The 72,089-nt window shown below is 40.6% G+C and overlaps 2 protein-coding genes across 2 annotated transcripts in view; one reads left to right on the forward strand and one right to left on the reverse strand.

Annotated features, from left to right (window-relative positions):
- Nucleotides 1–1,373: 1,373 nt before the first annotated feature.
- stk32a (serine/threonine kinase 32A) lies at nt 1,374–56,971 on the reverse strand (the record flags this gene model as incomplete). The annotated part of the gene is made up of 12 exons (XM_079237513.1): nt 1,374–1,491; nt 1,688–1,752; nt 7,605–7,733; nt 9,472–9,597; nt 10,863–10,979; nt 13,947–14,050; nt 16,037–16,126; nt 22,204–22,241; nt 37,959–38,132; nt 50,380–50,531; nt 52,055–52,110; nt 56,920–56,971. The coding sequence occupies 12 exons, from the start codon at nt 56,969–56,971 to the stop codon at nt 1,374–1,376; spliced, it is 1,221 nt and encodes a 406-aa protein (XP_079093639.1).
- A 9,369-nt stretch (nt 56,972–66,340) lies between these two features.
- The window catches only part of stk10 (serine/threonine kinase 10), a gene marked incomplete at its 5' end in the record, with an annotated part of 40,925 nt that continues 35,176 nt past the window's right edge, over nt 66,341–72,089 (forward strand). Inside the window, one exon of the mRNA XM_079237367.1 lies at nt 66,341–66,499. Within this exon, the coding sequence (XP_079093493.1) occupies nt 66,341–66,499 (159 nt within the window). The remainder of the gene's footprint in view (nt 66,500–72,089) is intronic.

Here is a 72,089-nt window from a genome sequence, read left to right on the forward strand (position 1 = left end):
ATAAATTTACAAACTTATCTGGTGGCACATGTAATTGGGTGTATTCAACACAAAAGAAGAAGGGCACACACATTATTAGACGAAAAACAAATTTCAATGCATACAGTAACTGAAAATAAATCTTATCTAGGACTCAGCGTAATCCTTGTCTATAAAACCATCCCTAAGGGAATAAGTGTTCACTCACAGCTTTAGATTTTTTTTGTCTCTCTGTGCATAAACGCTACAGTTGATGAAGAAGCATGTGCAAAGCAAGGTTCAGTGCAAAACATACAACACCTACCATCTACCTTTTCTACACTTTCATAGCTATAAAACTTTATTTAAAGCCCCCGCATTTAACGATTTATCTTCCTGTTGTACCCGGAGCTTTCAACTACACCTGGTGGCCTTAACTTCAGAAACTTCAGAAAACTTCCAAGGTCAAGCAAGAGTGGACCTTCAAGGTGAACCTTAAAAGCATTGTTTGTCAAATGCATTTACAATTTCGGTTTTTGACTTGATAGTAACTTAAAACATACGCAAGTGAAAAGAAAACTTGCAGTTGCCTATCCTACCATCTTTGTTAACTTGACTAGCTAAGCTAAGCATAATGACCTTGACCAAGCCTACAGTTCAGCTCTTCATTTTCTATCGCAGAGGAATCTGTGGTTGCGTTCTTAAAATAAAAGGCCTCATTCTACCTTATGTACCTCTCCGTTTGAATGTGTTGTACTCTTAGTGTTATGCTCGAGTCCTGTGCATCACACGGGACGAAGGCGTCCACCCTCATGCCAATTCTCGTTGAGTCCATTTCCGTAACGCTGGAGAACCATTGTCTTATTGAAATAACTGGAATTAACCAGAAAATGCATGGCTGAGAAAGAATAGACACCTGAGTGTCCCGCCCAAGTCAGCAGCAGTAAGCTTTCACCCAACGCTAACCACCTCAGACTTTATTACTGTGACAGCTGAGCAGGCGTGGCATTGTCTCCTTTTTTTTTTTTTTGGCAGGGGAGTGACCTCCTTTTCACTTCAGCACGCTGCCCAAAGTCGAGGTTGAGCAGACCATAGAGCACCAGCGTGAGGTAAAGGAGCATGATACGAGTGACACTCTGCTGAGAGTCGATCTTCTTTGTGACAGGAAAGCTAAAAGCCTCGATCTGGCATGACTGCTGTTTTAGGAGTCTGTTTCACTCTGGCAGTTCCGCAGATCTCGATGTGGGTTTTGTGGGCGAAGAGTGATGCACAAGTACGTGTTGTGGTGCAGGGACATTGGAGAAGAATGCCTGTGCTGATAGGACAATATGTGTCTTTGTGTAAATTGCTGATCTACAAGCTGTGGGCAGGTGCAAGTGGTAGGGGACTACGTTTGGGATCTCGGGTCTCGAGACCTATCCTGATAAGAAGGCAACCGGTTCAACGTTGTTGTTCTGTCCATCTTCTATGGCCTTGTTCTTCTCACACATGGACAGATCAGCGGAGTCTGAGTCCACCACTACTTTCTTTGACCTGTTGAGTAAAGAACATCTATCATTTTATTGTTTTACCTTAAACTTTTGCATCTGATGGCCTAAGTTAGACATTTTTAGAGACATTTACCAATTTACTGTGACATTTGGCAAGGACTGTGTTTCTTTCTTCTTTTTTTTTTTACTTGAAATCTAGGCCTTGCTGTAGTTAAAAAAAAGTAAAGGAGGTTTCTTACTTTTCTCTGTTGAAGACAATGAAGTCTCTCTGGACATTATCCAATCTTTGCTGCAACTGACCGTTCTGGAGGAGAGACAAGCAAACACAGAACTTCAGTAATTCAACTGCTGGCAATCCTGAAAAAAGCAATAACACAATATTTTTTCATTATCAATTACATCTACAGAATTGATTCCATTTAATGTACACACAGTTGTTTTGGCGTCACTGGTTGGAGACAGGCAGTAGACCTCACTCACTACTTTCCTCACATGAGTTTCTTCTCCTTTAATAAGATACAAGAAGACACATTTGACCTAACTTTAGAGGACACTTGTGCTCTGATGTCTCCACCTGCTCCATGCATTCATATTTGGCCCACTTAATCATGTGAGAACATCCGGCTCTGTCATGCCAGACTGTCCTCACACGACTGTCTAGTGCCAAGGCAAGTAGACGGGTGCTTTCTCGCTTTCTTAATGTCTGTGGGAGGCAGTTGCGAGATAGAGATCATAGAGATACATCACTATTACACCGCGTGACACAGACACACTACACTGTGTGTGTGTGTGTGTGTGTGTGTGTCTGACATGGAGGCAAACTAGCAAAGACACAAGAAAAGAATAGTGAGAAAATTAACAAATGCAGAAAGGTTCATTGTGCAGATGATGATTTTGCCAACCAAGACCTGCCAATATTACCTCTCTGTATAAACACCTTAGCAAACGAAAATTAAATAAAATTTACAAAATTAAACTTAAACTCCAAACTGGCCACTTTGGTCCTGTACTTTGAGAAGTTTCCGCATCCTTATCGAGGACATGCTCTTAATCCTCAAGAGAGTTGCTTCCCATTACAGCCCTCCAGTCATATTCAAGTTCACGGAAAGCACCTCCAGGAGAGAAGTGGCTGACTCCCTGCCCAGAGCAGTCAGTCACACAGCCCAGCAGAGAGGCTCTGTACAGGTGCTGTCACAGTGGGGGAGCACCCACTGGCAGACCAAAAGCCATCAACTAAATTATGGCAGCGAGAGAGAGAGAGAGAGAGAGAGAGAGAGAGAGAGAGAGAGAGAGAGAGAGAGAGAGAGAGAGAGAGAGAAAAAGAGAGAGAGAGGGGGGAGGGAGAGGGAGCTGCTGTGTATGTACATTTGAAAAGTGAACGGAAAGAACAAAAGGTGTCGAAGTGCATTAGTTAATTATCTTGCACGTGCACACTGGCAGTCAGTGTCTTTTCTTGTGGGAATCTGGGTAAGGAGGCCGTTCACAGCAGTATCACAGGGGAAAATTACAAATTCACAACATTACTACATAAACACAAATCATTCAGACAGAGAGTGGGAACAAAGGGTGTGCTTGCGTGTGGTTGATGCAGACTACTGAAAGGACAAAGAAGCAATTAGGCGGACAGAGACAGAGGATGAATACTGTATGCAATTTGTCAAACATCAGTGATGGATGTGACAGATGAGACGATGGGTGTGATTGAGGGTTCCCCATTTCACAATGACATATTGTTAGATCTAAAGGCATGATGGAACCTGGCAATACCACCAACACCAACATCTTTGCATAACCTTTGTTTATAAAGCAGATCTCTGGTGTCTCTTGTCACTCTTTTTAATCTTTTATTTAAAGATCAAAAATACATTGCTATTTACAGCAATAACAGTTGCAGGAGGAGGTTGAACACAAGTGCAACTTGTGTTTAACCTCCTTCTGGCCTTGCAGAGAGAACAGCAACATTTACTCTCAGCAATTCACCATCACCTCTCTCTGTCTCTCCCTCTCTCTCTTTATTTGTTGCTTTTGAAAAAGCAGTTCAGAAGCTAATTGCTTGGATTAAACTTTCCATTTAATGAGACAAACCAAGAGGGAGCTCTGCTGGAAATAGGAAGTATGAGTGTGCAGAGATCATGAGTGTGCACTAAATAATAATGCATTAAATAAATTTGATCACTTATAGATCATGAACTCTATTATCATAGAAAGTACGAAATAAATGGTATCCGACACTTTATTTCTTTTATATTTCACCAGACTCCCCCTTTCAAACCAGTGTTATGGATTTTAGAAGAGAAATATGGTTAATGTGAAAAGTTATTATTTGTAGTTTCTTACCCCATTTGAAATATTGAAAAATGGTTCTAAGGAGGAATGCTCACAGCAAAATCGTTTGTACTTTTTGAGCGACAACTGTTTGACTGCTGCCGATGGTTTTCCTGCATTCTGGACTAAACTGAGGACAAGCTCCGACTGCACTTTTAATTAGTGTCACACATCGAGCTGTATCCTCAGATAAACATGCAGCTCTCTCTCTCTTCCAGTTCCAATTGATTTACCTGACTTTATTACTAATTAAGTGATTTTGCAGCATCTATTTGCCTAGCAGCAAGCACATATACATTTCTATTATTATCTTTTTTTCTGGAAGAGATCAATCGCAAAGGACAGGGAAGAATGCTGAAATCCTGTTCAACAACTTCATCATGCTTAAAGCTACAAAAAGGTAAAACGTCATGTAATTTATGTACCTTCATGGATGCATATACCAGCTATTATGTGTAACGCTGTTGCTGCCACCAAGGTACCACCTTGAAACGCCCGGACAATAGCAGCCTAACAACAATGAAGCTACGTCCTGACACACACTCTCAACACCACAGCAACAACCCAGTGTCACACGAGCAAAAGCCTAGTCCGAGCAGGTTTTCCTTTAAGGCGTCATCAGCGACTCTGGTGAAAGATTGTTGATATTTTTCAACTAGGCATGACAATTCGCACAATGCATCCGTGACCGGAGGAGAAATCTGAGAGCAGACATTTTTACAAGCACACAGAGGCCACCTGGGTGTAAGGAGAAGGGCGCAGGAAATCTGCAAAAGCAATATATCTGAGTGCAAGCATACAGTTTGAGTACAAGCAGAGCAAATCGAAGGGCAAGCAAGGGCTATAGTACGAGTGCGAGGACAGAGGGAAGCGTGGCAAATTCTGAGCGTTAAATCAATGAATCATGCTCTCAAATTGAAAGAACATGCTCTTGAATGAAGATAGGAAAAAAGCTCCATAGTTTCTTTGGACAGGTTTCAACTCTGTTTCATACATGCAGTAAAGAATATGATCAAATTACATTTTTTATTAGGAGAGGTGTATGTGTTTGTGTGATGGGAGACTCAACAATTCATTTTGTTCTCACAGCACAGTTCCATTGTTCTGCTGCTTATTATCCGTGATTTAATTGAGCTAATTCTATGCTACATTTTGAGCGTAGTGGGAACACTGAGGCAGGGAGATAAAAGAAGAAAAATGGATTCTGTGTTTGTGTGTGTGTTCATATATATATATATATATATATATATGAACATATATATATATATATATGAACATATATTTTAAACAATTAGAATCAGAAGGATCAGAAGAACATTGAATCAAGACAGTAGCAATCCAGGGACTAAGATGGCTGAATAGGATCGGTTTGGCGACAGCATTCTGCGCTGTTCTGAACGGGAGATTAATAACAGAATACAGCCTCTCAAAATAAAATGGGGAGATTTAACGGTAGGCGTGAAAGGCTTTCTCCAGGTTGGCCAGGACAAAAACTTCTTCAAAACTAAAACACATTGTTCACCAAGAGGAAGATATTCTGAACAAACGTATTTATCCAAAACACCTTCAAAAGTCACAGTGATCTTTTTATTTGCAAGTAGTTTAAAAGGGGAGGACACATGCCCCAGGCTCTGTTTGCTGATGTTATGGTGCCAAATTGGCAGGGCTCTTGAGAGGGAGTTAACAAGGTCTTTCAAATTTTTTCTGTAATCCTCTGTTTTTAATCTCTTCAAGACAGTTCAGCAAATCATAACCACCATTGCTATTTACTACTTATAATTGATCACTGATCAGCATACAACAAAGAATACATCACAACATTAATCCTTCTTTTACTATATGATACTCATTTATTGTTTAAAATAATTTCAAAGTAGCTTTCTCCATTTCCATGTGAAGGACTTTTCCAATTAGAATAGTTCTAATCCTGATTTCAGTCAAACTGCATCAATCCAATATTACCATAAATGTTTCCCTGAAAGGCCACTATCATTATTTCATTAGAATAGAAGACTTTCTCTTTGTCGGAATGGGCCAAAGGATGACAAAGGTTGCCTGACAACACGGTGAGATATCACTGTTGCAGATAGGCAGGTCTCCATAAGCAGCTGTCGGCTTCCATTAAACATGGCGCACTTTGGGGAAGCGCTGACTTCTTATTGCAAGCTGGTAAAGAATGTGCTTCAGACTCGAGACCACACAAACTGTTTCACTTCTATTAGAAAAGAGTCCCATGAACTGTTCCAACGTGCCAAAAGAGTGGGAGAGGGTCCAAACGTATTAACTTTGTAATGACATTGCTTGTGTGTGTGTGTGTGTGTGTGTGTGTGTGTGTGTGTGTGTGTGTGTGTGTGTGTGTGTGTGTGTGTGTGTGTGTGTGTGTGTGTGTGTGTGCAAACTGTAGTGTGCAAAGGCAGGTTTCAACAGTGTGGTGAATTATTGTTGGAAAGTGACCAGACCCAGCGCACACACAACTGCACTCTAACTGGGAAGAACACATGCGTGGAACCATGACTTGTTTTATTCTACTCCTGGAACTTATACTGTCTCAATGGAAAAAGCCAAAGATACAAAATTGGAGTCCTTTCCTATAAATGCATTTCTTCTGATAAACACACCGTAATATTGGTTGTAAAAATGAAATGCGTCACTAAAATCTCTCTTGTGGCAGGAAAATGTTTGAGTGTATCTCTTACACGCTAATATATATCGGTGGAGCATGACTATCAATACAGGTCAGGCTATGATAAGCATACTAGGAAAGAACATGTTTAAGTAAATATTAGGGCTTACTACAAAATATGCCTCGAAACTCTTCTTTTAACAATACCAGTTTTGTAAATAACCCTCGCCCTCGCATGTCAACCTGATCTTTCTTGCTCCACATAATTATACTTTGGGGGCGGCTGTAGCTCAGGGGGATGAGTGGTCGTCCTGCAACCACAAGGCAGCCGGCTCGATCCCCAGTCCCCCCATAGCTCACATGTCGAAGCGTCCCTGAGCACGACACCCAACCCCCGGGCGCCCCCCAGGGCCGCCCACCGCCCCCCATCCAGGGATGGGCCAAATGCAGAGAAGAATTTCCCCATAAAGGATACTTTCTTATTCTAGTTTCCTCCAAACTTTTCAACCCTGTAAGTCCTATTTCGATTCAATATGAAAGTAAAAACACATTACTTGAGGTTTTTTGAACTGCAGTTATCCTCAAAACAAAAATGACAGCACTTATCAGGTCCCACTGCTGCACTCAACCTAAAATGAAATCGCTGCTGCTTCACCGCTTTCACGATCGCAGCGTTTACGAGTGTGTAATGTGTGTACATGTGTGTGTTCCTCCCACGTCTCACTTGACCAGTTGATCAAATTAACCTTTCAGTGATTTCCTCTCTGTTTTCTATAAACACCCAGAGGACAACAGCTGATTTATGTAGATGGAGCGACAGACTAAAAGACTGGAACCAGAGCTAGGTGATTGCCTTCTTCGCCTTCCCCATACCCGCATCAGACAGACGGACGATTTATTCTGATGAAGGCGAGGGAGGACAGAGCTCTAAGAACGTGTCCTCAACATTCTCAATAGCACTCCAGACACATTTAAAAGACAAACTAAGGAGAAACGTATCTCCAGTAAACGAGCCAAATGGAACCATCGGTCATCTTTCTTTAATGAATAATGATGAGCACTGACAGAGAGACCCCTTTAAAGTGCTGGTAGATTAGTTCAGTTTATTTTATTAAGGTTTTAATAGCATTTGGTAGCTTCCCAGTAGTGGTCTTTACGTGTTCAAATCAAACCAGCTGTAGCATTGCATTCAATGTTGAAACGCTTACCTGTGGAGACCCATCAGATCCCTGGTCCTTGTTTTTTCTTGCAAGCCTTTTCTTCTTCTTGTGAAGTGGTTTGGACTCCAGGATCATTTCCTCCAGCTCAAATGTTGGGTCACAGTTTAGTCTCCGCCTCTATAAAGACGCAGACACATGCAGGCACTCATTTAAAACAAACAAGGAGATCCATGGGTTTAATCGTTGAATCGTATTAGTATATACAACTCTGAGACATAACCTACATGCCACACCAACAAGTAGTGTAGTAGTCATTTGTGACATTCTAATGGTTTTGATATCAGTATCAATCAGTGTTTCAGTGTTTCTGCACTGTATGCACTTGATATTTCTTGTAATTTAAAATATAGTTTACTGTAGTGTTTATAAAAAAAATGTAGGGGATGGTATTCTGTCGAAACAACATGATTGCGAGCTGTAACTTTTTGACATTGTTTATATATTTTCTTCAAAACCAAATGTGTTATTGCTTCAGAAAAGACCAACTTTTAACATTGTCTGTCATGAACAGTTTATCCCTTACTGTTGTCTTATTGTGGCATCTTTCTTTACCAATGTTTTAAACTTTAAGATAAAAACATTAAGAGGGAAAACAAGTATCTAGCCCTAATAAATATCTGACATCTGCATCCCATGAAATAATATGCAAACCTCAAAATGCAGAAAGCCAATAAAGACAAAGGAAATTGAATGCTGGGAAGTTAGGAAACAAAATATAGGGGCCAAGTCCTCTCTTCCTGTTCAGACATTAACAGTCTATACGGCACTGAAGACAGAGGATAAGCCTATAATTAGATAGAGACACACTGTCAATTCCCAATCGATCCTCTGTGCTTTTCCTTTGCTGTGCCAGCTCGGCCCGCTGGGGAAACCTGCTGCTCTGCAGTCGCAATAGACTTAGAACTTGATCAACTCATCGAGTCATCTTTGCACTTGCAGCAGTCATTATTCTACATGAGCCCGACACTAAGGAGTGACAATTACTGTCACTTTGCTGAGCTATCATTTAAGTCGTCTTTTACGCAAAACGAAGAGAAAGGAAAAAAAGCCAGGCAAAAGAAATCTTCCAGTTCCAGCATTTAAATTGTCAAAAATGTGCTGCTATTCTTCTAACCATGCGATAGTAAACAAAAACTTTTTTTTTTTGGGATTGTTTGGACTGTTGGTCGGAAGAAAACAAAATGGTCTGGGAGATTAATAATTATAATCGTTGGTTGGCCTCAATAATATATCTGTCATCAGTGTAGCTGAATTAATATAGCATATCTATGCCCATCAAAGCAAATTAAAGTGTTCCATTGACAGCTATTGTTCTATTTTTATTTTTTAATGCCAGTTTTATGACACACTTTATGGCTCTCATTCAGATCTTGTGTCAGATCCTCAATCCCTATCCTACCAGCTTTAAAACAGGGCACAGCGAATCAGTTCAGCAAAAGACCATCTGTAGGGCTGCAGGCAGACGTATTTCTCCTTGAGGCATGTATACACATGTTGCTGTCTGTCTCTGCATCTGGGTGTCTTATGCACACTCAGTGGGAGATCCAGCTCAGCCCAGCAGAGGGTGGTGTCTACAGCTCCACTAGAAATGATTAGATAAGGAGTAGGTAGTTCAGACTGCATCAAGGTCTCCTTCGGGAGAAAAACTGTTTTGGGAATAAGTATGAGCGAACAGTCGAAGGAAGAGGGTTTGAGGGAATTTATCGTATTTTTTCTGAATGTGAGAAAAGAGCAAAATCATGCGTCATATTGTCGGTTGTTTTGTTTTTAAAGCATTTGGCAGCAAACTATTCTATTCAGAGCATTTTGTTGGGTAGCATACTGAGGCAGTGCTCAGTTTATTTTGTATACTCACATTGGGAATAAAGCCTGGAGGAAGCTGTTTGCTGAGCACGGCGTCCCAGTTGACATGTGACATGTAGTCCAGATCCTGTAGCTCTGCTAGACAGGAAATGCGCTTCTGGACATCTATGCACAATAACTGAGGGAGACAGAAGGATTAGATTAAGAACAATTGTCCATGGGGAGGCATGACTGAAAAGTTGGAGTCCCACTGAGACAGGAGCACATGTTTGCCCTAAAGGATGTGTCTGGGAATGAGGATGCAGGGACGAAGGGGCTGGGGGCGGATGATATGGAGGAGTGGACTGGAGAAGATTTGGAGAGAGGAAAAGAAAATGAGGTACATATAGGAAGCAAATGGTGATGAGGAAGAATCAAGGGGTTCTGAAGTGTGAAGGACAAATATATTGAGCATGGAATTCTCCCCTTACATTCTCACTTTCTTTACATCTCTCTCTCTCCTTTTCTCTCTCTCTCTCTCTCTCTCTCTCTCTCTCTCTCCCACACACACACATTTACACATGCAACTGGAATGCCAATGAGGTACGAAGAGTCTGAGCACGAAGCAATGCAACAGTTTGACTGCAGTGGATTGCTGCCAAGACAAAACCCCAAATGCTACAGCGACAGTGCATTTGTTAGCTTCGCAAGAGACTTAATTGCACCAAGAAGAATATACCTTCTTAGTCGTAATAAATAATAGAATGTTAAGATGTTAAGATGTTATTATATGCTAATTACATTAAATGGAGAAAAAAAACTCTTGTTATTAAGTAGTGACATGAATAGCTGTATTTCTTCAGTGTTCTGTCATGTGCGTTTGCAGTGTTTGTAAGCATAGGCTCACTTTGTACAGTATACCTTAGACTTATTTGCCTTTTTAACTTTTATACTATGAGTCACAACACAACAGGTCTTGTTTTTGAATATTTGATGATTATACTTCTAAAGCTTCTCTGCACGCCGCAACACTTGCATCTACAAATAAGCCTCTAGTGTACAAACTAAGGCTGACATGACATGAAAGCGACTCTCTAATTCAGATTCTATAGATACACCTTGTGAACTGAGGTGCTGGTGTTGGGTGTGGGTAGCTGTCGTCCCACAGGAAATAAAACATTCAAACTGAGGAGCAAAAAGCTAGACTCATCAACTTTTAGTTCTTTTCCACTCTCGTCCGTACTCATGACAAGATCACACTAGTCAAATTGGTATGACGTTGGCAGTTTACTGGTCTTTGTGCATTGGGGTATTGTGGTATTGGAGTTTTGCCAGCAATCATAATCAATGTGAGAAGTTGGCAAGTGCAGGTTTAGATGAATGACCACATGGAGGTGTGGTGGACCCAATTCAAAGACACATCTGTTGTGCAATGTGACACTCTCATCCGGGCCAATCACGTACCTTTCTGAGTAGAGACTTCATCTCCAAAGACCAGGCTGCCGGGTAGCTGGGATGTACCTTGTGGAAGGTCTGAAGGATCTCATTAGCCGGTGTACTGGATCTCATCACATATGGTCTCTGAGAGGAGGAGAGGAGAAGAGCATGTTACAGAATACTTGTATTCATAGCCATGCACTGCCTGGAGGAGTTTCTTTGATACAGTGTGCATCTCAAAGTTAGTTTGTCAGTTGGCCCTCTCTACACTCTCCTCCTCTTCTCCTTGTGCTCTCCTTCCGTGAATCCATTTCCTGCACTGATGAAAACAAATGACAGAGGAAACAGAGAAGAAGGGACTATTTTCAAAACAACTTAAACCCTTTGCCTTTCAGCGTGAGAGGGCCTTCTGTGAGTCATAAAACAAGAGCAGCTTGTTGACAGTTCTTCAAACCAATCCTTCTCCACCCTCTGGTCTATTTCCCGGGACAGGAAGCCTGCTCCCACTTGAGTTGGAGAATGACACAGTGACCAGGCACAGCTGGATGAGACTGGTTTGAGGTAGACGGCAGACAACCTGCCCCTCTGCCCGTGTCTCCCAGATTGTTTGTTTATAGACACACTTTTAATGCCACTTTGGCCTCATCCGATGAAAGAGAAATGGGAGCGACACGCAACTCAGGTGGATGCCTGCCTCGCCATTCTTACATTTTCATTTTAAGTTCTTCGAACAAAATGTTTTCTTGGGCCATTTTGCCTTCATTTGCTGGAGCTGATTGAAAGACTGGAAAGGGGAGAAAAAGTGATGGGACCACTGCAGGCGCTCCATTCCATGCTCTTTTTAGATGCTTAATGTCAATTATGTTCCCCATACAGGGCACACATAAGGTGTCGGAAAGCCAGTTGTATTTTCTTTTAGAGTCGGAATATCAGATGACAGAAGGCAGAAATGTACTCAAATTGGTTCAATATATTCACACTATTTTGGAAAGCGTCTCTGTGTTCCCTGTCTAGGGTTAATTGTTGTCTAATTAATAGAAAAAAAAGAAAAAAGGAGGCGGCTGAAGGTGGAAAAACTATGTGACGGTGACTGATTTGCAGCTCTGGAGAGATGCTGAGTTGCTTTGATCTCTACCTGCAACCAGTGGTCAGGCCCATCAGGGAAGCCTGGACGCTGGGAGAGGAGATAAATAATGAAGTAACATGTGGTTGGAGCGTAATACCAGGTCTGAACAGGGTCCTAAAGGAATTCTTCTCCCACTAAATAACCATTTGTATATCAATTACAATGTTGTTTTTCTCGCATGCCTCCACAATGAACAGAGAAAAGGCAAAGGCTTGATGAATTAAAGTAAAGGAAGTCCGGTCCTCATTTCACAAAAGCAATGAGGAGAGGGATCCTCCTTCATTGCTCTCCCGAAGGTATCTTCCCTTTTTTCCCTGTGAATGTTTTTATTTATTTTTGGAGAGTTTTTCCTGATCCGGATGCTGAATATATACAGATTGTAAAGCCCTCTGAGGCAAATTTGTAATTTGTGATTCTGGGCTATACAAACTAAACTGAATTGAAATTGAATTGAATTGAATTGAATATATCAAAACATCCATTTGCAAACTCTCACACAAGTCCTGCGGTGGAGCCCTTCTGCATCTCACGCTTGGACAGTCGTGCTCCTCATCTGTGCAAATCCGAAGTGTTTTATATATGTTTTAGTGGAGATGCTTGTGTTTGGGACGTCATGCTTATTATGCTGTACGAGTTCTGTGAAGATTTTTTTATATTAGTTTTACTGTTGTTAAACGCAACCCCATCGACTTTTCTTCCAAAACACGTTTTCTTCAATGATTCAAGGTAACAAGTGGTGAGTCATTTATCTCTCGCATGGTCCTTTTGTTTGTGAAGTATTCCTTTAAGAGAGAGATAAGATGAAGTGGAGGCTGAAAGAATCGAAAGGTGCCTGGAGCTGGATAATAGCGAGCTAGCTCTCCATTTCCAACAGCCAAATAATTCTGCGCATGTTGTAATATGTCAGTCAGAGAAAGGTGTAGCTGAAAGTCCCTTGGAAACAGAGGGATGAGGGGAACATTCAATTTCAAGGAGAATGTGGGGGCAGTGTGCAGAGAGAGGGGTGAAATAAAGTTTAGGAAAGGGTTTGTAGAAGATGCAGATTATACAGGAACTTTCAAAAAGGGGCTCACACCTATTTCACTCAATTCTGGGTGAGTACTTGTGAGCTCAGCGCTTCCTATTGAAACGAGTGAAGGTTAAAAGTACTTGAGAAATCACAGGACACAGCTTTGATGGAAGGGGAGAAGACTCCAGGTAAATGGTGCAGGTAAGATGTAGCGTTGAGGTCAAAAAGAGGACAGGACATATTCTGGGAGGCTTCAAGGAAGGTTTAGAGGTGAGATCAAGTTTGAGCTCTAAACATGAGCCAGTGGGAGTGGGAGGTAACTGAGTCAGAATGGTGTTTTAGAAAGTGAAATGGAAAGTTCTTAGGCAAAGTAACTCAACAGTTTCAGTGGAGTAGAGTGAAAGGGAGAGCATTGAGATGTCTAAATAGAGGAAATTATTTCAGGAACACTTCATGACAGCTCCGGATCAGTTTCAGGTGTTCTGGGTCCTTGTCAGTGTGGACAGAGGAGACTGTAGTTTATGTATTCATCCCGCTGAAATATGAGAGTAAATTCTGCAGCTTGCAGTCTGAGCTGTGTTCACTCTCTAATAGCGAAGAGAATGAGTGAAAGCATTATGTCCTGTCTTCATTTGCATGACATCAGAATTAAACTTCTCCGGATGGGACCAGCATGAAATTCAATAAATAATATAAAAAAAAAAAAAATCTATTACAATTATGTGACTCTTAAAATAACTTGAATTCTAATTAGTCATTCTCCGGCAGTGATTCGTCTCACACCGTGACTAAACATTTAAACATCTTTCTCAGTAAGGTCAGCTTATACGCCCTGCCCCCTTTCATTTTATGAATGAGTTCTCGCTGTGTGGCTTCTTTCCTACTGACAGGACTCTTCTTGTAGGTGTCATATGTATGTTCCACTGCAGTAAAGTGTGCCAAACGGCCACGCTGAAGGGAGTTAAGATGGAGTCACCTGTCCTCTCAGTAGCTCATATGCTGTGATGCCCAGCGACCACCAGTCAACAGAGAAGGAGTAGCCAGGGTGGGACCCCTCGAAGGTTTGGAACAGCTCAGGAGCTGATAGACAGAAAATATGACACAACAAAATCAAATATACATCTTTGCCAGGTTAAAAATAGCTTTTAGATTGCTGTTTTATTGATCCCTTTTTTTTTTTTTGATTTTTAGTCAGGGACAGTTTAAATTACATAAAATACATGACTTCAATAGGAATATCGTTAAAATAGACATTGTTTTTTATTACGTAAATGTTCAAATTGGCTTTATTCAAACATAGTTGCAGAAAGAGCTGAATCGTTCACACTCGCTCCCTCTTCTCACAGCAAATGCCCTCACAGATTTTCTCATAATTTTCTCATTCATTAGATGCAATTGGCATGAATGCAAACTGAAATAATAGCGAGGGAGTACTGCAGATGTTGGAAGTGCTTCGGAAAGGTCTGACCCATTCCCGACTTTGGGTGCTTATTAAGACGTGAGACCGACATGTCACATTAGCTGTCACATTTACGTCACAATTTGCATGTCTGAAAGGGGCTTGTGAGACAGATTAGCACATGCTGCGTAGATTGTTTATACATGTCTTGTAACAGCAGACTGTACAGAAGAGGTTGAGCTCATTAAACGTTTGTTGTGTTTCTGGGATAAATAAATTCCACTGGTTTTCTTTTGCTGGAGGCGAGTATTAATTATTGGGATCTAATTTGAAGTCAATGTAGCATCAGAATATATTTGTAATGAATAATCAACCAAAGGTTTTCTGGGTGGGACGCGCTATCAAAACTCTGAAAATGATCCCCCTTCTCTTCTGTGAAAAGGAGTAATCTATTCTAGGGAAAGTTTGAAATGGTCAAGATGAATATCCATCATTCATCACTTCTTTCTTCATCATCTGGATTAAACTGTCAAAATCTAGACTGCCATGACATACACGGCACACTCAGAAACACACACACACACACACACACACACACACACACACACACACACACACACACACACACACACACACACACACACACACCCTACGCCTCGTCGTTATGGGAGGTTTTCTTACCGAAAAGGACATTTTTTTTAGTTTATCTACTGCAGAGAGACACATGAATAATCTACTACACCACCGAGTATCCACCTGAAGTCACTCGCGGTCACAAGATCATTCTCCATCATGGGCGCATACTTTGTAAGGATAAAAGCAGGAGCACGCGCGCACAAACACACACGGCCTCGTCATTCATATCCCCCTGAAATCCTGTTAAGCTCCTATCTGATCTCTCAGGAGCTGAATACTCATCGACCTGATCACTACTGGACTTAAGAGTCATGAGGAGGGTGATTGCAGCAGAGCTGAAAAAGGATAAATGTTCTACACAAACTAAATTAGGCACACATTTAGACACAGAAAAGGTTGTCATGTCTCCATATTATAAATATCCAAGCTTATAATTTGTCACTTACAATGTCTCCGAAACAGAATTAATAATTTAGCTCCCTAAACTTTAACCTTCACTGTGTACCTCACAACAAAGTACTAACATCATATGTATTGGTCAATACGGCCCTCTTATTTTTAGCTGTATCTGTTTCCTGGCCATCGACAGCTAATATTGACAAGTCAAACTCTGTGAACTTGGCTTTAGGAGCTTCAAGGGTAAAAACATGTTTTTCTTAATTGCTGCTTTGTAGAGGAGATTTACAGATTTATACAAACATGTGTCCCTCAATAATTGTCTTTTTTTTCTTCTTTTTTTCAAACCTACCCTAGAACGGGTTTTATGTAAGCACCATATGCTGGGTGTCGGCACTTGTCTCCTCACATCAAGCCTGGAGCCAGGGCTTACCAAAGTTAGTCTCTAATATCCCTTCAATGTCATCTGGAATTTGGATTAGCGAACATAAGCGTGCTCTGTGAAGTTTATATAACGTTCTATGATTTCTTTAAATTAAAGCTAATAGTTTTAAACTGCTCCCTCAAGCTTTTATTTGATGTCCCTCGTATTTAAGTTTTCTTGTGAAGCATTGATCAAAAAGGTGTTTTCTTACCCATGTACGGCTTGGTCCCAGCAATGGACGTTGCCTTTAGGTCGTCCTTTACAATGGCTGCGATGTTGAAGTCTGTTAGATGGACGTGTCCTGTAGAACAGAGGGATTATATTACCTCAAAGGGACACAGAGCATGCTCACTTGTGTGAACCCTATACATCCAAAGTGGCACAGAGCTATAAGATCACACAGCTCTGTTCACTCCATCAATATAATCTGTTTCCCCGAAGCGTTGAAGTGTTTTACCTTTTTCCAAGCACAGCTTACACATAGCAGGTATCCCAATAGGCTGCTCATGTGAGGATCAAATACATTTTAATACACAACATGATAGGAAAATAATGCCTTTATGTACACTTATAATACGGGTAGATCAAATCAAGCATTCTGATTGGTTGAGAGTCACGGGGTGTACTTTATTCAGCCATAAAGTACTGTACAGCATGTTTACATTTAGAGCGTTCCATATCAGTGCGCACTTAAAATAACAGGTAGTTGGTTGTCATTTCAAGCTTGACAGTTACCAAACATGTTTCGTGTAAACTTTGATGTTTTGGGGGAATGACTTTTGATGAGAATGTCAGCGGTGAATAATGTGTTTGTGCAGATAACGCTCTGAGAGCAAACTTGTTAGCAGGGAGCGAGTGCATAAAACCGGAAACTAAAGTGAGGAATGAAAAGGGTTTGATCACAAAATCGCGATAATTTCCAGTGAGAGATAATTACGTCGGTAATTTCCCGACGTGAGGCAAGTTCTCTAAACATCATGGAGGAGAAAAATGACGGAGAAAAGACGGACAGAAGCAGCGAGAGCACTTCTTTACATCGGTGGCTGAGTGTCATCCTCCACCCTACATCCTGTACTGTTAAAGGGTGTTGTTAGGCCCGACGCGCAGCGGACATTATTACTACTGTATTATTGACAATACAGTACTGCCTCTCGTACCTTATTGCTTAATTACAATCAGTCCATTGAGGACTTTAAAAGGCATCAAATGCAAATGAACTGCGGCTTTGTTGATGGGATAAAACGTGCGCAGTTAAATTGTGAGTGTTTAAGCAACCTGAATGATTTCCAAAGTCAAAGTCAAACCATTGACCTGTGTCACACCATGCTGCAAGATGGCCCGGAGTCTACGACATGCACACAGAGCACACACTAATGAGCTGAATGTGTGTATGTGTGTGTGTGTGTGTGCGTGTGTGTGTGTGTGTGTGCGTGTGTGTGTGCGTGTGTGTGTGTGTGTGTGTGTGTGTGTGTGTGTGTGTGTGTGTGTGTGTGTGTGTCTTTGTGAGTGAGACAGAGCTGGGGAGTTTTTGCCGCAGGGTGATTGTTCGGATGAATGGACATCCTCATGCACCTCGGAAACATACAGTACGTCCACCATGACAAAAAAACAAAACAAGTAGCCATACTGTACACAGTTCAAATATATATATATACCTTAAACTGGTAACTGTGTGTGAATATAAAGCAGACACAAGCTGACCAAGTGTTTATTTACACTGAGCTTGAAGAGAATTGCTCATAGAACGCTCCTCTCCTCCTTTATTTTTCTCCCTCTTTCCCTCCTCCCTCAATGTTTTCCATCACTCTCCATTACGACACCTTTCTTTCTGCGTGCCTTTTTTATCCCCCTCTTCTTCTCTTGTCCTGTTTGCCTCCCTTAACATAGCTTTCCTCTGTCCTCTTCATTATTCAGGTTTTCAGTTTATTTTCCTTTCATAAACCCATTTCTGTTTTCTGTTACTTTAGCTCTATACCCCTCTGTGTCCTTTACCGTTTCAAATATGATGACAATATGCTCATATACTGTATTCTAATCTGCGGCGTATGCCTTTAGCTGCGTAGTGAAGCACAGAGGTGGGATTGTGCGGTGCTTTGCAGGTAGAAGAGGACCATTGTTAATGCAGCCTGATGACTGTGACAGAGGTGCAGCAAAACGTCAGACTATAAGTGGAGCTTGAGTTAGAGTAGGGCTTCTTTCATGTTTTCATATTTAATGATGTCTCCTGTCTCTGTATAATACAGTACTTATCTCCCTTTTTTTCTTCCTTTTTTGTCTCCATCTCTCTTCGCTTTGCAGAAGACAGATTTAGGACAAGAGTTTTACACAGTAGCCAGCGGGAATAAACAGATAACCATCTTCAAAATGTTGGGCTGCGTGGATAAAAAGTATCTAGTTGCACAATAGCATGTAGAAAATGTTAACCACAGTTTCAATTCAAACCTCTCTGGTCCAGTTAGGTGGAAGAGCAATACAGCCTCGGCTATCCAATAGCAGATGCTTTTAGACTCATAGGTTTGCTCTTGTATAATTGTAAATTTTTCTCTAGAAACGATGAGAAGTAAGTGTAGTTTGGCGCGTAGTTAGTGTTGTGATTTCATATATATGGTAACGAGACACAAACATAGCATAGTCAGAGAGAACTGGCATAGGTCAGAGAGAGATTAAGAGATGAGCTACGACACAGTTTCCAAATCTGCATTATGGAAAATGTACAGAACATTGAAAGGGTAACAGAGCTTTGTCACCAGGGCACAACACTAACTTTTGACATGCTGGTAACCTGGCACTGGTTACCTTATGTTGGTATTAAAAACTATAAAAAGCTATATCCATATGCGTAATGGAGCCCAAATGTGACATGAAAGAACAAAAGCTTTAATACAGTAACGAACAAAAGTTTGTTGACACAATATGTATTTAAATTAGTGAACAAAACAAGCCAGGCTAACTTGAAAATTACTTTTACTATTTTTTTATTTTGAGATTATTTATTTTTTCAGTCTATTGATGTACCTGTTACTATTTATCTTATTGACATGTTATGTTGGGTATAACTTTGGATATTACTGAATAACCACCGTTGCAATGTTTTTAATGTAATTATTTTTAATCCTCAAACAGTTATTTTTCCTTTGGATTTTTAAGCTTCCATTGCACTATTTGCTAGTAGGCCATTTCACTCACTTGTGTGTGTGTGCACTAAATGAAGGGAATACAGGTCAGACTTGAATTTGAAAATAATACATGCAGTTCAGAGTGGCAGTATTCCCTTAAAATTCAAACATAATCTCTTGCTCTAAAATCATCAGATTAAGTCCTGTTTGTTACCAGTCAAACTGTTCCCAGCTTGTGTGTTTAAATGTGAGGTGGCTGAACAATGGTTCAGCAGGTTACCTTGTGGCTTAGTTATCTAATGTGTTTTGCCGGGATTACCTCCACAACTGTCGGGTTTGATCCTTCATGTTATGTCATGTGTCTGCATGTCTCTTTTATTTTGTATTTCTCTTTGCAATATATACCTAATACTGTACATACACAAATGAGTCTACTAATGGTCCCAATCGGAAGACTGGTCATTTTAAATTGACTGATTGAATTTAATGACTTAGTTCCAAAAAACTCAAACTAATATTTCTGAGCAAGAAAGATCCACAACTGTACTTTCCCAAAGAGTCCCGTGGGTGATGATGTGGCAAACATACAGTATGCACCGGCGCTTCTTTGTCTGGGAGAGGAGGAGAGAGAGTGGTTTCCCTCACAATGTCGCCTCTTAATGTAGTGCCTGCTTACGAAGTGTACGTGCTCACAGTTTATAGACAATGGCCCTCTTGGAGCTTCTCCCAGCTTCCTGGGGTTATGACATTTAATAAAGCAGCATTGCACTTGCATAAGTGAATTGTTTTTCTCTCTATCAAGCAGCTCCCAGAGGAACACGGGAGGAACGGGTCGATTCAATTAACATGGTGTGCTACAGAAGTACCCCCCCAAACCCCCCCCCATTGTTTTAGACTTAAGTGGAGGGGTAAACTACAGGTCTGCATTGGAAAACAGAGTGTGGTTAGAATGTATGAGGAGAAGTGACGTGCTTGTTGAGTTTGAAAGGACACACACACACATACAGTACAGAGAGAGAGAGAGAGAGAGAGAGAGAGAGAGAGAGAGAGAGAGAGAGAGAGAGAGAGAAAGAGAGAGAGAGAGAGAGAAAGAGAGAGAGAGAGAAAGAGAGATAAAGAGATAAAGAGAAAGCACAGGTAAACGTTGGGTGTCCTGTGGAATTCACGATTAGGCTGACAAAGCTGGCTTTCTCTTTCTGCTCCGTCCTTATCACTCTTCTCCCCAGATTTATTTATTTCTTTGTCGACCCTGATTTTCTCTCTCTCTCTCTCTTTCTCGCTCCAGTTTGTAGTGACAGCAGGGCTGCCATCCCACATAGCCCTTTAGCAGCTGGCCAGTGCTTCTCAGGGCTGTGTGTGTGTGTGTGTGTGTGTGTGTGTGTGTGTGTGTGTGTGTGTGTGTGTGTGTGTGTGTGTGTGTGTGTGTGTGTGTGTGTGTCTTTGTATGTGTGTACACTATATGGCCAAAAGTCACTGGTCTGTTTTTAATGTTTAGGTTTAGTCTGCATAGTTCCATCTCAGGGAAATCTGAATGCTACACTATAGTTAGTTTTCAGTTAATTATGAATGTCCTTAAATATCACGATATTGCATATACATTACAATCAGCTCATGAATAAAACTACCACACAACATGATCATATTCCAACATTTTCAGGAAAGTGTGCAACATAACCGAGACCTCTTGTCTGTGCCTGTAAATATAGATTTTTAGATTGTTTCCGTTATTCTATATCGAAATTCTACTCAAATCTCCTGAGTCGGGGGACAAATGTCATTCATTTTCTACGCCATTGCCAGAATGGGGTTGTTTAGGTGGTTCAGGTAGCACATCCTCCAAGTTCAACGAGCAATCATGTACTTTGAACTTGTTAAATGTATTCTCTAATGATCTGTCATAAACAGTCTACTCTCTGTATCAACGACATCAGCCATTGGTTTGTGGACTACGATTTTGAAGCCTGGAGTTCGACATTTTGTCCGTCGCTATTTTTGTTTTTGTCTGTCGTCAACTTTTTTTTTTCGCAGGACAACCGAATGCTGAATAAGACATTTTTAGGCAACCAACAACAATTAACTTTCATGAAAACACACTATGAGAGGGTTAAAGTTCTAAAATGGAAACACTGACAACTTCCCGGACTCTGCAGTGCTAACGACCTGTCGATCACAAAATAGTCACGCCCTAAAGCACACCCTGCTTTATCTTCTATTTTCCTACTAAATAGACATTATGCTGTATTGCAGAAGACTTGAAACTAGCGAATGAGATAAGTTTGTTGGTAACTGGTTCTGACTGGATTTTGGTGTTTGGAGAAGACAAAATAACTGAAAAGAGCTGTATCCACCTATCTTTTTTTACTTTGCAGTGTATACTTCCTTAATTAACAGGGCAAGTTCAGTGTCACTCCAAGCAAAGCCAAGCAGAGAGTTTAAACATGTTTGAATTTATTTGTTCTTTATTCTTTTGGTCATGTAGTATATATGTGCATACTGCGCCATTTTATGTTTGGGATCTCTGTGTGTTTCTCGAGGATGGATTATCACATGAAGCACTTTAGTACACCTCTTGATTGACATATTGATGATGGAATTTACAGTCTGTCTTTTTGCCGCCTTTATTTACAATTGCACTCCTCTCTCTGATATGTACACACACACACACACACACACACACACACACACACACACACACACACACACTGTGTGTGTGGATGTGTGGCTGTCTATTTGTGTCAAACTGAAACTGACACTAAAGCCTATGAGGCTTTATCAATCATTCAGAACAGGCAGCGAAGGAGGAATCATTAATATAACCCCGTCTTCCACAGTCCTATGACATCATATATTTCAGAGAAAAAGAACACCGTGTAAATGTCTCAACCAATGCAGACTGGCGTAGTGTGGACAGTAAATAACAATTCACTTGTGCACTCCTCCTCTGTGTTGCACTTGTTAGAACCTGGTGTTAGGTGCTTTCTTTCTTTATGCTGCAAGGCCGATCTGGGCAGCGCCCGTGAAACCTGCCTCTGAGCATTGCTCCTTTTGATCTGTGCAGATGTGATCCCAGAGGTCTGAGGTATGGTGAAATCATGCTAAGTCAGAAGCTGTTATGTTTTGAATTTGGGACGCTAAGCCAAGTCAGGTCACCATGTTAAATGTTATTACCATACGTAAACAAATCCTATTGTGCTGGAATTCCACCCACTCTCCTCCATATGAATGGAAATATAATAATTAGAAATTAGAAAAGGGATCTTACCATGTTCATCCAGTAGTATGTTGTCAGGTTTGATATCTCTGGAAGGGAAAACACAAACAGTACAGTGGAATTAGTATGTATTTTTGTGTTTTTTGAGTAAAATCTGGAACAGATTGCACATATGTCGTTGGGTTTTCAGAATCTGCATACAGTCAGTGCCAGAGACTTTAGGCAACAATTGTTACTGTAAATAAAAAGACAGTACGGTATTGATTGAAATGATCTGTAAAGTCATATCTATATACATACTATAAAGAAACAAACTAATATCCTATGAACAATTTAATTTGACAGCAAAATATTGACTGAGATTAAGATTTTATGTAGAATATGCAACGTTTTAGTTGCCTAAAGCATGACTTCAACACAGTGGATAAAACCATGGTCATAAACCATCATAATAGTAATTTGTTGAGTACTTTGAATGCACTGACTAACAACCTAATTGGTTGTTTCTGTATGATAACTTAGAGTGACCCCATTAGACCAGTCAGAGAAATTATCTAACAGCAACTAAATGTATTTTGGTGGTGAGATGACACCTTTAGTCATCGAAGTCAGATCATATCATCACACATTTGGTCCCGTTAGGTACATTATTAAAAGGCTTTTAACTAGTAATCAACAAGAGTCCTGATTTGGATTTGTTTGTAAAAAAGTGATAAGCAATTGGTGTTTCAGCACCGCACTTCCCATAGTCCACCTGTAAATAAAACCATGTGGGTGGTGCTCGGATCATGTCTCATTTAATGCTGATGACGCTTGAGTTTCTGTAGGTGGCACTCTCCTCTTTGTCCTGCCAGGGAGGTTACATTGCTCATATCAGTTACACAGTTCTTCCTCTACCTTTTCTACACAAGCCAAAAAAAAGTCTGACAACAAGACACTTCCTGTGTGTCAGAGTAATACCCAAAGCTGTGTGAACAGGTCATCAAACATAAAAGATTCCCGGACATGAATATACAAGTAGGCTCACTATTGTGTTGAGTCATTTCGCTTCAGTAGGTGACAAAAATGGACATATAATACATCTATATATACACTTTAAAATGGCACTCTGATGCAACACTGTACCACTTGTGTGTGACAAAAAGAGGTGGAAATGAGATTGGACAGCAGGTGAAGCTGTGGGAGTAGCTGAGACACCTGAGAAGAGGAACAGGTGTGGACTGAGGCTCTTACTGAAGTCACAGCTCCTGCTTCTCATCGCTCCCATTGTTTTTCTGCACCTCTCTATTTCATTTTGCTTTGACGCCACATAAATCCTAATGGCATCCAGAAGGATCCGTGCTGCAGTCGTGGCGGGCTTCACTGCGCAGCGAGGTGTGGTGCCAGCTGCAGAAGTACTGACTAGTGGAAACATTTAGTTGTCAGGACAGGGAAAGACACTTTGAAATTGAGCGGCCAGAGCATCTGGACTGGGACACATCTGTAGAGATCCGATTGGAAACCGCAAATGTGGTTTAGAAACAATTTGAAATAAATCTAATTTCATGTGGATCTTTGTTGTCCAGAAAAATCAATCTGGATACAATCTGGAAATGCAAAAAAATTAAATAAGATTTGGGCCTAAACAGGGTCTTATTTCTTCTACCTTATTGAGGAGAGTGAATACAGGTGGTATTTTCTGTATGTACTTTCATAGAAATTACAATAATGTAATTTTCTCAACAAACACATTCGCATTCACATGCAGTGTCTTTTAGTAGCCAGGAGAATGAGCCATTCGTCAACTTAGATTATGTTCTGATGCACTGCACTTTCACTGTATTGCGTTTTTGAGTGACGTTCAGACACTCATGCCTCTTTTGTTGTTCTGTTGACACACATTTGTTGATAAATGCTCTCCTTTCTGAATCACCCTTTCTTCTCCTGACAGTAATATGCTGTGGCTTATGAACTACTCTCTCGGTTGGAACCATAGAAAGTGAATTTATAGAGAGGAGTCCTTGACAACAGATGTCAGAGCAACACAGACTACGGGTTCACAAATTGTGACACAGTGGCATAAAGGCACGAGTATTATTACCAATGTCCTTGATGATAGTCAGCCACTTCAAAGAACAGTTCAGTGCCCAATGACATCCCTCTTGGCCATTTATTTTTTATTCGAAGCAAAATTCTTCATTTCTTTCTAATCATTTTCACTGATCTGAATCTGTCTTTGACACTTTCTCTTACTTTCATAACATTGTCTGTACCACTCTGACTATTTTTTGCCCCACCATTGCCCATTTACACACAGAAACACAGACTCTCACACACACAGACAGGCATGCACATCCACACACACTTAAAGTATCGTGCAGAGTCAGATTCCCATAACTGCCATCCTCTCCTAAGACGAATGAGAGTCTTTTTTTTTATTCGAACAGTCTGTTAACTGATGCATGTGTTAAGCTGCAAACCAAAAGAGGGGAAGGGCACAGTGTGTTCTCGTCTTCTCTCTGTTCTCTAGTCTCTGGAACGTATCCCCACAGCTCTAAAGATGCTTTGAACTGGAGAGACGATATTCAATATTCAGCGTCCTTCTCAAATGTTCGTCTTGTCCATGATGGTCAAATGCAGCACTCCTTTTGAGAATCACCACACCCTGAAATTAAAATATACATTATAGAACTAGGATAATTGAGAAGGACCTGTTTTTTAGTTTATTACCAGGATTTGTGAGGTCAATGCTCAAGTATGTTTTATTTGTATTTGACTTGATTTGTAATTAGGCTATTTCAGTATGTTTGTTGGAACTAAATAATACACAATGTATGTTTAAGGGAACAAAATGGGCAATAGTTGGGACATTCCAGAGGACATCATTGTGTTCTGGTAAATCACAACAAGTGAAAGAATGTAGCACTGTAACAGACACACTCATTGTGCATCCTCGGTATTACACAGCAAGTGTCTCCTCTAATTGAGTCCACTGCCCTGTAGGAGCCCAGCAATACTTAGCATATCAAAGGCCACGCTGACCTGTGTTTTGTGTGGAGGATCGAGTGGTGCGGACCCAGGTGGTGGTGGTGGTGGGGGTGTGGGTGTGGGGGGAAAGGTCGACCATGTAACCCTTAATTAGCTGACATTTGCCTCAAAGGATGGCACTCGGGCAGAGAGGAGGGACGTGTGTCGCTGCACTAAAAAAAAAAAAGAACAAAAAGTAAACCTCTCTTTATAGCTAAAGGCCATGCTGCCATTGTGAAGCCACGGGACGTGGAGGGGTTGAGCTAACTGACTCTAAAGATAAAGCCAAAGCAGCAAGGCTCATTAGGAGTTGACGCGTGGCAATAGACAAGCTGCTGATGTTGAGGTGACTGATCTTTTCTTCTGACAATGGACATTAAAGAGCAAGAAAATGCTCCCAACACATTTTCCAAAACTGACATGTTCTGCAGCCATACTAGTTTGATACACTAGCTAAAATTATCAAGGGTGTGTTGGGAATAAATACAATTAACAGGAAAGGAGATGCGCCTTAAGGCATGTACATTTGCCTCAAATACATACTGCAGTTCAATACTGTCAGCTATTTGGCTTGGTCACATACTGTTGACTTCCTGATGTTTTTGCAAATTATTACTCAAAACTCCCCACAAAGCTGAGAGTTGATTTCTGAATATATGTGTCTTAGTTCAATCACTGCATTGAGTTAAAAAGCAACACAAAAACTACTTAACACTGGGGAAGTGACCGTACAGTCAACAAAAAGTGTTGAGCAACACTTTAAAGTCAAATTTTAGTTTATTTTAACCAGACGTATTTCCCATAAATGTGACTATTCTGGATTGTAGCTTGTTCTAACTTTGCACTTGCCAGCTCCATTGAGATTTGGATTTGAGGAAATGAGAACCTGGGAAAAAACAACTAATATCAGGGCAAGTTGCGCGAGCCTCCTCCAGCTTTCTGAGTAAATATGTTTTTCACATGATACATTTCTCTTGTCTCTGTGTCTGACCAAAAGTAATCACAGAAAGAAGCTGCCTGAAACGATTAGTTATGGCTTGAAGTTAGCCAAGATGGCTAACTTCAAGCCATATGCCAATCACAACCATACAAGATGCAAAATAATGAGCTTCATTTCAAACAAAACAGAACAAAGAAAGGATGGTCTCAGATACCCTGAATGTGCCCTGTAGTGGTTTTACACTGAAATAGTCAATATTTTAGAAACCTCAGACTTATGAGGCCAATTCTAGAAGTCACAATCAATGCTCTCAGTTTCTCAGTTGCATTCAGTTTAATGCTCTATTAACTTAATTATATTTCCCTTTCATAAAAGTTGGCATAAATCAACTAAAGTCGTTTTGTCAAGAAAAAAGTCATAATGAAAAGTAAGTCAGACGGCTCTGTAATGATCATGTCTGGGGGAAGAGCAGTGATAATATTCCCTTTTGTTTCGTTGCCTCAGTAAAAGACTGTTAATGTGTACAATGCTGTGCCATTCTTCTGATTATAGTCATTAAAAAACATTTGAAACGTTCTTCAGAAGTGGTCTTGGTGATGAAGTCCACTGACGCATTATCCCATTGATGTAATTTCATTTTCTTTTCATGCAGTGTATATTGGATGAAGCCACTTGTGAGTTTTTCATACTATATTGAACACAATGTTACTGATTGGATTGAAGTTTTAAATTAACTAATCCTTTTGGGATTCAAGTTCCATTTCTATGGTAAAGAGAAGACTTGAGAGATCACAGGTTTGGGACCTGCACATTTCAGCAGATGGTTTTGTTCTGTGTTCATTAGCATTGATTACTGCTATGCACCATCTAGTAATGCTGAGAAACAGATGGGTATGTCGCAGCCCCGGTCACACCTGTGCTGCGTGAAGACGGGAATGCTTGACTCGGTGACGCCTCAACCATCTGCAAGCGTTTAACAGCTTGAATGGGATGCTTTCAGAGGTAACATGACAGAAAGCTCAACAAGGTTAAGGAGTTACACTATGTTGTATCAGAGGAAATGTGATGTGAAAAATGCTTGAATTCAGCCTCGAAACTGAGATCCTGCGCTGTGTGCGGCCAGTCACTGAACTATGAGGTTGCAATGTGTCATTCTTTGTCGATGCAGTCGAACATAAACTTGTGGACCTTTCATGTTTTTTTTTCTCTTTATCTCTAATAAAATATTATGATAATCAAAATTGCTTAACATATGAATTTACAGCTGTGAATGAATCACTTGACCAAACAAGTAGAAGAGATGCAGAAAGATGGGGAAGGAGATATAAAGTACATGTATAAAATACATGGAGAGAAACTGAGAGGAAGACTGGGAGGAAAGGTAGGAGGAGATGGACTGAGTAAGTAAGTCAGACAGCAATGCGCTTATTGAGTGAGGCAGATAAAGAGTAATAGGAATGGGCCACATTGGGAGATAAAGGCGGGACAGTGACAATTTGTGAGAAAACTAGATGTGTAGTGCTATTCTGTACCAATAAATTGAAGAAAGAAAAGGAGAGAGAGAGCCAATGAGACGACCTGGACTGGAAAGAAGAAAGCAAGTGGATATACAGAGCTATGGGTGAATTATGAAAGAAAGAGAGAAAGAGAGAGAGAGAGAGAGAGAGAGAGAGAGAGAGTACAAAGAGCGAGTAGCGTAAAAGCAGGGAAGTAAGCAGTAGAAAAAGGGGTGAATGTAGTTTAAAAAAGTGAGGTGAAAGGCCATGAGAGCTCTTTGCAAGCTGACCCCCTCGGCTTTTCTCGCGGTTGAGTGACCCTACAAGTCATTAGCAGGATCTAATGGCCTCATTACAGCCTTCTATCAGAGGAAGAGGGGTAACTGAAGCCCGTACCTGGTCATATGATACTGCACTGATACTGGAGTGGGCCAACACACCTAAGAACAAAGGCTTATACACACACACACACACACACACACCCTACGCATCATGCAACCACGCAATCACACACTCCGATCATTGAAAGAGCCGACAAAAGCATAGGCCGACACATATGCAGTCCAAATAAGAACACACACCCATTCCTGTAAATGCACCAAGGTGAGGTCCAGACAAATTTACATGGGGAATGAGGACCACATTTTCTGGTCTACTAAGTGGTAAATGAATGCTACATTTCAGAACAACGTGGCTCCCTGACTTCAGGCTCCACCTCAGCAAAAGGAAAAATATAATTTTCCAAAGCATTTTATCATGGGGTGAATTTTCTAGGAGCGGAAATTACATTGTTCCAACACTAAAGCTATCGTTAATTATACAAAATATAAAAGATTAATACATTCTGAAATCTTGCCATTGACATCAAGCAATATCAGATATTGTCATTATGCAGAATACTTATTAATATTATTACTCTTCTTACTCTGGAAATATGCTTCTAGTGTTAACATTAATTAATGGCTAAATGTGCATCCAAAACAATACAAATCAGCTATCTTTATTATAGCAGACCATAGCTTTGCGTTTTTAAAATGAACACCAAGTTTTATGAAAAAAGTAGCAGTTGTCTGTTGTTGGAGTTTTAACCGTAACTATTGTTGACCTATTATTTAAACAATTGTTTATAAATATGCCAGTACAGCTCTCCCACTAAGGTACAGTACATGATCTTAAACACCAACCATTGATAACATGAGCACAGTGTATTGCTGACCAACACAAATATGCACTTATGTTGTACACTGACTAAATGCAAATTGGTAAAACGGGCTGAAACTTAATTAATATACAGTCTAATAATAGGTAAGGTGTAACTTACATACATTACTCACAAGTAGGCTATGACGCAAGTTGATTTAGATTCACACATTTGGATGAGTTTAAATTTAAAGTAACGTGATGGAGGGATGAGGGCAGTAGGGAGCAGAATGTGTGCCTTCATTCTCAGTTTATAACTTTTCTGAGGTCCAGTCTGAAACTGGCCTAAAGGTCCTCCCTTTGCAAAATGTCCTCACTCCCAAGGTTATAAACAGGTGCTGGTCCTCACAGTGATAGTTTCCAAACATCCACACACATATCTGTTAGGCTGTTATGTTAGTACTCAGATGGTGTCTAATCAAGCAGCTGCACAATTATGTTATATACATTTGGATCAAAAGATATAGAGATTATATATCTTATAGTAAGGTTGCAATGAGCAAACTGCAGATTATATTCTCTATTAATTGAATAATTGTTTGTTTTATAGTATCATAAATACATAAATACAGAGAAATACAGTCGTAACCTTTTAGTGAACATTAATGTTGCAGCATATTAACACAGTGTACTTATTGGGTAGGTATGTGACATTGTCTTGGAGCAAGGAGAGTGCTCTATGTATCAGTTGTAAATAGTCTGATGAGAGAGGATGAATTACTTGTGCGTAAAAAAAAAAGAAAATCAAAAATATTTGAGTTTGCTAACAAAGATGAAAACCAGCAAATCTTCATGAAAGCATTTCTGCTCATTTCGTCTGTCAATTATGAAAATGGTTGTAGATAATAGAAGTAGAGACTATTCGATTCATTGACTAATCATTTTAGTTCTACTAGATTGTTTTTTTATGACACATTTCAACTGTTCTAGAAGCACTGAGATTTGATACCCAGCCCTCGTTACATGATGTCTGGCGTTCTTCTGTTTCTGGCTTTGGGCTAAATAACAAATGAACGATTGATTCTCAGCCCTATTGAAATCTTTAACCAAGTGGATACCCACTTCATTCCATTAAAAAAAAAAAATACCCATAGCTGTGACAGTGAAATTGGTGTTACTGGTTTCCTGGGCATAGATTGCAGGCAGTTTAATCAGAGGCTCTTTCATGGCTTTGCTGCTTTAGTAACTCTCTTCTCCATTCCAGAATAAAAGCAGAGAGCTGTTTGAGAGTGTGCCTCTCCCTCTCTGTCACAGAGGAGGAGCTCTGGAAGCCCCAGAAAGCCCACAGCTCAGCTACATCACACACTCAAAATAAAGCAATACACACACAAACACAGTAATACACAGTATGTGCGTAGAAACGCACAAATACACACAGTGTCACAATCCCTCAGTTCCAAGTACCCACGCCCACCAGCCACTGAAGAGCGAGTCAGACAGCCGCTGCCTTTGAACGGGAATTGAAAGCCCGACTCGCCCCACAGAGGCTACCGACTCCAACCCAGAAAACTGCTGCGTCTCCTGCTCACTCTTTTCTTCTCGCCGTTAAAGAAAAGCAGCTCTGACAAGTGTGACAACGGCACAGGTGTACATGCGTGAGAGTCTGTCGCCGTGTTTACTCACATGGGTAAACATTGCATGTGTCTGAATGACAGTTGCAACTTTGAAGCCGAGAGATGTTCATTCCTTATTCATTAACAGATACCGAGTGCGTCTGGTTGACGGAAGTGGGGTTTGACAAGTCTCCGGTGTAATTTAGGAGCTGATTTTTCGGAGACAGAGAGCGCCGAGCAGACATTGAAAGCAGCCAGTCGGCACTAAAAAGCCAAAGCCGAAACACACATCACAATTACCAGTGATGAATAATTCACTCAGGGAATGTTACAAAACATATCAGCTCTCGTCACCCTCTTTGACTTTGTATCTCTGCCTGTAGCTCCTCCTGTCTATCTCAGGGTTCTGACTACCTTGACACGTAAAATCGTTCTCCTTCTTTTACCTGCGGGCAGACACGTGAGTTCGATACACAAGCAGGCAATTCATGATCCTTTTGGAGCAGAATGGCGAGTAAACATTCTATTATGGTCAGAGCGCAAAACTCCTCATCGGCCAATCTGCTGAGATTTTTTTTACAATGATAATGCTCAATTCACCATTTTGGGGTAGAAATCAGAAAGCTGGCACCAGCTGGCACCTTAATCTGCATTTATGAAATATGAGGGCATGATTTATCCCTATCATCCCTCTTTGTTCTTCTTTTTCTTCTTCTGCTGGGGAATAAAACATTAACACACTCCATGAATAAAGAATACTTCACTTGAAGACGTGGAGAGAGGGCAAGCTCAAATTGCGGCACCGGCATCTTGTACAGGCACTTCCTGTGGCACCGCTCAGTTGCCACAGTGCTGGAGGCACCTGCCGCGTTGCCGGAGGGAGATGCCACTGTTCCGGAAGCTGCCACTACTTTAGAGGCAGCATTTCCGGTGGCATGTCTCATGTGCTGCGAGCTGCCACTACTTTAGAGGCAGCATTTCCGATGTCACGTCTCAGGTGGCGGGGCACTTACGAGTTGCCACTAGTTTTTGAGGCATCTGCCTGTGTTACAGAGAGCGGTGCCGCAACTTGCTTAAGGTCCTGGAAGGTATATATTATCAGAGCTACCAACTCTCACGGTTTCGCCCTGTGACACATGCTTTTGCATGTTTTCACACGCACTCACGCCACACAACCAATTTCTCACGGTAAAAAAAAATTCTGATTTTGGACCGAGGCGCGTTCCTTTCAGCGCGCGTTCCTTCCAGCGCGAGTTCCTTCCAGCACGAGCTCGTTCCAGATGCGCGTTCGTTCCAGGCGCGTGTTCGTTCCAGACGCGTTCCAGGCGCGCGTTCGTTCCAGGTGCGGGTTCGTTCCAGACGCGTTCGTTCCAGACGCGTTCGTTCCAGGCGCGCGTTCCAGGCGCGCGTTCTACCCAGCTTTTGATCTCCTTCTAATACCTATTTTTTTGTTATTTTATTTATGTGTTGATCTATTGTTTTGCTTTAAAAGGCTACTGTTTAAGCACTTTATTTGTTGCACTTTTTTGTTTGATAATGAAAAATATTTTTCCCTAACTAATCTTGTGTAATTTTTTGCTGAACATAAATCATGAAGTGCTCTTAAGAATACAATTATTAACAATATAGGTTAGGTTTCATTGAGGCACAACAATAGTTTTCTGGTTGAATGTTTAGCTCAAGTCTAGAAGGCCGCTGTGGCAGGTATTTGTGGCCACAGCTGACATCGCTGCAGAATAGATTCAGAAGATGTTTTGGCAACTGCCTGCCACTTTTTGTGGCTTCTGGTGAGATGCACAGATGCACAGTTTAAGGATGTCAGTCGTTTTGCATTCATTTGCAAGATTCTTTGTCATTATTTTTAACAAGGCATCCAATACACGTACATTGTACATTGTCCCTCTTGAACAAATACAAAGAAAATAAATACAGTTTGTAACAGAAAGGGAAAATTAAGAGCACAGAACCCTTTCTCTTTCACCAGGGCAACTCAAGGTTGTGATTCCATCCACACCTACTGTTCGCTGTACTGTTGAGAGTGTTGGAGGGAGACACTGAGCCCCATTAGAAGCCCATTGGTAGTAATGCTTAAGAAGATTAAAAAGCAAGGCCAATTAAAAAAATAACTTAATAATATCAGAGAAATATTTACTGTTGTAAATATAAAAAAAAGTTGTTGTAAACAAATGTCATTATCTCTACATACAGTCATAAAAGACAATGACAAATACGCATATTCAAATGTGGAACATAAACTAATAATGTTTGATTTCATAAAATTTACAGGGTGGCAGTGCACATATCATTAATATTACTACTACTAATTATTATTAGTTCTGTTACAGTAGGATATTATGGATTGTATTCATTATAATAATACAAACAAGCTTGAAAGTATTTCTGTTGAGTTTAAACCAATGAATAAAAACCTACGCTAGTAGGTAAACTAAACTAAAACCTAAACTAGTGGCACCTCTAGTTGCCACTAGATGTTGTGGCAGCTTGCCACAAAAACTAGTGGCACCTCTAGTTGCTACTAGTTGTTGTGGCAGCTTGCCACAAAAACTAGTGGCAACTAGAGGTGCCACAGGAAGTGCTTATACGAGGTGCCGGTGCCACGATTTGAGCTTGCTCCTACTGAAGACGTGACAGACGCTCACCATTTCGAGTATTCAATGGAGAGTAAGAGTAGCGACTTACTCTGCCTCCATGCAATCTCCACTGTGACTGTGTTGTTATTATTTCACCTTCAATTAACCAGATAGGTGAATTAAGACCATATTCCCCTTTGGCAGCTTGGCAAAAGGCCTCCAGAGGAGAAGGGGGTGAAGGAGCAATTTAGATTATTTTAGGCAAGCTGCCACTCCCTCAGAGAAATAGTAAAATCGGGCAAAACTGAGACTAAGAAAGGAGGATGAGAGAGAGAAGAGAAAGGGAAGTATAAGTTCAGTCGGTGGATAAAACAACACAAGAGGGGAGTGATAATGAAAGAGATTATGAGGGAAACACACGGTATATTGTGTGTGTGACAGAGAGAGAGAGAGAGAGAGAGAGAGAGAGAGAGAGAGAGAGAGAGAGAAGATGGGGAAAAGAGATCATAGCTTGCAAAAGAGAATCCTCCTTGGATGAAATAGGCTTGCTGCTGGAACAGCTGGGTCTCAGTACGCTTCAGGAAACTGAATAAATAGATTGGACAGTTTCCATGGAAAGACCAAAACCAATACTGTCTTAGTCTGTCTCGGAATACTTCACAACTTCCAGTGGCACTCTGCCCCAAGCCCATTTGTTCCAGCTGAAGATGAAAATCTTAAGAAATGTGTCACAAAGTCTTATACTTACCAAGTGCCTTGTGGATTCAGCTGAACACAAACTTTACTCACACAGAAGTAAATAGTGCATTCTTTTGGGAACTGTTTTCAGCCACAGATTTTAGGCGACACATTCGGCACTCTCGTTAGTATTTACAGCAGCAAGACGGTGCATCTGGCATCGAGTCAAAGTAGCAATGCCATGTTCATGGTCATTAAAGAACATGTCGCCCGGAGGAAAGATGTGGCTCATTGACAACAATCAGGGCCTGCGGCATAGAGAAATACACGCCTGTATATCAACCTTTCGTTACACGGACAGTACTTGGATTAGGTTTTAATCTTTTCATAGGATTTGTTGACATTTAGAAAAATATAGACTATCAACAAATACTTGACATAGTCAAAGTCACACTAGTCACCTGTCAGTGTATTATGTAAACTAAATGTTCATTGTTAAAATGACCATTTTTACTCTTTAAACAAATACAAACAACAAATATAAAATGCTGGGCACAGGCAAATATCCTGTATTCTCGATCAAACAAGTCATAAAAAAGCACAATTTGCAAAAGCAAGCGAGGGTAATACTAGTTTCTTGAGGCCCTTCCTTTAAAGGATTATTAAAACAAGTGTACATGTTTCACTGTGAGATTCACATAATGAACCTGCATCCTGTAAACTGAGGTCTGTCTGCAGGATCCATATCCATCTCTGTCAGTTTAATAGGAACGATTAGTCCCTTAACTACTTTAGTGGGCAGTGTGTTCCCTAAATGAAACAGTGAGCGGAATATTGACTTGTTAAGAGCGTCTGCTGGCTGTCAACATGCAGGTCTTTCCATTATGAGGAATCCAGGAAGCAACCAAATACACCTGAGGATTCAGCCTCAGATAATTGTTGTTGATGTCAGAGAAGCTACAGTGAGGAGACACACACACACACACACACACACACACACACACACACACACACACACACACACACACACACACACACACACACATACACACACATATACATGCACGCACAAATTCACCTTCCCCTGTCACACACTTGCCATTTATCTTTCCACTTGTTTGGACAGACTCATAAAGTCTCTGAAGATTTCCTCTAATTGAGACTCATCCTGTTGTCAATAATTCAAACTCCTCAGAGAGCTTAGGGTTAAAAACACAGATTAACTAACATGAATACGATAAACCAGATGACACCCGTGAGGTTGGTCATATTCTGAGCATCGTGTCTCAAAATACAAATACGCACTTCAAAATATGTTTCCCCATCGCAGAGCGATTATTTAGACAAGAAAAATTAATTTAGTATGACACAATGTGTAATGGAATGTAATGTGATGAACTTCAACCTTAAACACTTTGAGTGAAGTTTTCTATATTTCTTATTTAATCATGATGAAAACATGAATTTATAGCATAACGTTTTCTACGTTTTGGCCACCATTTAAAGTGGTTGATAATAACAATTTATTTAAGGATGAGTAGTATACAACTTCTAAAATACTTTGAAGGCTTTAAGTAAAATCAATTCTCACTTAATAACACATTGTAATTAATTTAACTTTGACCGTGTATCATTCTTTCTGCTCTGAGGCTCCTGCATGTCCCATAATGACGCTGCTGTTTACATTTTCCATCCAGGCTCTATCAAGAGGAGGTGATCTGCTATTTTTTAAAGTTGTTGCTGCTCTGTGCCTGCTCCCTTGAGATTGATAATTTGTCATACAGTGGCATACAGGTCAAGAGCTCATTATTGAAGATAATTGGCAATATTAAACACAGAGATGTCTGTTATTGTCACTGCTGCTTTCATGTTATTATGGATCTCAGTATAGATACAGACGGGGACGGGACTACACCAAACACATAAAAATAAATAAAATTAGTTTGTCAAAGATTACTGTGATACTGCCTAGAATTCAGGCGGGATCTAGAGACTCTTTTTGCTAGTGGTTTCCCCAAATAGTTAATAAGAGTATCCCATTAGGATCAATATTAAGCCCATTGCTATTAACACATAAATAGCATAAATAGTATGTATATTTTCCAACTGAGCGCTGCCATGTTAGTTTGTATGCAGACGATGCCATGATGTATATTTCTTCTCCTTCAAGCCCTCCAAGTTGCAGTCTGCTTTTAAAGACTCTTCAATTAATTTTAGGCTTGTTTTAAACAATATAAAACAACATGTTTGCACTTCACACTAACACAACCTTTAGAACCAATGGGCCTCATTCACCAATACCTTCCTGTTACGTTTTTCCCGTAATGTCTTCTTGAGAAGGTTCCAAAGAAAAGTCTATGTTAGATTCATGACATCTTCTTAATAAACTGTGACTGGGGATTGAAACAGAGAAGAAACTGACAGTAAAGTTGACAACTGGTGGTAAATGTAAATTAACAGTAAGGTAAATATATTTGTCTAGAAATGTACGAGCACAGGAATCGTGCAAGTCTGAGCTAAGAACTGGTTATTCAAATAGAAGTTAGAAACACTCTTAGAGGGATTTTAAAGTTACACTTCCTGATATTTTTTCAATCTTTGTGTGACTGATTTGGTTTGTAATTAAAGCATAGCTGAACAAATGGACATCTGGCATCACATTGAACCAAACCAAACCACTACTATTATAGCAAGCATATTCTGTCATAGTCATGATCAAACTTGCAATAACATAATTACAATATCTTCATGTTGCCATGTTATCGTCATTACTCCCCTGATTATCATCAAAATCATCAAAGACTAACATAAGAAGAACATGCACATCCTGCATTTACACACATGTACACAGGTGCATGCATACACATACACACAAACACATTCTGAAGGCTTGAAGTGCATTCAATCGCCACATCAAAGTTAACATGTCCACATCTGAGGGAGGAAATGATATATTCAAATTACAAGGAGATGAGCTGAGTTACTTGCAGCTCCTCTTCCTATTTGAAGCTAATGAATGCAGATTGAAAAGCTGTTGATTCCGTCTAAACAAACGCCCCCAACACCTGCGCATCAAGTCTGTCCTCTTCAACACTAAAATAGAAAACATAATTTAAATATTCATATCCCTCAATGGACTCAGTGAATACACAAATAAATAATCTGTCCCATTTCTTTCTCTCTCTCGTTCCTTTTTCTGTAGTAAAAGCAGGGACAAGTGCAAGTGGTCTGCGTTACGTTAATTGCTCTAATTTGTTATCTGGTGTTCCCTTTTGAAGGTAAGTTTCCTATTAGTCATCATTGGAGAATGCCTGTCGTTCTATGTTTACCTGGATGCTCAGTCACCACAGTGGAAAAGGAAGTCAAAGCAGTGAAGGAATACTCACTTCACAGTGCCTCAGATATTGGAGCAAATAATTACTCATGCGCTACTCAGGTCACACATGCTTTAAATGTATACTTTTAATACTGGAATACTGAGTCATTATAAAGCGAAAAGTTATCATGTTGTGCTTTTTTCTCATTCTAAAACTCTGCAGATAATCCATTCTAAATGTTTGTTGATGTACAACTAAGGAACACATATGGGACGCTAGACACAAATCCACCCGTGTTGACGACCTTCATTTGACTTGTATGTAATGTAACAATGACACAGTTGCGGGATTGGAAAACGGCAGTTTGTTTCCTCCAAAATATATTTGGAATCGTAAATGAGAATATATTTATTTGATCTGCATTGTCTTATATGAGAGATATATTTGTTACCTGATACCAGTATGGGAAAGAGGGACATATTTTGGCAGCATCATTGGCTGTAATAGGATATCCCAAGCTCTTTGAGTCAATTCAACAACTTATAATAATAATAATATTGGGCTGTCGCCATGTCTTTCTTGGCCATGTGAGTCGGTGGCTCTGCCACAGCAGCAGGTATCTCTGCCTAAAAAGCACTTAACCTGCATTTTACAAATTAATTTAGGCTGTGACGCAGCAGTGGGGACAGAACTGGTGCATTTTATGACGGCCATAGTCTGCAGCTCAGGGTAAACTGTTGTGTCAGGTGTGACCTCCATGCCAAGACAGCTTGACCTTTCTGCACAGTGGTGGAGCAGTCATATTAGAATATAATATGGAAGTGGACAGCCAAGGAGAAAAGAACACCAGGATAGACAATACTCTGGTGGTGAAAAACAAGGGGAAGAGACAGAAGGGGGACACATACTGTAGCAGGAGGAGAAATAATGGGGTGACCAGTCTCATGTTGTTTCCATAGATAAAAGATTGTTAACCAAACTACAAAACAAATTCAGATCAAAGAAATTAAGAGACAACTTCTCACCTATGTATGATTCGCTTCGTACGGAGGTATCCCAGCGCCAGGGCCAGTTCACAGACGTAGAGTTTGACGGTGCTCTCTGAGAAGTGGACGTTCTGCTGGAGGTGATAGCGCAGGTCTCCTCCCAGGAGCAAGTCCACCACCATAAACATGTCCTCTTCATCCTGGAAGGAATACCTGCAGAGGAAGGCAGGCGGTCAGGAGTGAAGAGTGGCAAGGCCGGGTAGTGGCATAGACATGGGGTTGGAGACGAAGGAGATTTGGGAAAAAGATTTAAGTGGGTAGATGCTTATCGGGGAGGTTAGAAGGAAGAGTGCGACATACAATCAGAATTGGCGTGAAATTAAGTGTGGTGACAGAAAAACTGAAAACAGAGCAGCAGAGAGGGAGGTTTGAAGGGAAGGTAAATATGGAGATGTGAAAGTTACAGGAGGGGGGAATAATGAGGTAGTTCTAAGAGGCGGAAGATGGTGGCACATAATACCATAACACAATGTTCCCAAAAGATGATCATAACACAAAACACGTTTCATTTTTGGATGGGGGACCCATGCTGGAAGAAAGTCTAACTGAGTCGTCTGACTCTTTGCATTGCTGGAATGTTGAATATCAAACACTTATTACCCATCAGCAAGAAAAGAAAATGTCACGGGCAAATTTAATTCATGGAAGCCTTGCGCTCCTCAGGCAAATCAACCTTTATAAGACCGTGTGTACGACCTGATTGCGAAAGGTTTGACAAGAACAAACAGTTCAACAAATTTACCCATGAGCACTGACAATTCAGCCTCAGGAGCCACCCGGTGTCTTTGAGGGTAGAGGCTGCTCTGCTCTGTATGACTCATGGTACAACAAGCAGCAGAAAAGCACTCATCACACGTTACTCATGGCAGGGGTTGTTGGCGAAATGTTCTTTCTCCTGTCTTCAAGGCTAGCAGGCTAAGAAACTATGTTAATATCTTGTACACGAGTGGCTATGACAGTTTTTTGTCCTTACGATTCATGTTTTTATCGTCAGTGTTCTGCTGAGACACTTTTAAATCTTTAAAGGAAGGCTTTTGGACGTGGTATACTGTACCTGACATTCATATTTTAATCAAAATGGATTTCACCAAAGCAAATGATGAAGGAAAGACAGACACAACTGTAAACTAACAATATTTCACATTGCTTACTAAAGAGCTGTGTACAGTAGAATAAAAAATAGATTACCTCCATACTTAAAAATACATTGAGGACACAATCATCATCAAAGTTGCATCCTGTTTTTAATGCTCTCTGCTTTCTACAGCAAAAATAAAATGGGAATAGTTAACAGAGAGAAAAAACATAATCTCTGTTGTGATTATTATTATTATTATTATTACATTAGTGATCAGCAAACAGATTATCCTGGCTTTTTTATTTTCATTGATGTGTTATTGAGGATTTGTACCTCTTCCATTCCATCAACATTGGCTGTATGACAATCTTATAGCTCATTTATTCTGCATCTACTCAGCAACAATGTCCACTCAGATGGCTCCCTGCCCCGCCTCGACCTCCGTTTAGGGTCAACATGTTTTTCGGCAGACTGGTGAGTGTCTTGCTGTTTCATTAAAGTGGGCCATTACATATACTACACATTACACAAGACTTTGGCAGGGAAAACTGAACTGTCTGCTTAGACAACTTAGTTGTAGTGCATACTGTACGTCAGTGGCGGGCCGAGCGTTAAGTATTACAACTACACATTAAATAAGGATTTTCTACAACACGTGGTGTTTGCTGTCAGATCTAAGAGACAATCAGCTCTCTGATGTGGCGCCAGGCGTCCCCACCATGCACTGGGCCACGCAGTCGTTGGACAGCTACTGCGCCGCCTGGCTCTAAAATCGACGGCCGTCTTGCTCGACGGCCACCTTGCTCTTGTGGGATTATCGTTGACCACGTGTGCATGACGTCAGAGCAAGTCAGGACCAAGTCGGACACAAATCTAACCGGCATGCATTGCGCGCCGATCGCCACCGATCGAGTCTGCACAGAACTGGCTCATCTTGAACGAGCCTATAGCTAGCAGGCCTCTCCATATAGTTTAAGCAGCTCTCAATTGCATAGAGAAACAGAGGTGAAATGTGATTGGATGAGTAGACCCTTAACAAGCAGCGGCGCCGTGCCACACAGCAGGCTGAAGGCTTCTGAAGGCTGAAGAGAAGGCAGACAACATAACAACACAGGAGCTGGGCAATGAGAAAATAAGCTAATAGGGAAAAATAATTATAATACATGTAGTGTATTTGTGAAAAACAATACAAGTATAAAATAGCTATAACTTTTAATGATTAAAAAAAAGAAATACAAAAATTGAAATTTAAACTTTGTGATTCTGTTTAGGCCAGCAGAGAAGGCTTAGCAGGTCCTGACAGCCCGCCACTGCTATACGTAGAGTCTGCTTTCATATGCCTCAATCAGTCCCAATCTTTGACAGGGGATGTTCAGGGTGGTAATGCTACTTGTGGTCACTCATCTATCATCCATCCATCAAGTACTGTCATGCACAGCAAGCCTTTATCAGCATGCGGCCCACTGCATTGCCATTTGAGAAGCTGTTGCACAAATCATCATTGATTTTTTTACATGCTGAGTGTCTCACCGGGGTCACCGTTGTTTTTTTCCCTCCTCTCTAAACGTTGCGCTAATTAGTTTCCCACAAGAAATTAAATCATGCAAAAAAAAGAGAAAGATATTTTTTAATTGCAGCAGACAACATTTTCCTGGCTTGCCTAAAGAGACACAGCATCCTACATCTGCAAGTTCAGATCTTCCGCAAAATACTACACTACCGCCCTCCTTGAGTTCTTCAACATGCTCCTGATCTGCAATGAATAGGCGACAATTTCACTTTTGAGAGGTTTCATTTTTCCCCTCTGATGTCCACTGGGGTTTCTTCTGGCAGACACTTCTCTGTAAGGACCCTCATCTTGGCTTAAACTCAGTGTTCAATGACCGGATGTAGTTTTTTTGCCACGTTGGTGAACTCCCCTCCTCGGGGCCCTTCTCCAATAAACTGGAGGTGGTACTTTTCTGCACAGGGTGGCTGGGGATTGATTGAGCTGACTCAAAGTTGTCTGCTACGGCTCAGATAATGCTGAGACCACTTCACGTCTGATTGCCAATGGCCTCCGAGTGTGGACAGACTATCTGTAGATACTCGTCCTGAAGATGCACACACATATGATGGCAAAGTCACAAAGAGGTGCAGGAAGAGATGCACACACATACAGTGTTTTTTCCTCACCTCAGTTTCGGTTAAAACATGCATTCAATATTATGATGCTTTATTAAACACACCATCTTGAACACACAGATGCACAGTCAACAAACAGTTCTCCACGGATGAATATTCGTTTTGGGGGAATAAAGAGAAATGAGAAGAGGCCAGCCCTCCCCACTTAAAGTGTATAATACAGTACAGCTGAATGGATGGGACTAGCTGCAATGCTATCAATCACTCAGACAAGCAGAAATGATTTAGCCACGCCTTTGGACACCAAGGTCTTCCAAAGTTTTTTGTCAAAGTTTATAAGTGTATGTGTGTGTGAGACAGCATAATGGGAATAATTTAAATGGTGTCTTGAGTATATTCACAGTACATAGCTAAAAATAGTTAAATAAGAATGTGTTATATATTCTGTAGTTCTCAGATATTGTACCATACAGAGAGACATGTATGGGGGAATGCATACCTCACCTTTTTTTGTATCACCTATTTGGGCATTTCGGTTTTCAATTATTTTAAAGGGGACATACTATAGTCATTTTCAGGTTCATACTTCTATTTTGGGTTCTACTACTAGATAGAACATGTTTACATGCATAAGTGTTTAAATACACATAGTTTTTCTCATGCTATCTGTCTAAATATACCTGTTCTCTCTCTCTCTCTCTCTCTCTCTCTCTCTCTCTCTCTCTCTCTCTCTCTCTCTCTCTCTCTCTCTCTCTCTCTCTCTCTCAGACCCCCGACCAGAATAGCCCAGTCTTCTCTGTTGGCTTGCAAGAAAAAATATGATACAACTCTGTAAATCACCACGTAACAGAGAGGGCGTGTTGGAAAATGAAAAGACACTTGAGTCTTGCACAGGAGGCACAGATCAAGCAATTAACATAAAATTCTCTTAAATATCAAGGCAATGCTTCACTTTGATGCAGTATATGTAGTTATTGGGGCCAAAAGAGCTCTGACTGAGCTCAGCGATGGTCAAAGCATTGCTTTCCGATTACCTTTATACTTTGTATCTGTGTAATGCTGAAATTCCAGGACAATTATTTTGAAGCTTTCATTTTAGGACGGAAATAACTTTTACTGGTAAATTAGAGAGAATATTATCGAAAAGGCATGGATGTAAAAAAAAGTGTTAGATAAAGCATGCAAAATTATGTACAACATATTTTAGTTTTATGCAAAGCTGTATGTTGAAATGGAAAATATTCATGACGCTTATTTGAAGCTTAAAATCAGTCGGGCTCAAAACTGTAAACCAAGATGAGCTTCTCAGTAGTAAAGCTCGACAGCTGCGGGTGTTTGCTGGATGGACTCCATTTTACTCTGTCGATTAATCATTTGATTAATTCCCTTTGTCTCTCATTCTCCCTCTCTTTCCAGGGCTGCGTCTCTTTGTCACACACACACACACACACACACACACACACACACACGCACACACACACACCACACACAGAGTGTAAATACCTCTCACCCAGCAGAAGTAGTAGGTGGTAAAGATTCCAAGAAGCTGCTGCCACAAGCATTTAGGGGATACAAACAGGACTTTACTGCTCTTTTTCTTGATAGAAAAACAGTAGCTTCTTCCAGGACAAGTGTATTTATATAACTGCTATAGTATATAATATCATGAGCCAATTTCTGTAAGTTCAGTGACACCTTCTAGACTTAAATCTTCAACTCATTTTAATCTTCTTCCATTTTTATCATGAATTACTTATTTTAAGTTAAGTATTATTTTGTCAATAAGTATTACCTTACACATGTACTATCTGGTTAAATTAAGAGAAAAGATCATGGATATTAAAGTACTCAGAATTTGGGATGAAAAAACTAATCATCCCTAATCTTTACATTTAATTTCTTTTAATGTAATGTATTGAAAACTAAACTTTTTGTCTCCAGAACTTTATTTTGAGGTGAAAATCCTCTTCAAACAAACTCATTTTGATCATATTATCTCGCAACCAAGGCTCCTTGTTGCTCTGCACTGACCAATGTTCACTTCTAAAATATAATATAACAGCTTTTCATCAACTGGTCAGTGGAATACTCCCTGACAGAAAAGGTCAAAATAGCTATTAATCTGAAAATGCAATGCATGATATGACCTTGACATACGTACTGGGCGATTGGTCGGGTCAAGGAGGATCAAGGAGGGACTGCAAATCAAGTCGATCGATGGCACACTTAAGTCCTCCGTGAAACCGGTGTAATTGAGTAGAAAACCAGCTCTCATGCTTGGCTGAGGTTTCCGTGTTTTCTGTCCCACAAGTCTTTCCATCAGAAAGCCAAGGTGGTAAAAAAATTAGAGGGCTCAGCTGTCATTGTCGGGGGGAAGTTGTTCTGTCTTCAGAGCAAACAAGACCGACTGACTCATCGCAATCTCTCACACGTTGCTCAGAAACAAAGCCGGCACACAGAGGGTCGTCGGCCTGGTGTGCTGATACACACAGTGAGGCGCGTACTGAACGCTCTTAATTACTATAATGTGTGTACACACACACAGATGCATGCGCGTGTACCCAGGCAGGCTGTTCTCAGCCAGCATTCGTAGCTATACATATGAAAGTAATGCGCTGTAACTATATATATATATATATATATATATATATATATATATATATATATATATATATATATATATATATATATATATATATTATGTTATCCACATAATCATGAACTAGGAAGTATAAAGACCGGCAGGAGGAAGGGGCTGTGTGTGGGTCCAACAAACACCGGTCTTTCACACAGGAGGTGTGTTTGTTCCCCATGAGAAATGAGCAGTCAACGTTGATTTATTTATCATGTAACATGCGTTCTTCAGTAACTGCACTTCCGCAGGTATTTTAACCCAATCAATGATCTTTCCCTCAACCTAACTAAGTTTTTTTTGTTGCCTAAACCGAACAAAGTTGTTTCCTGTGAGGATGGAAGTTTATTTAAATAAGACTATTTTTGTAACGAGCAGACAATGATATATGCTGCTGGCTTTTTTAGGAAAAGGCATGAAAAAACTAAAAATTGTATGAGGATACGTTGACCAAGGTATACTCATACCCAACCACCTGTTGTTTGAGTGAGCTACTTTTAACCCATAAGAACCCGGACCCATTTCTCCTTCAAGGAAGGTAATTTGTGTTGCTTCTTCAGCACTTGACTATCTGCAGAAGTGAACCTTTTTTGTGCTTTGTACATACTGCATATTAGATATTATAGCAGCAAATCAACATCATCCTTTGGGGACTGACTGACCCGGTGCTAATTCAGCTTGCTATTCTATGCTATTTCAGCAATATCTCCACTCTAAGTAAAGTGTAAATTGGTCTCCGATGACAATAAAAGCCCCATTTCGTCTGGAAACAAGTCTCTCTCTCTTTCTTTCTTTCTTTCTTTCTTTCTTTCTCTCTCCCTCCTTCTTGGCGACACATGGTGACACAGTATTTAGAGGGGGTTTGAATATGAATGAAGTCTCCACTGGCCTGCTGCCACTGCTATCAAAACGAATTAGACATAGTTCTAATTAAGTTGTTTGTTACAGGTAGGCACCGGTTCATAAAAGTTACCCAAGTTACCATTAATATGGCAACATATATGTGCTCTGTGTGACTAATGTGATTTAAAAGAGCCTGTTTCATGGTAAAGCTGTGCATTTACCTACACTCAATACTGTGCCTGAATGCATCTCGTGTAGACACACAGATAACTGAAGTTACTGCTGCTGCTGCTGCTGCTGCTGCTGGTGTTGAAATTTAATTGAACATTGGTTTTATTGCCAAAATGTTAAAAGATAAATAGATGACATATATAAATCAATAATATGTGCACAGCCTCACCAGGGGGCATCATATCATTGACTTCATTTTGTCAAAAAGATAATACACAATAAAGCCAAACAGCCTATTTCCCATTTTTATAACTAATGGCTAATATCAACAACATAATAACAAGCAAAAATAATAAAGGTTATAGAAATAAATAGACAACAGTACATTGTTGGCTGTCTCCGTTTGTATTTTGCAGCTGCAACAGGAGAAGACAGACAGCGACAGAACAAGTTCTCAAGCCTCATTAGCAACTGATGCCTCGACCAGCATTTTGGGTAGAGAGTAAAGAACAGCAGTCAGACTGCAGATTAGCACTTTGTGTACATTGTGTTAAAATGGTGCAGGACCTGCATTAGCCTCGCTGACATCTTGTCTCCCTACCCCCATAGCTGGCTTGTTCACTCTGTCTCTCTTGTCCTCCAGTTGTCCCACTATTTCCCTCCATCTCTGCCTCCATCTCATTTTGTCTTGCTTTCACTGTGTGTATCTGCTCCGCCACACATGCCTTTCAATGTGACCTGTTGGAGGCCTCCAGGCAGCCAGCCTGATGGGAGAGCATCCTGCATGGAGCTTTTAGAGACACAGGCACCCCAGGCCACTTCAGTAATAGAAGTCTCCAGAAACCACAGGGGCTCAGAAGCTATTGGCACTGTGTCCTCACAAAAAAAGAACTCCTTACCCTCTTTCAAAGGTCGCATTTGTGACATGTAAGGCCACACGGTTAATTAAAATAATACTTAAACTGCTGCAAATTAAACTTATACAAATGTAATGAATTGTAATAAATTCAGTTTCTTCAGAGACGCAAATTAGAGATTACGGTCCTTAAATCAAGAAAGACAGTGACAGAGACTCATACAATCAGCTTCTTTAAAAGTAATATTGGCAATATTCTGAAATGTATGCCTTATCTGAAAAGAGCACCCCATTAAATGTTCTAATAGTGTACTGCTTAAAAGAGACAAAACTAACTTTTTCAATGCTTGAGCACTAGAGATGTACAGATTGGAGTTATAGCAATCATAAAGACTAACATTCTGATTAATAATGTATAGGTTGCTGTTGGATGAAATAATACATAATTATTGAGGAAAATATTTATTTAATTATCTAAAATGTGAACATTTTACACTGAAATGTCCATGCGGTTTATTTTGGGTGTCTAGCCTGTGGTTGATATATTACATTTTTTTTTATTTTCAATAATCCAAAACCCGAATGCCATTTTTATTAAATAAAATACCTAAACCTGCTCAATCTAAACTGGAGTTTTTGTTGTTGTTACTTACATTGTTTAAATGCCGAAAGCAGAAAAAACACATCAATAAATACCAGTAATAAAATGACTAATCAAGACTATGTTGTTCAACACAAGCTATTGCAATTACCTTGCATACTATATATGTGCGCACACACAATATATAGGTGCACACACACAAACTGACTAAAGCCCCTTGCTGAAACGGACACTGCCAGCCAACCGCTCAGACTGTGAAATGTTGGATCGATGCCGACAGCCCTCCGACCTCCCTCCCATCACATCTCCCAACACCTCCTTTGACTGACAGCTCCCATCAGTCTGTATCTAATGCTCCCCGAGAACACGCACACATGCATGGACTAACCCTAACCATAACAAAGCAAAAAAAGACATACACACATCCCTAACAAAAATAAATGAATGATCTCACATAAAAACTATAACTCCAGTTATAGTTAACAAGCAAGCATATTTTAAAATATTTACTTTTACTTCTAATAAGGTAGCATTTAGGCATAGGTAACTGTGCTTAATCAGGATGTTTCCTTATGCTCACCACTCCTGTTTATGATCTTCCATGATACCAGGTCACCTTGACATCAGGTGATACTTGACATGCTGACATGCAGCTTTCTAGCGTTAGGCTAAAAGTAAAAGTCATGTGATGTGCATATTTTATAAATACGTTAGAATACAGTTTGTACGTTAGGTACAAGCAGATGTTACAATTGCTTACTTGTAATAATAAAGTCTGGATTAAGCTCTTCTTATCTTACAGCCTTCATTTTAAATGTATATAAGCAGAATGTAGTGCCCAGCTTTTCTGGTGTACGAGAGCTTTCAAGTCAGGACGCTTGGAGGAATTCTTCTCTCAGTTTCTTAAAGAAATCATTGCTTTTGTGAGACATTATGTCACTTCTGTTGGGTTTTCTGAGGAAGAATTGCACATGAATGGGGAATAACACTGAATGATGTCTTGCTCTGCATAGAAATAAAATGCATTAGTGAGATTGCATAACAACTGTGCGAAGAAGAGGGACTCTAGATTAAGTGAAGCTTTTACGCTACAATGTTAATGTACATCCTTTTATTTTCTTCTCTTTTGACAGTTACACAATGGCTTCTTTTTTTTAAATAGCGTGTTGCATCATGACAGCATTTGTCACAGAGGTTAGACGTGCAGGATGTCAGCAATGAAGTGCCTCATGAACTTTGTTAAGAGCAGGTTAAGTTGTGAATTCTTAACCACACACTTGAAAAAGTTGTCAGAGATCCCTATTATTCTGTGGTGATATTTGTGCAGGAGGGCATACTAAATATATTGAAAGTCTTCGCAGTTATGCCATTTACTTAATTCTAGCCCATCTTTTTTGCTGTCTTCAAGTTTGTATACATCCCATCTGTTTGGCTGTGTGGTCGAGTATTAAATGCGGCTCAACAAGCAAATTCCTGGAGTAACGAGATAATTTATTTGTTAACATTATGACAATGTATAAAATTGTAGTTGCTCTTTCAAGATCCAACTTGTTTTACCAGATGCTGTTTCAATATGTCAGCAACTTAGCGAGGAATATTTTTTGCAGTGATGCTGCTCTGCGTACTGTTTGCCTTCTGCTGGAAAACAAGTGTGCTACTCTCACGGCACACATTACACAGCCTGTGATTAATACATTCATCACACCAAACAGCAAGCAGGTAGCTTCATGAGGTTCTTTCTCTCCTTCACCAGCAAACAAATCTACCGCAAAATCCACAGTCAAAGAGGCAGCACGACCTAAAGCTGAATACAGCAGCGTCTGAAGCTGGCTGCCACCTCTCCCTCTCTGTGTCTGTCTCTGATATAGTGCGAGCATATATCTGGCATTGCGGTGCCAGTAAGGGCTCCAGTTACACAGTGGGACTTAGTGCAGCACAGGCAAAACAGTATGCCCTGCCAGTGCTGGCACATCAATACACTGACCACACGCTTGATGCCAGAGAAAATTCTTCTAAATCAGTATTCCATATCCTACTTATACATCACCATATGAAACTAATTTAGAAGTTCATAATATGTCTGTTTTGCTCCTAACTTCCAAGTGCAATCGTCGATGGGCCGCACACAATCAGCAGCCGTATAAGGTCACGCAGGAGCAAGTGCAGTGACAGTGAGAGGAGAGGAAAGGAAGACAAGCAGGTGGTGAAGGAGGAAAATAGCAGCGGAGTAGGAAGAGAAAGGAGGAAGATGAGAGAAGAGAGGACAGAGGGAGGACGACGAGAGGACAGGTCAGGGGACAGAAAAACAAAGCCAGGTTTTCCGCATGTGCTGGAGCTGTCTCATGCAGTTCATGTGACTGCGGTAATCTCCCCCCGTCTCTGACCTTGAGCGCTTACCTCAGGACAATCATAACTTACGCCAACTCAACACAGAGAGAGAGACGGAAAGAGAGAGAGAGAGAGTGGGCATAGCGCTGACCCAAGCACATCTCTGGAGGAAATCACCCCCACCCAGGGGGATTTACGCTGCCAAATGCATTAACTTCCAACAGTTTTTTTTGTCCAACACAGCATGCAATCAGGCAAGAAAGCAAGCACTGGCATTGTTTGTCTGATGAGCCTGTACACTACACGTCTCTCTATCCTCCGTTCACCCTCACTGTTGTTTTTCCTTCTCTGGCGTTTCTCCCTTTCCCTGCACCTTGCTGTCCTTTCCTTTCCTCTCCTCTCCTCTTTTGACAGTACTTTTAGTCTTTTCTCATTCATTCCCAAAGTGGAAGGATTTGGTTTTGTTCCCATCAAATTTGTAATTAGAAAACAGCTACAGATTGTTGCCAGAGTATTGGAGTTTCAAAAAGATATGGAATTAAAAATCGGAGACCGGGGATGTCGGGAAAGAGAGGATAAAAAAGTGGGACAGTGGACAAAGGATTGAGAAAAGCTACTTTGAGACCATTGGTGCCACAAGTCACTCTTTTAGTATCTCATTTATTGTTCACATTTCCAGAGGTTTTTTAAAAGGGAGCTTATCCCAAAAGAGCAAGAAGCAAATCTGCAAATCAAAAAAGAGAAATGATAAATACCACTGATATAGCAAACAACATTACATTTTAAAGAACTGGGCCACATGCCAGTTATTCTTCCTCGTTGCACAGGCATTCCCTCCTCCCTGCCTTTCTGCCGAGCAGAAAGAAAACCACGGTGGCTTCCTCTCAAATGTTGCAGACTTGGAGTGCTTATCAAGAATTAATGACGCCTTTCAGACAGAAACTTAACAAGCCATACTGATCAGGCATCTCAAAAGTACGACTCCTGCTGCTCAATAAGCTCGGGCTTTCAAATAATGATGAATGAGTTGCTGAAAGTACCTGATGAGTCATCTTAGATTAGCAGTCACAGTTTGATTTGAGATATATGGTGTTGAGGCAAAGACTTCCTCGACCCCCAAATGTGGTGAGGCAAATGAGAAGCTGCCTGGAGAGGAGAGTTGAGCCCATAAAACTTGAATTTGGATCAGTGAGCAAACCACATTTTCCTTTTAGCAACTTCAAGGGATGAGATGAAGCGGACGGAGGCTTTAAAGTGTTCTTCAGCAGGCAACACCTTTCCAAATGCATCCGCAAACACAATCTAGAGCTGTCTTTAATGGCCACCGGTCTCCCTGTGGGTCTGTGCATTCATCGATTTAATGGACAGGATACAATCACCATAAAAATCAAATGGGTGACACTAGTGCACTGCAAAATCCTTCAAAAGGCTGCTATAGCTGATGGTTATCACAGTGTTAAACACACGCCTTTGTGGAGACGATCTGCGGAAGTGGAAATCATTCATAGTGTGCTTTTACACAGCAGCTTTTTGTATACATATTTAGGAGTGGAAGATTCTATCAAAGCCACTCAGTACTAAATTTAAGGCCATCTGAAGTCAGTTTGAATTCAAAGAGCAAGTACGAGAAAGTAAGTATCTAAACACTTTAAAAGAGGTGATCCAGGTTGTTTTTGCCTTTCACATAAAACCTTGTAGACCGAAGTGATACACAAACATAAACTGCGGAGCCACACATTCAGACACTTATGCGGCACAGCGGCTTACCAGAAGTTGACCAGGAACGGATGCTCAAGGTTCTGCATTATCTGCATCTCTTTCAAGACATTCCTCACTTCATTCCTCTCCACGCACTTCAGCTTGTTCATGTACTTCATTGCGTACATCTTCTTGGTGTCCTTCTTCTGGACAATGCAGACCTGATGATAAGATTACATAATGGTAGTTTCCTTTCACTGCAGTGGTCAACATGCTCTGAATACTTCATTGTTGCTCTGCTAGTGCGTCTCAAGCTTCTGCTTCAGTACTTTCAAGGCTGTTGAAGTTGCTTTCTGCAAACTCTCAACAGATAATGTCGTCCTTACTGACAATGCGGTAACACAATAAACATCGCCATTCCTTTTTTGCAATACTATCTAATGAAAAAGAAACAACATGCATCATTCCTTCCTGTTTTGTCCAGACATGATCATCAATAACAGTTGCTAATCAGCATACTTTTAAAGATTTTAAAGAGTAAGAATTGATCAAATGCTGACATTCTGTTTGACACATTGACAAACAATATATTTTTTACAAACTGTTGTAATACAGTCGCGTGTTTTCCATCATTCCTCCATGTTTGTCTCAAGCGTTATTGCTTGTGACGCATGAAGATGCTATATTGCAATATCCGACAAGGCTGGAAGGACATTTTTTCTTTAATCTCTGTGATCAGGAATGTAATCCTTTCTTAAACTTTTCACACCCACATAGTTTCCATCCTAGAGATGGGAAACGTCATGTTGGCATTCATTATAATTGCCGGGGTCGTATATTTAAAAAATGCATAAAAAGGCTTTCAAACAGCACTCAGTGTGTTTATGTATCAGTGGGAATAAATAGCAGGACTCTGCAAAACGCAGAATGTAACACCGAGTGCAATCTGGGCAGCTGTCATTACACGTATACAAATAAATCAAATATACGTATAAATACGTATAAATCAAACTGTACGTGACTACCCACCTTTTGACAATGTCTCCGAGAATGGGCACTATTTTCAATATGCCGAGGAGTAATATTCCATATTCATTTGTAGTTACAAGCGTCAATAAGCCAGTGATTACCGCTATCTAAGAAAGTGATCTGTGGACCAGCTGGCACGGTTAATCAGCCAAACCCTGATCGCATCACTCCCCCCAATGAACAGCTTGCCATCTACTGTGATTAGACTGCTTATCTGTCGTTGGAGTGTAGTTGCCTTGAGGGTCTGGGATCAGTGTATATATGTGCATGCGCGTATGCGTTGCTATATGTTCTCACATGTGCTGCGAGTGCTGTTGTGGATTACTCTGCTCTACGTGTCTTAACAACAGGAGGAAATAGGATTGCTGTCATGCTGTTGGTTTATCTCGAGCAAAATAAACCTGAAGGCCAAACCATGACAGTATTGTACTGACGGAGAGGGGACATGGTATATTGATGCGTCTCATGTGCAGCATTGAATAACTGATGAATTGTAGAGGTCATTTTTCATGCACAAATGTTTATCGTTCCCTCAGCAACACTAATGTTGTTCATGATTATGTGTTAATTTCAGTGTCAGTGCTTGTATTGTAGTGTTAGAATGTTTATGCGTTATCTGTGTGTTTGTAATTTACTGCATGTTTTCCAGAGCATTCTGAGCCAGTTTCCCCTGACATTGAGTAACATTGGTACATTTTTGCAAACACAGACTTACTTTTCCGAAGCTTCCTTTTCCTATTGCCCTCAGGATCTGGAAGTGGTCGAAATTCACTGCGAGAGAGAAGAGTAGAAAACCGTTGTACATTTTTGTTGAATACAAAAAAATAATTTTGGACAGAATATCTTTAAATTACAGCAACATTTCTCCCGCACTTAGAAAACAAGTTGATACAACAGCCCAGGATCAATACTAGACAACAGTGGCACAAGAAGACAGCAGGACCACCACTTTCTTGCCCAGGTGTTTAAGCAATAGTAGTAGTTTTTTTTTCCAAAGAAGAGAGAAAATGTATTTTTATAAATGATACTGACATTAGGTAATGGTATATTTCAACTAATAACTTAAAACATAAATTAGAAATCAGCTTTAAACACATCATCTGTATGGCTAAAATGACCATTTAAAACAAAAAAAAGATCATTTTATTTCAATTAATAGAACAAGATGAATGTTAAATGTCAGTACAGTTACAGTAGGTTTACTTTGAGGTTGTCAAGATGAAGCCAATGGAGGTAAAATAAGCTTTGGCACAAATAAGTCTTTTTATGATCGTTGCATGAACAAAAGAACGATTTTAAGTTCTGTTTATTTGCAGTTTCGATATCCTCTCAGTCTTTTTTATCATTCTCTCCCCTGCACACTTATTGAACATGCTCACAGACACACACAATCTAAACCAGAGCACTCCCTATCTCCCTCCCTATATCACTCCCCTCCGTCTATCAGCAACAATTATCGCCAATTGGAACCGAATGGGGCTGTTTGTTCCTTGCTACCATGACAACCAGGACAGATGGTTTCCCCTCCATGTTGTTTCCCTTAGGATGGAACAGCTGGTGCCCACTTATCTGACCATACACACACACACACACACACACACACACACACACACACACACACACACACACACACACACACACACACACACACACACACACACAAAGAAATGCACCCATTTTTTCACAATGCATTTACAAAAGGTTACACACATATTTAATGGACATAAACATTACCTGCTTCTCTTGCAAAAGTCACACACACACACATACACACACACACACACACACACACACACACACACACTCTCCAATTCTGCCAGCAGTCACTAGATCTATTGGATGTGACAGTTAATGTTATGCTCTGTTAGTCACGTATCATTGGCACTTCCTCCTCTCACACTGTCTGTGTTGGAGTGTTTGCACAACCAACTCTGAAAATGACCATGTGAGGCCCGCTTTATAATGCACAATCAAACACACACACGCACATGCGTGCATAGAATTACAGATGCTGTATGCCAAGCATACAAGACACACACTCAGATTTTTCTGCTGAGTTTCTCAGATTCTACTCTGATGGGTTTTTTTGAGAGACAGCTGTGGTCATGGATGAGAGGGCAGAGCCCTAAGAGAGAGAGAGAGAGAGAGAGAGAGAGAGAGAGAGAGAGAGAGAGAGAGAGAGAGAGAGAGAGAGGGGGAAGGTCATATTTTACCAGCAGGACTCTGAATGATTAAATGTGCTGTATTAAATGATGGACACATGAGTAACTGACCGTGTAATGATTGATATCTGCACGAGTGGGATTGACACATTGACAGCCTTTCCATGGCTTAAACTAATTACGGAAACGATCACACTGAAGAACTAGTCAATTTGAATTTGACTGACACATGCTTATCAGTTTGGTTTGAAATAATCACGCTTGTTCAGTTTGAGCCTCGCGTCTCACTGTACTCTTTGTCTATGCCCGTCTTTTTCTGTCCGACAAACATAGTCTCTGTCTCTGTGTATGTCCGCACAACGCCAACAAAATTTGAAGAAGGCTCTCCGTTTTTGCTCTCGGTAAACACCAAACGCTCTCATATACTTAAACGGACTCACAGGTGGTTTTGGACATTCTGTTTTCTATGTGAACCTCTGCAGAGCTGTCCACACGGGCCCTTGCGAACATTAGCAAATGTCAGGTCTGCTCAGACATGAGACTTTTAATTTGAGCTCGGTGTTGTTGAAACCCGGAAACGGTCTGCTGAGTGCATAAACTTGAAAATGCCAGCTGCAACTTTTCATGTGGACCAGAAAGGCTGTTCTTTTGGAAAATTACAGAAGGAGCCTGGTTGAGGTTACTTTAGCAATAAAGTCAAGAAGACCACTTATTTTTAAGTATGATGCTTGTATTTTTTGTTATTTTTCTTACTGACAGTTTCTCAATATTTTCCAACTTTGCTATCCAGCCTGTTGCACTCAGCCCGAAGCACGATCATTCAAGACATCACTCTTTAAAAAAAAAGAATGCTTTCATAATAATACCTAAAAACAGTTTGGCACTGGAGTAAGTATTGGGGAATGTGTCATGTTGTTGTTGTGTCCCAAAACTTTACAATCATGAAAAAGAGTTTTAAATTTGGCGACCCTCAAGTCACTTCAGAGTCATTTATGTACAGAAACAGAAAAATATGTAAATGAGGGGCAAATAAATCATGAGTTTGTTAAAGTCCTATACACACCGTACACAATAGGTAACTACAGAAAGCAGATGGGAACAAAGAGTTTAGTTTTGTCTATCTTCCTGTCGTTGAAGTGTTTCTGTGACGTTTTCAAAGTCAGCCGTCTCATTTTGGGCACACTGTCTCACTCCGTCTCCCCCTCCCTCACACAGAAGCCACTTACAGACCCACCAACGTGGGAACATCAGCGCTCACGCTGTTGCTCTGACAACTGAAACAGAACCCATGGGTCCATGTGCCACTGTGATGTGAATAAAGCATGATCAGCAGTAAACAGGGTCTGTCCATTAACCAGAGTGTCCTGGTTGCACAGGGTGGAAAATGTCTGTCGCACATTAGGGAGCCAATGTGGTGCACATATCATTCTCAGAGGAGATAAACATGTCTTGACAGAGTTCACCTTCATGCATGCGCCTTTCTGTAAATCAACTCATATGGGTTGAATGGCAAAATATGCATCTGTCTCTGCACTGATTCCAGCGAGGAAAGCAGTCTTTACATTTAATCTGATAAAGGTAATAAACAATTATACATTTTGATTATTTTTGGGGGGAAATTTTGTTTTAATATTTGAAGTTTAGATACAAGAATATATCGTCTTCTCTGGACTGCTTTTTATTTTTAATGTTTTTAATTTTACTAATGGATAAATTGGCTTTTTTTTTTACATGCATTTACAATGTAAACTACAAAATAAACAGAGCTATGAAAGTTTTTTTGCCACAGCAAATTACAATATGCCTCAAAAGCAGCATTAAATGATAAGGTGCATCACAATCTCTCTAAATATGTTCTTATATTAATATGTTGTGTGTGTATCTCTCTTGCTTACTGAAAATAAGGTGGGCTCAACCATTTGTGCCAACTGTTCTTCACAACTTCACCACCAGCTATATTCAAAGTGTTTTAGCCGCACAGAAACTATGCATGAAAATTGCACTTAGCTAACCTCAGCATTTACGAACAATTATAAATCTATATATTTTTTTAAATGTCATTAAATTAACAAAACAAACACAAATTACGGTATTACCTTGAAGCCACTTTTGATGTTTCTGAAGTGAGAAGTGAAAACTGAATTTGCATCTTTATTGCTTTTTGCATGACACGTGCTCAACATGCAGCGACCCGCCGGCGTCAAAAGGAGAACGCTGCCTGTGTCTTTCATGAGTGAGGGGATTACTTTGTTTCCAGTGAGCCGGCCTTCTTCTAATTCATAGCAATGTGTCTCTATGTTTATTATTCCCCGGCCCTCTGTGAAATCGCCGACGCTGTTTAGTGAGCGAGGAGTGAGGAGTACGGTGCACTGTTGCATTAACTCGAGAGTTCAGAGACACTCTGTTATGAGTGACATTTCCAGAACAGCACGTTAGATGACTAAGCGGCGAGGTTAACCGTGAATAATGGTTTCCTCTTCGATTGAGGTTTGCCTCCAGTGTCAAAGAGAACGCCAAAGATATGAATTGCATCAGGTGGAGTGAAAACATTTTGGGGGGTTAGTCCCACAATAATGGAATAGGTATTGCAGCGGACAAATAAATAACTGAAAACTCAAAGGATAACTTATATGAACCCATCAAATGGTATTTAGATTTACAACTTAATAAAAAGAAACAAATGTATCAGGTCATCTGGGAAACACTGTACAAACAAAATCTACAGTAAGGGAACACCAAGGAAAGCCACCTCACTTCTGACTATATCACAGACTCATGTAACACTGACTTATTTGAAGTCCCTGGGACGCTGCCAGAATGGAATTAATTCCAGAGATATGCCTCAGATTGATATAATCACATTGTATTATCTACTCAAGTTACAAAGAAAAGGGAAATACATTCAAACAAAGCTTTGCCATTAAAATTGTAACTCTGTTTGATGCTGACCTCGATGGCGAAAAAAAGAGAAAGATCTGGCAAGATTCAAGCTATTTTAGATAATCATAAATATTAATACTTCACCATCGAAGCCAACATCAGAGAAACATGTCCAGAAGAGTTCCATGGATATCTTCAACACATTTGTATTCTACTCTATGCCCTCTACACTATGTTTATTTGTGTACATATACAATGCTGTGGCTATATCAAAGGGTATTCCCTCGTTTCCATTTGCTAAGGACGACTGGTGGCAGCCCTGATCAGCATCACATCCGTCACAACCATTTACTGTACGTGCAATTCATTTTCTTAGCTAATATCATTGATAAGGCTGCAGATAAGACAGTCAACACTGGTGAATCCTGCTAACAACTTTTGTTTCACCCACGTTCCCCTGTTTATCTTCCAGGTCACACGGGTAGAGAAACAAAAAGAGGAAAAGTCACTTGAGAACGTGAGATGCTTTCGAACTCACCCTCGTCTGTGTCGTCGGTGACCGGAGCCTTGCTGGACTGTCCGAGCCCCATGGCTGCTCCTCTTACAGATTCTCCTGGTCTGCTCCCTTAACTCAACTCAGCATCGAACGGCCTCTCCCTCTGAGACGCACTCATAGCCTGGTCGACACTAGCCCTCACACACACACACACACACACACACACGCTCACGTGCTGGACTGTTTATCCCTGACGCACACATACGCAGCAGCTGGCTCGGTTTTGCTGACTTGAACGGGTCCTGTCTTCCTTCTCAACTCTCCACCTTGACACACACACACACACACACACACACACACACACACACACACACACACACACACACACACACACACACACACACTCAGAGGCAGTACTACGGTGTAAGTTCCCCGTCGGTCTTCATGCCGTTTAGATGAATGCAGGCAGACGTACAACTCTCGCCAGGCAGGAGGTGGGTGGCTTATGGGTTTGTGGCGGTGACCCTCTGTTGACTGAGAGTCCAACCTGTGAGGGGAGGCAGGAAAACATGATACCACCAGCAGGATGATAGGAGGGGGAGGGAGGGGTGGGAGGAACAGGTAGAGCCTCTGAGATATGAATGGCTAGGCATCTAATTGTAAACGGAAAGATTGAAAAGAACTGAAAAAAACATGGCTCTGAAGCTCATATCCATAATCGTAGCACTTTAGCAGGAACATGAATGTTAAGGTCTTGATTAGTAATCAACTTGATTGGCCAACAGGGGAGAATTACCTTCATAATTATTTTTACATATGCAGGTCTCCTTCCTTTTCTCCTTCCTTCCTTCATCTGTCATTTATCAATTATTTAATTTTTACATTTTAATCAGAAACTCATCCCAGTGGAGCAGCGTCTGCAGTGCATGTGTGATGAATGGTATGATCGGTTTTCCCATTAGGAACACAAAATGGGAGTCTTTTGATTTATAGTTTGCTGGCATTGTGTACAGTAAATGGAATCCCTCAGGCTCCCCTCTCCAGGACGTGCCATTTCACGAGTTACTACGCTTTGTTCCAATAGTAGACAAAAAAAAAACTAAAACTAAAACCGCCTGATGAAACATGTAAGCCTAAAAATGAATACATAGACATATTAAATAAATCAGGTATGCATCTTACAATGTTATATTCCTGTTGGACTGTCAGAAAGCAAGTCTATTTAAAGATTTTAGTCTGCCATGATAATACAATATTCATATCACAGCTTTACTATGAGGTTTGCTTAATACTTTAGAACTCAATGACAGCGCATCCCATAATATCTTACAGGAGAATGAGTGACTGAACTGAGCATCTGAGATGCATTTTAGGGTTCAACAGAGAAAGTTCAAGTCATGGTGGCAACCGCTAGGGGAAACCCCCTTTCATAAATGCCATTCTCACACTGTATGATGAGGTCACCACAGCATATTTTAAGTCAAAATATTTCTGAGAAGAAAAAAAATAGTGCGTGGAGCCGCAGTGCTGAGCTCCCCGCAGAGGACACTGTGCTCGGAGCCCCTTATCTGATCAAACATGCGCTGGGTGGAGGGTGCCCCCCCGACCCCCTCCACTGCATCCATGCAGGACAGCTGTGGGCACCTACCTCTGAACGCCTCCGGTAAGTCGGGCATGGGACCATTTCCAGCTTCCCGGTTTGCTGCAGAGACGCCAGGCGACAGGGGAGCAACAGCGCAGCTCAAAGCATCGCTTGTACGACGCACCGGGACACCTGCCACCCAAAAGAACGGAACCACACGGCGAGACGTGACTTGCGGGATGCGCCGACGGAGTGCAGTGCGAGATCCCCTTGCTTTCGGGAGGGCGGGGGGGACGGGGGGGACGGCTCGGCGCGTTGCTCTGGTGAGAGAATGACCTCCACATCGACGCCAGTGTAATGGGCTGGTCACCACCGTGCGTCTGGAGAGGCACGTTTCATATGGACTGGTTTTGCTGTTGCTGTGGAGCCGAGGCTCCCCTGTCCTGTCTTTAGCATTCACTCATTTAAAAAATAAAGAAGAAAAAAAAGTTGCACCCCCTTGTGAATTTTCAGAAAGATACTAACTAAATTACACCTTGAACATCTGGAATATATATCCAAGACATATCACGGATAAACTGCCATGTCATAGCCACAAGTTCACTGTAAAGTCAGTTAAACACCGCAGAGTCCGCTGGAGTGCTTTTCTTCTGTGTCATGGTCTAAAATTAAGAGTAAGACGATTGTATAAACAGTATAGATATGTATGCGGATCATCAGTACAACAACACAAACACACAGTATCAGGATGCATCACTCTCATATTCGCATAGCTTCACAGTACTCTTTATTTACATCTGCAGGGAATTATTCATGTTACCATGAGTCAGGGCTCCTGATCAGCTGGAGCACAGCGCCCCCCAGAGAAGACACTGCTTTGCCACTTTGCTTAAAGGCACTTCAGCAGGGCAGCCTGTCGACAACGAGCCTGCAGACGGTATAGACCAGCTGAGCCTACGGTCTCATAATAGCCTTTAAAGTTATGTGGAAATAGTAATTATGCAGTAATGTCTCTCTCGTGTTCCATAGTGAGTCTATAGTGGCCATATTGTGCTTCATGACTGCTTTTGTTTTTTTGTTATCTCATTAGGCATCAAGGTAATATTCCTTTAATATTCATATTTAGCAAGAAACTCTGTTTGCCAGAGAGGTATAGATATAGAGTAAGCGTATATAGAGTATATAGAGTGATATCGATCATACTGACATTTTTTTTTGTAAACGTGAAATATAAGGTTGCTCCCATACATGATGATACTTTTTCATACAAAATATATGTAAAAAGTTGGAAAAGAAATGGTTGAGTTAAGGGAATGACTCCCAGCTGTCCTCATTTACCTCAACAGAGCTGCTACTGTTGGGGTCCTGCTGAGCAATGCACTTAACTCATACTCATACTCTAATAGAGTATCGTGGTTGTACTGGACATCCTAAAGGTATAGAATTGGATAACTATTTGAATATGTGAAAGCCAGATTAGTTGTCCTCGAGAAATCTCAAAAAGAAGTGTCCTCCTGTTATGTGTCACAGCTTCATGGTTACACAGTACATAAAACCAGAATATGTGTCTGTTGCATTGGAATACGCTGTCTTTCGGACCACAACTCTGTCGTCCAAATCTCTCATCGTACATTAACTTCTGTGGCCATTAATTGTAAAACACATCTGTCCACGATAAGGACTGTCACTTCTGTCCCCTGTTAATTGAGCAGGCCAAGGTCGAAAGGAGAATGGCTGTATGGTGGGACTCTGGGACCGGAGACATGCTTGCAGCACACTGCACTTTTTCTTCCTCTTTGAGCCTCTCGGTCATGCCGTGACAGGCTCAGTGTGGGCCATCCATCTTATAGGGAGGTAGGGGACAGACCTCCAACTCTCAACACAGAGGTGGCGAGCACCACTCACAAGCAGGCCCATTTGTTATCAGCAGTTTGGCAGCATCAGGAGCTGTTCTCTTCTTTTAGAGTGTCATAGAAAGCTCTACAGCGTGCCCAATGTTGTCCTAGTTTTGGAAGTGAGTGTATTTTTATGCTAAAAAACAGAGAATCTATGGGACACATCAAATGGAGTGAATCACATATTCATTAAAGCTCCAGAAGTCTATCTTTACAAAACGCTGGAGTCCTGTCACAGGATTATTATTACAATGAGGGTTTTTCCTATTCATCCTATTTAAATTATGTGTATTTCATTATTCATGGATACAATCTATTCATTAGTAATATCCTTATTTCTCCTCTTTTGTTTTCTCTTTTTTCTTGGAGTGAGCACCATTTGATGTTTGTTAATTCTTTCTGTGTGTTGTACACTGTACCTGAATATCATGGGTATCAAGACATACAACTGAAAAATTGACAAAGAATGTGACCGTCTGAAAATATATGTTATGTTGTTGAAAACTAAATAAAAAGTGAGTTAAAAGAAAGAGAATCGGTCTTAGACAAATCCTGGTTATATTATATTAAGAAAACTATTATTCAACATAAAGCTGGAGGACACTTGACTGGAAAGCTCAAGAGGATGGAAGGAGTTAAAATCTGTGAAATTAGCCCCATCTAGTGGATAAAAAAGATGTAACATAATGTGACAGCAGCGAGGGGTCTAATGGGAATATAATTTACAGCATAAATCACCTTCATGATCAATATTATTATATATGTTTCCCTTTTTAGCCTCAGTGCTGTCTGGAGTCTTCTGTTTTATTCTGTTTTATTTATATAGCAAATTTCATTTCAATGTATAAACTCAATGTGCTGCAATTTAAGATGCATAAATAGGCAAAATTCATGCAACAATTTAATTCCATTGGTGCTGAAGTAGAGTTGGGACCTTGGGACTGTGGCTATTGGAGTAAACTACAAGGCACCGTTATGTTTTGTAAATCATCATGCAATGTATATACCATCGTTCAATACTCGACTCATACGAAGAGATGTATAGAAACAAATCTTGAGAGGGCAAAAGCAACAAAAGACATCAACTCAAACATTTGATGCCAATTTTGAGGTATTTGCACATCACTTGAGTTTTTGTCTTTGTTTCTAAAATTCTGCTCCATTACAATTCAGAGACAAATATTGCACTTTTTTACCCCACTACATCTATTTGATAACTTAGGTTAATAGTAACTAAACTAAAAATAAAGGGCTTTCTTAGGATTGGGTTCATACATACTTCTATGGTCCAAAGCACTGTAGCTGCTAAAGCAAGAACAACTCGTACGAACGTATTCCTTCTTTAGTGGCTTGTATGAGAGACTTATGAGAGATTTTTTGTAGTTTGAATTTTCTCTAAGGTATAAAGACAATTTACAAGTGGTCCAGAGCTGTCGAAGGAGGCATGTGAAAGTAGTCTTTTTACTAATGGATTGTATATTTTATTACTTTGAAGCAATTCTGATTCTTCATAATTATATTGATATTATTCTGTTTGACTGAAATTCAACCGAGTCGTATGAGGAGATGTGAAGTTAGTAGGTTAGAATTGAAATATGGGGAAACAGCGAGACTAGCATTCAAATTGTCGTTTTATTTTCCACTTTCAACAAGTTTATTAGTGAGCTTTAGAGGTGCTGTTTTTTCATTTTTTTTTTAATTTACCATTGAACAAAGTTAGGCTAGTCTATTTTATTTGTGTTTTTTATTTTATTTGAGTGAGATCCCAGCATTGTGGCAACCCCGCCTTGTTCCATGTTGAGGTGTCCCACGGCGAGGCCTGAAAGAGAAAACAAGAGGTAGATCAACAAAAAAACTAAAACAACAATACTTAGTTTATAACTGCTTTCACCTGGGGTGTTGGTAGATCCCTGCGTTGTCCCAAGTGGAGGCGTCCCACGAAGAGACCTGAAAGAGAGAGTGAGAGAGGTTTATCCCTGTGTTGTCCCACGTCGAGGCGTCCCACGAAGAGGCCTGAAAGAGAGAGCGAGAGATGTAGATCCCCGCGTTGTCCTACGTAGAGATGTCCCACGAAGAGCCCTGAAAGAGAAAACGAGAGGTAGATCAACAAAAAAACAAAAACAATATATAGTTTATAATTGCTTTCACCTGGGGTGTTGAGGCATCCCTGCGTTTTTCCAAGTCGAGGCGTCCCACGAAGAGACCTGTGAGAGTGAGAGGGGTAAATCCCCGCGTCGAGGCGTCCCTGCGTTGTCCCACATCAAGGTGTACAACAAAGAGAGGGCAAGAGAGGTAGATCCCCGCAGTAGTCCCCGCGCTGAGGCGTCCCACAAAGAGGCCTGAAAGAGAATAAAGTTTAGAGAGATAATAAAATCAATTTCATGAGGGTTTAACTTGTACTCTGGGTGAAAACACACATTGCTAATTGGCTAATCATCTGTTTGAGTACTCACCTTATTGTTCACTAATGGTTGAGTTTCCTAGCCAGCTTTGTTGAAGTGCTTTTATTCAGGAGAAGTTTAGCCGTTCACTCGGTAGGGTCTTCAGGTGAAATGAGGGGAAAGTGAAACTTTTCTCTTATTGGAACATGCACGTTCTATGGCAGCTTAGATCATAGACAAAACATTGTTTTGCTTTGAAAATAGAATGTTGAATAATGACAAACCCCTTTCACAGGGGTTTGCAGAGAAACATTTTACACAACTTAACGAATTACTTTTATAAAATATTAAGCATTTGAACAAAGTTACCCAACAGTACATAGTGTATCATTGCTTTCATTTGCACAGCATGCTGCCTTTAAATGCAGCTTAGATGTTGATGAATCAGTATTAATAATCCAATATTATAAAACATGATATGACATATAACTTTGAAATGAGCCAATCTGCATGATAATTAGTTATGTTACAGTCATTGTGCTGACAATACTTTAGAATTTGAGTTTCTTTAATCTAACTTCATGAGTGTTTAACTTGTACTCTGGGTGAAAACACACATTGCTACTTGGCTAATACGCTGTTTAACTCCTTACCTTGTTGTTCACTGATAGTTGAGTTCGTTAGCTAGCTATTAGTAGTTGAGGTGCTTAGTTTAGCTCTTCACTCGGTGGAGTATTCAGGTGAAATTAGGAGAATAAAGTGAAACTTTTCTTTTATTGGAACATGCACGTTCGATGGCAGCTAAGATCCAAGAAATAACTTTTTGGGCTTAGAAAATAGAACGTTGAATATTGATAAAACCCGCTGTCACTGGGTCACGCCCCCTAGCTGCCGGAAGTCACCGACGCGGCACGTAATTAGTTACGTTTATTATTATCACCTGTTATGAAATGGGTAACTGATAAATGTGTGTAATATTGGGTCATGCATGGAGTGCAACTATGACAATGCAGCATACATTCATATAAACTATATATATATATATATATATATATATATATATATATATATATATATATATATATATATATATATATATATATATATATATATATAGTAGTGACACTGTACAGGCGTCTGTTGGTGGGGAGGGGTCGGTCAGGGGCCTCTCACACACACATATACATATATATATATATATATATATATATATATATATATATATATATATATATATATATATATATATATATATATATATATAACCACAACGCCATGTATACATTTTAATTAAAGAAAGTCAAAAAAATAGACCTTCATTGTCTACTACAAAATCCATAAATCTCACAAAAGTTGGTTTACGTCACTGGAGAAACCATAATTCAGTACATTTTTTTCCTCCTGTCGGCAAACTTGTCTAAAAATTAAACATCAAAGTCTGTACACCAGACAATTTCCAAGTTTAGTCAAGATATTTTTATTTTCATTTCATCTCCACAATACAATAAATATAAGATACTATACACCTTCTGTGCACTTGTGAAGGCCAAATGCAGATGTTATACATGTGATGTTCAATGATAGGAACCTGCATGAATAATATGCATTTAAAATCTTATAATACAGAACATACCAAAGGATGCTTTGGTATGGATTCTAGGGACCCACTTATGAACAGCACATTGACTGTGGTTTGAATATTTCCCTCTGCTGCTGCCTGACAGAGGGAATAAGTTGCAGTGTTTCTTAAATCGTGTATTGTTTTGGTCCATTTAACATTTTACAACCCACAAGTCAATCTGGGCGACACTACAGGAGCAGTGAAGATTTCACAAACAGCTAATAATATTAAAAGTTGCACATATTTGAACTTGTAATATACTGCATGTAATAACAGATTAAATTATGCATTGCAGGACATTGCCTGAGGCAAAAATGTATGTAATAAACTTTATTAAAACGCTTATTGGTATTGTCATTTTACATGATGGGCGGGGATAAAATGAAATACAAAAGCGGGTTAAGGCTCCATACATCAGTTACAAGACACGATACACACTATATATACATCTTACTTCTTCAAGATATTTTCTACTTGTTCTTACAGTATTACTCAAGTATTATATAATACATAAACAGCAGGTGATTTTAAGGATTTTCACAGCAGACATTTTGACTTGTGATTTAGAAAAAGCATGATAATGTAACTAATAACATTAGGAATAGCTTTTAACTGTGACAGCAAGTCAGCATGCACGATACCAGAACCATGACACTGTAACATCAAATGGAGTTATGATATCATTCAATTTAGTATTTACACTTTTCAAATGTGTTCAGTTGACAAAATTACTGTAAATCAGGTAGTTCCTCGTCTGACTGCTTTGTGTCACTCAAAAGAAGACTGTGTCTCAGTACTTCTACTCAAACGTATTTAAGTAAAATCTTGACATACGTGTACACCACTTGAGTATTTCCTTTTCTGTTGCTTTATACTTCTACTTTACTACATCTCATTGGGACATATTACACTTTTTACTTGATGCAGAAGCATAGCGTATACTAATCTTGGATCTTCCCAGTGGACAAAGTATCTAAAATTGGTTCCACATTAACGACCTACAACATTGAAATAGTTTTTACATATTTGTTAGTGATAACAGAATAATGTAATATTCTGGAATTACACTTTTTCAATCCAGTATTTTTAGATCATGGTATTTGCACTTTTACTGAAGTAAAGTCTCTGTGGACTTCTTCCACCACTGCTCTCACTTTCTGTCGTTTTGCACACGCTCAACAGGTCCAAGTTCACTGAGCTAAATGCGCCACTAGAAGGCGCTATGTTACTGCCTGCACAGGTGAAGAAGAGCAACGTTAATTTAGCCAGAATAAAGTTTGAACATTGCAAATACATGATGATTAAACAACTACTGATAATGGCGTTTAAGACTTTCAGAACACGGAACCTGTAACAATGTATCACCCAAAGTCTGAGTCCCGTATTTGTTGTGAAACACAAAGCCAAACGATAGAAATTACAGTGATGCGGTTTGATGTGAAAAAGCAGCAAACTGGGTTCGTAATAAAACCAATGGCACTTGAAGTGTGGCAGCAGCTTTGTGGACGGCACAGCTGTTCCAGAGGACACCCGCAGCGCCAACCCGGACATGAAGTCCTCTTGCCTCATCGGCGCGCTGGTGACGGCCGCTTGTTCCTTAAAAGAAACTACATTTCCATGACGGCAGTGGGAGTGGTTGTTGAGTATCGACGGCGGGGCGTTTTCGCACGGTTAGAAAGCAACAAGTGGCTCCGGCGGGCTGTCAGGCTGGGCGGTTACTCTATCGTGTTTTCCAGCGGCAGGTGGTCACCGCGCGTCCAGCAGCTCTGTGAATGGGATTATGACCGCGGAGCCTTCAGAGAACCTGGTCGTCAGGGACGGAGTAGAGTAACTTCTTTCAACTTGCTCAGTTTTCATTTACGCGGACAGTGAATATTGATAAAAAAAAAAAAATCTAATTGACGGGCACGTGCGTAATGCTCTCGGTGTAGAGCATTTTAATACTTTTTCCTTTTTTTTAATTAATGTTGTTGCATTGTAAATAATGGCATTCGCAAGATTCAGCAGGATACTCCGGCTGCCTTCTCTTGACATCAAAAAGAAAGTCAAGCAGTATGAGCACGTTCATCGGGACATCAATCCGAACGATCTATGGGAAATTCTTGGCGAACTGGGCGACGGCGCGTTTGGAAAAGTCTACAAGGTGAGTGCGATGCCAAAGACCCGAGGCAGTGACGCCCATACCTGCGGACCGATGAACCCCGTTTGTAGCTCCTAATCATCTCAAACGTCATCGATAACTTGCTCACCTGTATCAATCTGTTATGACAGAAAATATCTTGAATACTGACGTGTTTAAATAATCTGATTCCAAAGTCACTCATGTTTTCCAAGAAATATTGTTGGTTTGTCTGTGAAATATTGTAAATTATAAAATAGCTGACTTTACTTTTGTTCCTATTGTTCATAACAATAGGAACACCCCACCCTGTTTACTCCTCGTTCTTAGCATCTATTTCACATTGTAGAGGCACGAACAGCTTCCCATCACCTGTGGATGCTTAGACCTCCTAGCATTGCTGATGATTATGACTAATATGATGATTTCATTATGTGGTTCAGAGTTCCACTGTGAAACACACTTCGGTCATCCCCGTGCTGTAGCTTTGGGTGTCACAGAACAGTTTTCTTCTGGATGAAATATTGTTCCATGTCAGTCAAGTATTGTTCACATCCTCATGCTGAGATCCACTACATCTTCTGTTTGAATCCCTTTTGTTTTGTTTTGGAGTCGTTTGTTGAAGTAACTTGTTTTTCTCTCTTCCAAACAATCATAGTTTTCGTAAAAGATACTTTTCTTGTGATTTTTCCGGGTGAAACGTCTGCAGTACAGAAGGTTCATAAAAAACATCCGACTATGCAGCCCTTACTGTGAGTCCAGCCTGAAGCAGCCACGGGTACAGTGAAACCACCCTTCATTAGTTCTGTCCAGTCCTCTCCCAGCAGCAGCACTTTTGGCTCGGAGACATTATTTAATCTGAATCTGTTAGCGTGGTCAGTCCCCTCTGTGAAGTATGGCACAGGCACTCTGTGTCTGCACTGGCCAAAGGAGCACAGTAAGCGTCTTTGACACAGCTGGAGCCTCAGTGGAAGAAGTGATGCCTTACCAGAGGTCTGCACTTAACAGAAAATGTCGTAGAGGACTCCACCTTATTTCGGTATTTTGCTTTTACTGGATAACATGGTAAATGAAACTGGGAGCACATACATTGGCAGAAGAGTGTCAGTGGACTGGTCACTTGTATGCACTGAATTGAAAAGAAAATAGTTAAATCTTGCTTATAGCCACAGGTCTGAATATTATATAATTTGTCCAATAATGTATCTTTTGAGCAGAACGAGCATGTGAGGAGTCCTATGGAGAGTCTTTTGACGATGAAGAAAAAATAAGTGAAAACAAACACTGCTTTGAGTGTGCTTCTAGGAAGCTAAGGGACTGACTGGACTCAAGGTGATTTTAAGCTTGAAGAGTACACGGGGACTCTTTGCATTTTACAGTGTGGCGGTATACACCGTTCAAACTAAGGCACCGGTGATGTATGGCTTATCGTCGTGTTGAACATGATTCCACTTGAATAACTTGCAAGCTTTCTGACATGTTTCGTGTCCCCACTATAGTTTCCCTTTCTTGTGCAAATGTCAAGCCTCTGCCTTGGCTTCTGTTTCCTCTCCTTGAGTGGGTTGGAGGAGGACAGCACCACACCTGCAGCTGTCAGATGGAGGGGAGGCGGGCAGAGTGGGAGCAGATGATGGCCAAGAGAGGAAACCGTGGGACTGCGTCAGGGGGGGACAACTTCCTGTCCCAGCTCCCGAACATCAGACTAATCGGCTTGTCTGTGGGAGGGAAACGATCTCAAGTGGTGAATCGCACATGTTTTTCCGTTGTTAAAGTCTGCGATAGAGCAGACGTGAAGATGGCGGGGGATGGCGGTATCTCCGTCACAAGTGAAATCAGCTGTTTATCAGATGGTTAGGGGCATGCAAAAAATGTAAAACTGTTGGATCTGTTACAGACAGCAGAAGAGCAATAAGTATTGTCTCTTCTTGAGACTACAGAGTGCTCCTGTCTAACTGACTCTGGTTGATGTCCCTATTGGGAGAATAACAACTCACTTAGTTGCGTATGGGGAGTGTTAAGGATGAATCCTGTCGTGTTGTGCGTGTGTTTTTATATCGCTGGATTGCAATCCATCCCTCGGTTATCAAATGCATTCTGCTTTATTTCCAGAGTCTATCCTGTCAGAGCCACTGTGGTTTCCTACTGTTGATAGTCCGCTGCATGTTGAATGTGACAGGAATAACAATACTTTCTCTAAATGTATCTGATCTTTGGCTCTTTTTTTGGGGGGGGGGTAAGGGGGTAAAGTTATTCCCAAGAATTTGAGATTGTTCTTTGGTTTAACTGCTGGACATTGTGTTGTTTTCTTTAAAGGCTCACATATTGCACAATGCATCCACAAAGAAGTTAATTTGCAAGAAAGAGTGAAACACACCAAAAATAAAGATTTAACGTGCATGAAAAAACAACGTTCTCGCCGCAAATGTTTTTAACGAAGCATCTTAACACATAATGTGACAGATTAAACAAACCAAATGCAGAGCATTCCTTTTTTAAATGTGAGGTCATGGTGCAAGAGCCTCATAGAAGGAAACACAAGCAAGCTGTTCTCTTTGTCACACGGTTGCAGTTTAACTCTTCACTATCAGTGTGATGGTGTCAGACAACACAGAAAGACTTGTTTAACTCGTCTTCGCAGTGCACTGTTTGCAGTTTTAGGTAATTGCTGACTGACTGATGATTGGTTCAGTCCAGTTGGTACAGTTCAGAAATGTTGCTTCCCCCTGACACGGTTTACTGAGAATATTTAGTACTTGTGTCATGAATGGTCTGCCAACAACTTTTTAACCTTGCTAAAGGCAGCTGGAGTTTGGCCTCAAGTGCAATTAGTGGTACTTTTAGATTCAAATTTGCAGTTTGATTGAATTGCATTTCTCATGTTTGATGCCCTTTTTGGTGCAAATCCTTGAGACGGTACTGCCTCGACATGTTGCACAATGTTGTACACCCCAACCTTTGCCTTCCTGTAGATTCTTCATTGTCATCATAACCACTTAAGTCCCTCATACCTCATGTCATAGCAAGAGAATGTCTCACTTCCTGTCCACCCGATGTCTCATAGGATGCTTTCTTTGTTTTTCGACGCTCTTATCAGTCTGTGCATGCTCGCCACTGTTGGAGAGTGTGTGTGTGTGTGTGTGTGTGTGTGTGTGTGTGTGTGTGTGTGTGTGTGTGTGTGTGTGTGTGTGTGTGTGTGTGTGTGTCTGCAACTGAAGCATGAAACAGAGGAGTTGTATGGTTCCCCTCACTAATTAATGGGCCACGTGCCGCTGAGCCCATTGCCCTGCTGCCGCTGGCAAGATGTTTCCATAGACACGAGCAGGTTGTAAGGTTACGCTCCGTCAAATTTCCATTGTGGGGTGAAAACTATAGTGCATCTTATCCCTACTGGTGTGTGATGTAAACTTGCACTGCTCGAGAGGACTTAGCCAAGTATTGCATTACTCTTGAACACGATGAACAGATGAACATCAATGTGGCTTATGTACACAATCACAACATGGGGAAAACACATGGTATATTTTATTTTTTTGAGTTATTGGAGTGAAAAGTGTAAGCTGCAAATGGTATGGTGTTGTCAAGGAAAAGAAGCCCTTTCTTGATACAATGTTTCCAAAGGACAAGCCGATAGTTTAGATAGCCAATCCCCTTGGATTTAGGGCACAGTGTGTTTCTCTTTTTTATGACATTATCTTTTGTCAGTATTTTGAAACCTGACATTTGAAAAAAAACTAATTCCTACACACAATGTTTGAATAATGGGACTTGTCAGTTTTCTTGGGCCCTGCGCTGACTTGCATTTGACAGATGGTGGAACGAGTGAAAGGCTGTGGAGGAACCACTTTACACATGATCGTCCTCCCCAGACAAGTGAAAGAGAAACCCACTGGGTGTCCTCACTGAGGGGGAGGGGGCACAGGTTGCAACATCTTCTGTGGCTTTCCTTTGCAACGTCTTAATTTAGAACATGGCAATGCCCCGGAGACGTATGTAGGAGTGCCTTTAGTGAGACCATCGTTGGACTCGGAGTCTAATCTGGGGGTCTTATCTCGGGGACCAGATGGGCCCACAGCGACTGATAGGAACTTTGTCGAGTGGGCGTGGGCGCAGCAAGCTGGGAGTCGTCGCGCCGACTTTGTAACTGGCACTTGCAGAGAGCCTCTTCTGCGTGAAGAAGCATGACATGCAAGAAGCAGAAAAACCCACTTACAGCCATTCACCTCTACTTACACTCAGAGAATTGGATCTTTTGTCTTGACATTATCATTCCACTGTCCCATTTTTAATTTCCTCTCTGTTTGAATTGCACATTGTAACTGCCATTCACTTGAAGTGATTTCAGATCAGTTCTAGATAGTTACACTTGTATTTAGTACTTACTGTATGCTGTAGTCAGGATGTGGATCTCATCTATCATGAAACTCATGCTGTTGAATCTCTGATTCATACATATTCTCATTCTTTTAAGACTAAGACTCCTTGAAGAAAGCCGTGTGAGCGTGGGTTGTTTGTGGCATCATCAGGATTTCCTGCCTCACTGACCTGCTTTGTACCGTCTCTTCAAGCTTTTGAACATGGGACGTTTTGCAATGTTGATCTAAAACTTTCACATCCTGTCAAGAGTCAGTGCTCTGTCTTGGGGTGTTAAGTTTGAACTTCACTTGGTTATGAGCTTCACGCCCGTGCATAAATTCACAATGAGCGGGTTGTGTGAGAGGCGGAGAAAGATAGAAGCCACAGACGCATGCAATGATTTGATTCCTTTGTCTCGTTTTGAGGCAAGGGTTAGCCACAAAGTGAGATATGAAGTTGACATTTCTACTCTACTATATTTCAACCCTAAAACAGCCTTTTCAGTCAGTCATTTAGGAGAAAACACCATGTTGCCATACAAATATTGTGACATCATGTTTAGCCAGGCATCCATATGCAAGAATGCATGCTTTGCCGCCACCAGTGTGCATCTTTGCCTATGAAACTATTTTTTAATATTTTTTCCCCACTGGTATAGCGCTGATACATTTTACACTGTAAAATTAGTATTTTAGAAACTATCAAAACTGAGGGGCAGGTCTTGTCATGTCTATTGGTATTGATAGAAACTTTTACATTTTGATAAATGTTCTTATTATAATTTAGACCATATTTACAACAGGGTCGGTGTATTATGTTGAGTATCCGGGTCATGATCTCTGGAAAAATACATTGCTGTCTTTTTTTATTTGGGGCACTTTGAGCAACAGAAGCCGAGTGCTATATAGTCATATTATATGCAAGAGAAGGCAGACATCTCTACAGACAATATCTCCAAAACCAGGCTACTCGCACCAAAGAAATTAATGAATGTAGATTGATAAACTTCAGGACTTTTTCAGCCCTGGGTACTATCTGCAGGATTCCCTCACAAGATTCATACATCCCCAGCAAACTAAACAGACAAGTGGTCTTTTAGTAAATTAATCAAACTAAGAACTATTATTATCTTTAATTACGTTCTCCTTTATGTGGACAAGTGTTCTCACTATTCCACTTCTCTGATACAGTTGTTATCGAACCTCTCCAAAAGAACACTTTGTAGATTCAATTTCTGCTGTAAAACCAATCCGTAGCTGGT

The sequence above is a fragment of the Taurulus bubalis genome, assembly GCF_910589615.1.
Source record: "Taurulus bubalis genome assembly, chromosome: 2".
Taxonomy (NCBI): Eukaryota; Metazoa; Chordata; class Actinopteri; order Perciformes; family Cottidae; genus Taurulus; species Taurulus bubalis.